Raw genomic sequence first — 72,089 nt, 5'->3', positions numbered from 1 at the left:
GACGCACGGATGCACGCCAAGACCGTAGGATCCTACGCAGTGCCGTAGGGGACCGCACCGCCACTTCCCAACAAATTAGGGACACTGTTGCTCCTGGGGTATCGGCGAGGACCATTCGCAACCGTCTCCATGAAGCTGGGCTACGGTCCCACACACCGTTAGGCCGTCTTCCGCTCACGCCCCAACATCGTGCAGCCCGCCTCCAGTGGTGTCGCGACAGGCGTGAATGGAGGGACGAATGGAGACGTGTCGTCTTCAGCGATGAGAATCGCTTCTGCCTTGGTGCCAATGATGGTCGTATGCGTGTTTGGCGCCGTGCAGGTGAGCGCCACAATCAGGACTGCATACGACCGAGGCACACAGGGCCAACACCCGGCATCATGGTGTGGGGAGCGATCTCCTACACTGGCCGTACACCACTGGTGATCGTCGAGGGGACACTGAATAGTGCACGGTACATCCAAACCGTCATCGAACCCATCGTTCTACCATTCCTAGACCGGCAAGGGAACTTGCTGTTCCAACAGGACAATGCACGTCCGCATGTATCCCGTGCCACCCAACGTGCTCTAGAAGGTGTAAATCAACTACCCTGGCCAGCAAGATCTCCGGATCTGTCCCCCATTGAGCATGTTTGGGACTGGATGAAGCGTCGTCTCACGCGGTCTGCACGTCCAGCACGAACGCTGGTCCAACTGAGGCGCCAGGTGGAAATGGCATGGCAAGCCGTTCCACAGGACTACATCCAGCATCTCTACGATCGTCTCCATGGGAGAATAGCAGCCTGCATTGCTGCGAAAGGTGGATATACACTGTACTAGTGCCGACATTGTGCATGCTCTGTTGCCTGTGTCTATGTGCCTGTGGTTCTGTCAGTGTGATCATGTGATGTATCTGACCCCAGGAATGTGTCAATAAAGTTTCCCCTTCCTGGGACAATGAATTCACGGTGTTCTTATTTCAATTTCCAGGAGTGTATTTCGAAATTATTAACATAGTTGCTGTCATTTTTTTGTCAGGTTAGTTCACCTAGCCTGTATTTACCTTGTGTATACACATTATTCCTGGAGCTTTGTATATTCTTCTATGGTCAATAAAATTGATAGTGAGTGCGATTACAATATCAGTTCGTGGCAAGGAAGTAGTTTCCACTTAACACTGCCCATTCACTCGATATACAACAGGTTGACAGTCTGCACAGTGTCGTAAATCGTCAAAACGTTATTGACGACAGTCTAACAGGAAATATTGCTGTATTTGGTATTCGGATTTCAGCCATTTGGATTGCTATTTCTTTGGAACGATCACAAATGTCGTTGGACTGAATTCTGTGATACTAGTATTAGACAGCGTGAGTTATCTGACAACCGAATGTTCTTTATAGTCTGTTTTTAGCAACATACACAGTTACTACTCTTATGATGACGACGAACGAGTTGTTGCCAGTGTTGACTGGTAGCCAATGCTAAATAGAAACACACAAATCACAGCAGGTTTGTCAGTAACGTCGATAAGGTTCTGGCTGCATGGTCTGGATCTGCAACGACTAAAATAATTAGAAGTCTTTGGTAAAAAATAATATATATTGTACTTAACTGGTTGTGCAGGATTCTTCTTGGCTGCATACATATAATTATAAACAGAGAGCTAGTGAGGCCTCGCTTAGGCCATACGTTACTAAGCTCCTTGTTAGAGGTTGTTTCCTATCAGCTGAAGGCTATGCTACTTGACTACTTGACGTCCCGAGCAAGAGTGGACGAGAGCTCGCTAGAAACTTGATAAAAGCCGGGGAGAGGCGCTAGCCGCGAATCGTGGGTCCCACGATACCAATACGGTCCGCGGTGGATAACGTCAACCCCTAACAGGTGTTGTATCTAACGTTGATACCACAACTACACACCTCATTTTTAAAATATATCACATGTAGTGATCCAAAAGGAACTGTCACAAAAAAATATTCTCCAGCGGTGCACTAATCACAACGGATTACCGACCTCTCGTGGTTTCAAAGCAATGTTAACGGGACACAGAAAACAAGAGTTTACGGGCATCGATTTAGAGTAACCAACTACGTCGTATGTGTATGCACAGCAAGTACCGAAACTACGGGCCAGGTGTTACTGGGCTTTAGCAACTTGGACAACTAGTTTAATAAAGAAAGGCGGAAATTAGCCAAGTAGCAAAATTGAACTACCAATAGTTGAACTCGATAATTACGTAAACAAACACATGTAATGTTACTCTATGTAATGGATAATTTTAATAATAATAGTAATCATCATAACACGCAAAAATTACAAGCAGGTTTAAAAGAAAAGCAAACTAATACAGCAAATGAAGTTCACCATCTTCATGAAACTGACTAAAAAGCTGATTTAACTGTTTTAAATGTCTTAAACTTAGCTCTTTGAAGTATCTGACACAAATTAATATTTTAAAATACAAGAAAAGCGGAGGTCTACGTTGAAATAGTAGAAGACAGTGTCGACACAGAAAACCGAACTTTACTTCTTTTTTTATAGTAAATAATAAAGGCATTCAACGTGTTTGCAGCATACAATCACACAGTAATTTGTCGATGTAATGAGATGAAACACATCCTTGCTCACCACATTGTCGCTGTGTATAGCATGGGATCTTTTCGATAGCTGAGCTCAACTGCACCGCGCTGCCTGTTCGCGCTTTCGAGACGGTAGGCACTCCGTGGTGGTACCTTTCCATGACGTCACTAAGACGTGTACGTGGCCAGTTCCGACTGTTTGGGATGCCTATCCACTTTCGCGGCCGTATCGAATTCTGAGTAGAAGTCATACTGAACTTCATCGTTTTAGCTGCTAGAAAAACTTTCGGGATGTGAAGTCGTGGTCCACGACCTCACATCCCGAAAGGTTTACCAGCAGATATGTCATCCGGTCGTGAAAGCTTTCATTCTATGTCCATCGTTTTAGCTGTAGCTCGTATTTGATGGGATTTATAACTTACGTCCTACGAATGTACGTAGTTTCAAATATTGAAGATGTCTCGAATAGGTATTGGTACAGTTTGTTAATATTAAACGTAAGTTAATGACAGATCAACGGTTAAAGTCTTCAGAAGGTATAAGTTAAAATACACAGTCACGAATTTTGTGTGCTCATGTCAGCGTGCTGGACTGAGTTGTGGAATTGTGAAGTGGGACACAGCTGGTGGGTTGGTTCGCATCCTGCTGCATACAACATTTCATCTTTTACTTTCGCTTTTCTAGGCAAACAGCCTTGCCGCAGCAGTGACACCAATTACCTTCTGCTCTGCCGGGCTTGGCTAACACTTGGATGGGTAGCATTCCTGTCTACCGAGCGCTGTTGGCATGCGAGATTTGCACTCAGCCCTTGTGAGGCCAACTGAGGAGCTACTTGATCGACAAGTAGCGGCTTCAGTCACGAAAACTGACAACGGCCGGGAGAGCAGTATACTGACTTCATGCCCCTCACATCCGTACCCGGAGGCGCCGATAGGCTGGGGACGACACGGCGGTCGGTGAGTACCGTTGCGTCTTCCGGGATCTATTCGGACGGATTTTAGTTTAGTTTGTTATGCTTTTCTAAAGGATCCTGTGATCCTCCTTATTAATTTGACAAAAGTATGTTCTTTGATATTAGATGTACATGTAACAGCACTCTCTCCCAGGAGCGAGTTACCATTGTCAATAATTTACAAATTAAGCACGACACGCAAACACTATTGAATATTCAAAGCAAGTTAACCATCTGGTACAGAAAAGTAAGTACCACTCAGAATTAAAAGCCTACAAAAGACTGGAACATCTGAAAAAGAATTAAAAGGTAACCTAGTCTCAGCAGTCTACAAAGTTTAAAACTAAGCTCATAAGATCGTTATTTTAGGAGCCTTTTTTCCAAATATGATCATTTCCGATTAAGGTACATATGCGGACGAAATGTATTCTGTTACCGGTACAGGAGTGTTCCTGCTACCGTTGTTTCTCGTTGTTACAGCTACTTTCAAGTGCGGAGGAAGAAGTTTATTTTCCTCGCATTGAATTATAATCTTTAACACGAATTGGAACATTGTTCCCGCAACTATCATACTTTTACCAGTGAGGAACTTTATTTTTAAGATAAATATGTAAATAGCGATAGTGGAGTTGGCAGGTTCACGCTTTCGGACATATAAAAGGCAGCAAAATTATCTAAAATCGCATTGAATCTACCAAGTGAAGATATGACGGGTTGCTGCAAGAATGGCAATCACAGTATCAACGATACTCTGTATTTACAACCTTCTTATGTTTCAGAAGAGTTATCGAATACTACATTTATTATTGTGGCGCGCAAAGTGCGTATGATTTTGTATCCGTAATCAGAGATGTGCAGATGGAAAACACATTTTATTGAGAATTTAACTGTGAGTTTAATTACGGGGAAGAATCAACAGCCAAGAGGGCACAAGCTATTTTTATTGTTACGCTAAAGAAATGGACACGTATAGGCACTACGATATTAAACACGAACTAACATTTCGTAATACAAACAGTAATGTTATTTTTAATAAGGTTACAACATGCATATATAGGATTAACAATAGAGTGGAGTTTCGTGTGTATGGCCCTCGAATAAACGGATCCTTAAAATGAAGTCAATAAATAGGGCAAATCTAAAAGATGACGCAAGTATGACTTATGTCCTGCTGCACAACATGCAAACTCGTTTCCATTTATTAGTATTAATAAAGCACACACAATGGCTGAACATTCGTAGCCAGCATATCTGCAACGAACATAGGCTATTTACTCACATATTACTTTCATGCCTGGAAATAATTAGGTGCTGAAAACAGCAAGCAATCACATTAGTTCTAAGGATCAGTCACAGCGGCAAGTATACAAGGTTTCACCTTCGTCTTATGGGAGGCTCACCTCACTCAGACTCGATACAACCAGGGAAGTCGAAAAACATCATATAATGCCATCTGACGGCCAACGACTGCGCTTGGTCCTCCAAGCTTCCTATCGCGGTCACAATTTTTTTTTTTTTTTACAGTTCAAGGCACCAGCTGAATATTTCGTATTCGTTTAGCCTGCACGAATCACGTAGTTCACGAAAAAGAGGTGAGAATACCCATTTATCAAAACTTTGTCTTCTAAGCGGGGAAATAACCGAAATCACATATACAAATATACAAATCGCAGTGAAAGTGAGCAGACAATACTGGACATTGAGAAGGATAATAGTCCCAAGATTGTAGACGTGTGACAATCTAACTTCGGAAACTTCATCAGCAGAGAATCACCTTTCTTCGCAGAAAAATGCCACCGGCTTTCACACAAGTGTTGTGTAGTACACACTATCACTTAAGTTAATTGAGCCTCGAAAGCGACACAAAAGAGGCGTTAATTGTAGCGTGTTTACCTGCCGAGCTCTTTTAGTTTATCTCTAAAGAGCGACGGCTAACATAGGTTAGCGAAGGCCGCCCGAGCAGTCACGCTGATAATAGTCGACCACGCGTAAGTGGCTTCTGACAAGGTTTCGGCACATCTAGCCTCTCGGTAACATGCTCGCTTTCCTAGAAATGATTTGTAATTTTATCATATTCTCCTTTATTATACTTTGTTCCCTCTGCACATATAACTTCATTCGTATAGACTGCTATCTAAGGGTCGGAAAGCAGGCCTTAATTTTGACAGTAACTAAATGCGATGCGTTTAATATTTTTATCACCCAATATATTGTGACAAAAGTATTAAGTATTCACCACATACGTATGGTCAAAAGACTGTCATGGAAAACTTGCTATCGAAGAGCGCTCCTGGTGAACTTCAGTACACAAATTACATATTTTTATGCGAAGGGGAACGGAAGTATTAGGGAATTTCAGGTGAAAAGGTTCATGCATATATTGGATAGATGAGTCCGATTAATTTCGTAGATTTTTTGGCTGACCTAATTTCGAAAGCGTTAATATTTTGTGCATATTCACTCAATCATCCCATAAAAATTACCATATTGTTGGAACATAGTTACAACACAGTTAATCAGCGATCGGTTACTAAGACCGTTATTACAACAGACCCTCTTACACATATGTGTATGTAAGTCGGACAAATGTACGTCGTGGCACTCATAACTATTCAGCGGCACTCGAGAACTCACAAATCAGTGACTGAAGCCCTCACATGATTCTAGAATGTGTAATAGTTGTGCTCTGTATAAATCAGGTGGTCAGACGTCTGTGAACTATTTATTTAATGATGGGTTAATGTGCTGTCTTCTGAATGTATTATTTACTTTTGGGATGCTCCAGGTCATCAATGGGATTAATTTTTTTTTCTGCGGCGATAGCAGCACCAGCAAGCACCTCTAATAATTCGAGGATAACAATCACGAGGAGGGAATAATTCGCCAGAACTTAATCTTTTGACTATAAAAAGGTATAACGCGTGGTCTCTTTCCATCATTCCAGATGACTACTCATTGTTGTTGTTGCGGTCTTCAGTCCTCAGATTGGTTTGGTGCAGCTCTCCATGCTACTCTATCCTGTGCAAGGTTCTTCATCTCCCAGTACCTACTGCAACCTACATCCTTCTGCATCTGTTTAGCGTATTCATCTCTTGGTCTCCCTCTACGATTTTTACACTCCACGCTTCCCTCCAATACTAAATTGATGATCCCTTGATGCCTCAGATTATGCCCCACCAACCGATCCCTTCTCCTAGTCAAGCTGTGCCACAAATTTCTCTTCTCTCCAATTCTATTCAATACCTCCTCGCGATGTTAAGGAATTTCTCTTCTTCAGAAACTATTTCCTTGCCATTGACAGTCTACATTTTATATCCTCTCTGCTTCGACCATCATCAGTTATTTTGCTCCCCAAATAGCGAAACTCATTTACTACTTTAAATGTCTCATTTCCTAATGTAATTCCCGCAGCATCACCCGATTTAATTCGGCTACATTCCATTATCCTCGTTTAGCTTTTGTTGATGTTCATCTTATATCCTCCTTTCCAGACACTGTCCATTCCGTTCAGCTGCCCTTGCAGGTCCTTTGCTGTCTCTGACAGAATTACAATGTCGTCGGCGAACCTCAAAGTTTTTATTTCTTCTCCATAGATTTTAATTCCTACTCCGAATTTTTCTTTTGTTTCCTTTAATGCTTGCTCAATATACAGATTGAATAACATCGGGGATAGGTTACAAACCTGTCTCACTCCTTTCCAAACCACTGCTTCCCTTCATGCCCCTCGATTCTTATAACTGCCATCTGGTTTATGTTCAAATTGTAAATGGCCTTTCGCTCCGTGCATTTTACCCCTGCCACCTTTAGAATTTGAAAGAGAGTATTCCAGTCAACATTGTCAAAAGTTTTCTCTAAGTCTACAAATGCTAGAAACGTAGGTTTGCCTTACCTTAATCTATTTTCTAAAGTAAGTCGTACGGTCAGCGGGGGAGACAGGCCATTATAGAGTTAGTGGCGATAGCAAACATGACGAAGCTTGGGACGGAACTCTGAGGCCCACCGGTTACTGGATAAAAGTGTCCAACAAGATAGAACCCACACGCACCTTGAAAACTCGGTAATTTTAAAGATTCCTGAACGAAACGGGGCAGACGGCCACGGAAGCCCCACGTGTAAAGGTTAGGAAGGATACCAGTTCTCCAGCGGGTGCCGTAGGCCTTCTCCAAATCGAAAAACACGGCCACAGTCTGGGATTTTCGAAGAAAACCAGTCATGACATGGGTGGATAAAGTAACGAGATGGTCAACTGCACAACCGTGCGCTCGAAATCCGCACTGTGCAGTCGTTAGTAAATAGCGAGACTCTAGCCACCAAACCAGCCGTGCATGAATCATATATTCCGTCACCTTGCAAACACAGCTGGTGAGACAGATTGGGTGGTAGCTAGAAGGAAGGTTTTTGTCTTTTCCAGCTCATGTATGGCTATGACGGTGGCTTCACGCCAACGTCAGGGAAATGTGCCCTCTGCCCAGATGCGGTTGTACATAATATTCAGAAAGTTCTTGCCCGCTCGAGAAAAGTTCTGCAACATCTGAATGTGGACAGCTTCTGGACCTGGGGCGGAGGATGACCTAGCTCCCTCATAGTAAAGGCGGCATTGAAGCACTCACGATTCTGAGAAGAGAAGGATATCGCGCGAGCCTCCTCCTCTCGTTTCCGATGGAGAGAGGCAGGATGATAATGGGAAGAGCTCAAAATTTCGCCAAATGGTAGCCCAATTTGTTGGAGATAGCAATACAAGTATGGTCCAAGATGACATCGTCTGCTACTGTGAGGCCGGAAATTGGCGAATGGATCTTGGTCCCATAGAGTCGTCGGAGGTTCGCCCACACGACAGAGCAAGGGGTGGAACTGTTAATTGACCTAGTGAATGAAATCCAGCCAGCTTTTTTACTATCTCGAAGGAGATGATGACACTTTGTAATCATCTGTTTGTAATGAATGCAATTTTCCATCTTAGGATGCCGGTTAAAAGTGCGGAGAGCATGTCTCCTTGCGCGAATTGGGTCTTGGCATGCCTCAGTCCACCAAGGTACTGGGTCACGGCGTGATAAAGGGGAAGTGCGAGGAACGAAACGTTCTGCAGCAGTAAGGATAACGTTTTTGAGATATGCCACATGGTCATCACAACTGGGGAAAACTAATCCTCTGAACGTCGCCAGGGAGGAGTAAAGCCACCAGTCATCCTTAGTGAGCTGCCATTTGGGTGTGGACACTGGTGGGGTAGGAGTCAGGAAACGGATAGCACATGGCATATGGTCGCTCCAGTAGGTGTCAGAAAGAACAGACCACTCAACACAAGCTGGGCAGTGCAGAAGGATAGGTCTAAATGGGAGTAGGCGTGCGAGGAGTTGGAAAGGAATGTGGGTGCACCAGTGTTAAGGCAGAAGAGGTTCAGTTGATTAAAAAAATCAGCCAAGAGGGCACCTCTCTCAATGGTTCTGAGAGAACCTCAAAGTGTATCATGTGGATTAAAGTCACCGAGTAGCAGAAATGGGAAAGGTAGCTGCCCAGTCAGCTGAAGGAAGTCTGCCCTGGTAACTTCGAATGACAGAGGGACATACATGGTACAGAGGGAAAAAGTCAAGTGAGGAAGGAAAAGGCGAACTGCAATATCTTGAAGACTGGTAGTCAGGAAGATGAGTTGACTATGAACGTCATCCCGTATAAGCAACAAGACGCCCCCATGAATTGCAATGCCGACCTCAATGGGAGATCAAAACGAGCCAGGAAGAAATTTGAAAGCTCAAAGTGGTTGTGAGGACGCAAATTTGTTTCCTGGAGGCAGGGTACAAGGGGACGCTGCGATGCTAAAAGCATTGGCGACACAGAGGCTCGCCAGGCTAAGATATCATGTGGCAACACCATCGAAGAGGATTTTCAAGTATGTGAAGGAGAAGACTGTCTTTGTTGTAATTCTTCGAGCCTTTCCGGTTAGCAGAGGAAGACGCATATGTTGGCTGGCTGGAGGGACGTAGGAAGTCTTCACAGGAGTACTCCTCCTGTCCTTTCCGGCTACCGATTGTGTAGCTGGTGGCTACACCCCTTGAGGCGAGAATATGATGGCTTTCTGCACAGCTGGAAGAGTGGATGGCGATGCTACCTTGACACTGGGCGATTTCACACCCTCAGAGCTGAAATTGAGACCGCATGTCTGCGTAGTCATGTCCTTCATGGAGGAAAAGGAAGCAACAACAGAACTATAAGTGCCAGAGGGGAGAACACAGCGACTGCGACTAGCCAATAACTTGTGAGCGACTGGGTAAGGCACTTTTTCCTTTACCCAGATCTCCTGGACAGCCCGCTCATCAAGATACACAGGAAAATCCCGAGAGGAGGCGGGATGGTCGCCATTGCAGTTGATACAGCGGGGAGAAGCAGGCGGACAATCGTCCTCGTGAGCAGCACTACCACAGGATGTTCTAGTGTGATTGAAACGATGACACTGGTAGCAAGGCATCGGGCTTGGAATGTACGATCGGACTGTGATAATTTTACAGCCTGCTTTGGTCTTGGACGGAAGCACCACTTTATCAAAGGTGAGAGAAAGAGTGCGGGTGAGCGCTAAGGAAGATTCTACATTTTTCATTACCTGATAGACGGCAATGGCACCCAGATCAGCGAGGTATAATTGGGTTTCAGCTTCGGTCAGACCATCGAGCAGTCTAGTGTTAATAACACCATAGGAACAGTTCAGAGTTCTATGGGCCTCGACATCAACAGGACAGCCATGGAGAAGCGAGGTGGCAAGCAGTTGTTGTGCTTGTGAATCAGAAGTAGTCTCCAAAAGCAAAGTGCCTTTCTGTAAACGCGAGCAGGATTTCACAGTGCCGCCAACTGCATCAAAACCTTTCTGAATAATGTACGGATTTACCGTTGCAAAGGACTGACCGTCTTCAGTATGTGACACCACGAGGAACTGTGGTGCAGCTGGAATGGTCTTTGAATCTTTAGCCTTATTCCGTTAACGTTTCGTAGACGTTGATTGTGCACATGATTGACTCATTGTGAGAAAATCAACCATGATTGCCAGCATCTCCAATGGCACCCTCCTTCCAAGTGGGGACCACCTTCACAAGAGGGCGTACCCAAGTGATTGTTCACACCTCAGATCACACCTACCGAACACCAGACAGAGGGACCAATTGGCAAATTTGGAAGGTAGCAGCTCAGGCAATCACCCATCCCTGGTCCAGGCCTATACCAGGGGATATGTGCGAACCCTACCAGTCGACCTGAGGCTGGGAATTACGCTTTACCCAGTCACCTGCTACGCGTCAGACACGTGGGCCAGCCGACAGGAGCGCACAGGGAAGAAGAAGAAAAAGAGGAACCTCAAACACCGAAGGGGTGGAACGAGAGGAGAAGGGAAACAAAGAAAGGAAAAGGGATCGAAAACCAATGGTGAGACTGTTCTTATGTCAGTGATGGTTTATGCGGAACATTCCCAATAACACACCAGACATGTTCCCCTACGGAGGAGAAAAAGAATACCAAGAGGATAGACATGCAGCAAGGAAGGGTAAAGATGTTGCGAAGGCTGGGGCCCCGTGGTAGCCAATCAAGAACCCGCCAAAGAGTGGTGAGCTCCCTGGGGGGATTACCCAGCAGAATTTGAATGGGGTCTCTTTATATGTCTCCATTCGGATAGCTGGTCGAATTGTGCAGTACCTAGATTTGTGGTGTCGCCGTACAGAGTACGCTCATTATGGTGGCCCGTGAAGATTGTGCCCTGTTATGAACCATTGCGACTTTCGATATTGTAATACAGGTAAGTCATCTAGCATTTTAGCCACTTGGTAACAGCTCTATGAATGGTCTATGGTCTTGTTGAATCGTAAACATTTTCAGCATTTAACTGTATACAACCAATGATACGAAATTCCATTCCAGATTTCGTAAGAATTATGCCATCAATTTAACTCCTACATTCAGTACAGCTGACAGCTTCATCTTCATTTTGGGTGAAGCTTGGATTCAGTCTTTAATAACCCTGTCAACAACAATAAAAAAGAACCTTGTCCCCCATCCCTCATGCCTAGACTTTTATGATTGCTTAAATTTTCTGAAGCTTTGAAATAACTTCAAACTATATGGCATGAGTTGTATTTGATATCTTGCTTACATCATTATACTGTTTTTAACTGCTGAAGTTCACATGAAATTTACATTTAGTATGTTTTTCCTTTGTTTATAGACATGATAATAACTACAAGTCCCTCCACGTGTCATCTAGAACAACGAAGTCAGGTCCGCTTATACCATATTTTTTAGGTTGCTACACGACCACTGCCTACTTCCTATGTTGTTATTCGTTAACAGCGGACATTCCCAGATAAGATTACTGTCACTCTTATAAAGCAGCTAACGTTAAGCTTCAGTCAGTCGCCAACGTGAAAGGCGTAGCACACACTTCTTTACTTGTGGATGTAAACTTCAGTAGACAAAGGCAGAATAGCAGCACACACACATCATTGAGGCAGAAATATTCAGGTATGTACGTTACGTTTATTAAGGACTGAATCAGGACCAAAGTGCATTTCACAGATCATTAGGAACATCGTGATTTACCGGCGTCAGCAAGAAGAGTCTAAGCAAACGGTGTAATAAATTTGCCACCTTCAGCTGAGTTTTATTGATCCTCCAAACCAATTTACAAAATTATTTTCTAATTTTGCGAACAGCAACTATGATGAAGATCAAATAACAACATCTCTTCTTCGGCACTCAGAAAACTGAAAATTTGTGGTAAGGTCTTATCGGACCGAACTACGGAGATCATCGGTCCCTAAGCTTAACCACTACTTAATCTAACTTAAAATAACTTACGCTAAGGACAACACATACACCCATGGCCGAGGGGGAACTCGAACCTCCGACGAGACAGCCGCGCAGACCATGACAAGACGCCCTACACCGGGCGGCTACCCCGCGCGGCTCGGCACTTAGAATAAAGGCTCATGCAGAGATGCTAACATTAAGCAATGACATTTTCATCGATATAATGCGTATGAAACAATTTAGAGGAACTTTTGATTTACTTGTATTTATGAAACATTTAAGGATGCTCATTTTTGTCGCATATTACGGAAAGCAGTAGAACCTCACATTGGTTCACCGATTCAGAATCACCAGTAAGTGCTTGATGAGTTTGTCTGAACTAATTCTTAAAGTGCTACAAGTCTGACAGTTATTTACGTTTTACGAACGTAGTTTCTTCACACAGTCTAAGGTGTCTGAAAAGAGATATTGTGCTTTCGGATTTAAAAGTGACATACCACTGGCGTTTTTTCTCGTAAATTAAAATATTTGGGGTCTTGCAAACAAGTTAGATTTGTTTTACTCAACTTTAATCGATTTAATTGATATTCCACTTCCAGTATTAATATCCATCGAAGTACTGTAGGTAATCAAATAAATGAATGTCATTAACAGTTGACACCCGTACCGTTTGTCTAATGTAGTAGGTGTCATATTTCATGTTATATAGAACATTCTCCATACAAAAAAAAGCTTCAGTACCGCTGTGAACTGAACGGTTCACTGTCAGAGAAAGGCAGACGTTTCGAATCGTTCAACTCATATGCGTTTGGCCGCACGCGTAAGCTTCCACATTAAGCAAAATGTGGTGACATTGCAACAATGTACGTGTCCATGCGTAGCGGTGAATGGGTCTCCCTGCGAGGTTCAGTATACTACCACAAGAAAGTACCAAATGGATTTCTGTGATAGTGTGGCAGATTACGGATGCTATATTTGGTAACATCTTGTTTCTAGTACAATGAACCGATTTACATATCCTACGTCTTTCTCTAGCACAGTCAGAATGATGTCTGACTTCAGAGTGACACGTATGCCAATCTCTTAACACTGACAGCTATTCTAGGGGACCACTTCGTCGACTCAGTTGCTACACAATGTGGTCATAAACATTCAGAAACCTGCTCCTGCCACAAGCCCCAGACATAACCCAAATACTGGGTAGAAAGTCCTCGTTCCTTATTCACTACATGAGAGGGCTTTCGACTAGTTTCTATTCTTTTCGAACCGTGGTCAACGGTTGTTGTGTCAGAGGGTATTCCAGTCATAGCTTAGATCAGGCCAATAAAATACATCAATTAAGTATTTTGTGCAAAAAGCTTCAATACACTTTGCTTTACAGACAACTCCAAATAAATCGCAAATAGGTTCCATTTCGAAGTGGTCTCATAAACATAAGTGTATGCCATTATTTGAACTTCCTTCATGTTGTGATGCCTGTCTTGCTATGCGAAAGCTGGTTTTAGCAAGTTAGGAGTAAATACTTCCCAGTACATCGGTCAACAACGTAGTTAGTTAATCATCTTCTACGGATCTCAGTTTTCTGAAATAATATGGACCCACGACAGTTTGGAGGGAGATACGAGTACAGTTTAAAATGTCTCCAATATCCCTTGATCCCTTACAACTACTTGTAAAATGACTAATGAAACCAGATGCTGTAGGGTGCAGTTGAAGCCAGTCAGCTCGTTCGTCGGCTGTAAATCGTCTCTATAATTGCTGCCGTAATGATACTGGATATAGCACACGTTTACTGAACAAGATGAGACACCTGGAAAACAAAATTGTGTAAGGTAAACTTTCCTTTTTATTCCTGGCTCAAATGTAACAAACTATGAAGCCTAGAAGAATCACCAATAATCTGGGTGGAAGCAATAAGGTTATACAAGCAGTATCAGCTGCCATCTTTGGCTGCTTACCATGTTATAGCTGTCAAGTGGCTGTGAAGTGCGCGAATTCTGGTGTTTCAGAACGCACAGAAGCGGGAAGTGGGACGGAAAAGTAATTGAGGTGGTATGTGAAATTACTTCGGTGATTGCAAAATCGAGTCAAATTTACAGATAACTTGGCAATATGGGTCCTCTTATGAGTATGACACTGCACGCTCTCTTGCGAACGGTGCCACAAACCTTCTTTCCTGAGAAAAGCTGGCCCACAACTGTCGTAGCTGGTCTTTGACACCAGTATACTGATACTGGGACGGAGTTGGCGTAAGAGTGGAGCTCACACTTGTTCTATTGGCTAGGGATCTAGGGACGTTGCTGGCCACTGGGATACCTCAACATCACGCCGACACGTGCCGTGCGGGGACGAGAATTGTCATGTTGAAACTCGAGGACGCAGGATGTCCGCGTAACACTGTTGAGCAGTCAGAGTTCTCTCAATCAGTACCAGTCGTGATTTGAAATCACGCGTGATATCTTCCCCAACCATGACACAATGTGGCTCTCCAAAACACTGGAAGAGTGGGATCTCTCGCCAGGTAGCCGCAGTACTTGCAGATACGGGGGATAGCTCACAATTGGTTCACCTCTTACTTTAGCAACAGACAGCAAAAGGTCATTACTCACAATATTGAGAATGGCTGTGATGTGGGGTGTGAGTGGGGTACAGTTAACTGGGGGGGGGGGGGGTGCCCCAGGCATCTGTATTGGGGCCACTACTTTTCCCTATTTATATAAACGACATGTTCTCTGGTAATACTAGTAACACTAAAATATTTCTGTTTGCTGATGACACTAGCTTGGTAGTAAAGGATGTTGTGTGCAACATTGTCTCGCTTTCAAATAGAGCAGTTCATGACCTAAGTCCGTAGCATGTAGAAAATAAACTGAAGTGAAATCACAGTAAGACTCAGATATACAGTTCCTAACACACAATTCAACAAAATCAGACGTTTTAATTTCACAGAATGGGCATATGTTTTGTGAAACCGAACAGTTAAAATTTCTAGGTGTTCAGATAGATAGTAAACTGTCGTGGAAAGCCCACGTTCAGGATCTTGTTCATAGAATTAATGCTGCCATTTTTACTATTCGAACTGTATCGGAATTGAGTGATCGTTCGACTAGAAAATTAGTCTACTTTGCGTATTTTCATTCGTTTATGTCGTATTGTATTACATTCTGGGGTAAGTCTTCTCAGTCTAAAAGGATATTCTTGGCTCAGAAACGGGCGGTTAGGGCAATAAGCGGTGTACATTCACGAACCTCTTGTCGACCCCTGTTCACGAGTTTGGGTATTTTGACATTGGCCTCTCAATATATGTATTCCTTGTTGTCATTTCTTGTTAACAATATTAGCTTATTCCCAAGAATAAGCAGCTTTCACTCAGTTAACACTCGGCAGAAATCAAACCTGCTTTTGGATCGGACTTCCTTAACTTTTGTGCAGAAAGGCGTGCAGTGTACTGCTGCATCCATTTTCAATAAGCTACCCCTCTATTTTAAAAACTTATCAGTAATCCAAGCGCTTTCAAATCGAAACTGAAGAGTTTCCTCATGGGTCACTCCTTCTATTCTGTCGATGATTTCTTTGAAAAAGTAAGCTGATTCCTGTTGTATTGCTGATTACGTTTACTTAAATTTGTGGATTGACTTTTGTCGGGTACATAAACATTTTACTTTTATATGTTATTACTTTTATGTTGTAGTTTTATGTACTGACACATTGCACGACCTTGGAGATTTCGTGCTCAATTTGGTCCTATGGAACTTGACGTGTAAATAAAAAATAAGAAAGTAAACATAAAAAGAAAAAAGTAGGCTCCTACTCTTCATTTATTATCAACAGAAAATAATGGTTTGATCGTAAGACAAGAACAGCAAACGTGTTGCGTTACACGCCTCCAATGTACAGGAGTTAGGCAAAAATAAGGAAACGCTGAGAAAAATTCATGCGTCAACATAAATGAAGATGCTGTCCAAACCTGCTGGTGGTTCTTTTGCATCTGACCACGAACGACGTCTGTGCGATGTCCTCACCACATTGGAAGTGGCCGGTGAGAAAAGTGTTCATATACACTGGAGCGCCAAAGAAACTGGTTTAGGCTTGCGTATTTATATACGCATACGTAAACAGGCAAAATACGGTACTGCGGTCAACAACGCCTATGTAAGACAAGTGTCTGGCGCAGTTGTTAGATCGGTTACTGCTGTTACAACGGCAGATTATCAAGATTTAAGTGAGCGTTATAGAGGTGTTACAGTCGGCGCACAAGCGTTGGGACACAGCGTCTCCGAGTTATGATAAGTGGGGACTGCCCCGTACGACCATTTCACGAGTCTACCGCGAATATCGGGAATCCGGTAATACATCAAATCTCCGACATTGCTGTGACCCGAAAAAGATCCTGCAAGAACGGGACCAACGACGAATGAAGAGAATCGTCCAACGTGACAGAAGTGAAGCCCTTCGGCAAATTGCTGCAGATTTCAATGCAGGGCCGTTGAAAAGTGTCAGCTTGCGAACTATTCAACGAAACATCATCGATATGGGCTTTCAGAGCTGAAGGCCCACTCGTGTACCCTTGATGACTATACGACACAAAGCTTTACGCCTCACCTGGGCCCGTCAACACCGACACTGGATTGTTGATAACTGGAAATATGTTGCCTGGTCGGACGAGTCTCTTTTGAGATTGTATCGAGCGGATGGACGTGTACGGGTACGGAGACAACCTCATGTATCCATGAATCCTGCATGTCAGCAAGGAGGGGACTCTTCAAGCTGGTGGAGGCTCTGTAATAGTGTGGGACACGTCCAGTATGAGTGATGTGGGACCCCTGATACGTCTAGGTACGACTCTGACAGGTGGCACTAACGTAAGCATCCTGTCTGGTCACCTAAGTCCATTAATGTCCATTGTGCTTTCCGACGGACTAGGGCAATTCCAGCATGACAATGCGACGACCTACACGTCCAGAATTGCTACACAGTGGCCCCAGAAACACTCTTCTGACTTTAAACACTACCTCTGCTCACCAAACTCTAAAGACATGAACGTTATTGAGCATATCCGGGATGCCTTGCAACGTGCTGTTCAAGAGAGATCTCCACCTTGTTATATTCTTACGGATTTATGCACAGCCCTGCATTCAACTTCAGACGTTAGTCGACTCCATGCAACGTCGTGTTGCGGCACTTCTGCGTGCTTGCGAGGGCCCTACACGATATTACGCAGATGTACCGGTTTCTTTGACTATTCTGTGTAGTTGTGAATGTATTCTGGCCCAGCTGTAAATTCAAACTTGGACAAATTGTAGGTCCTCGTTTGATGGGTGCTTCTGTAACAAAGGTAGATGAAGTCTTTGATGTTTCCAGAGGTATCGTATCGAAGTTACACACAACACAGGAAAAACGAAGAGGAATGTCATCCTCTAAGTCACTAGCCAGACGAACGAGTGAATTGAGTGACGGTTACGACGGTTATTGAAGAAGATTGTGACGAAACATAAGAGGCGACAACTGCAAAAGTCATTGCAGAGCTGAATGTGGCACTCACAAATACTGCCACTATCAAAATAACACGAAGCTAGTCCCATAAGCAGGTGAGCTGGCATTTCAAAACCACTTATCAGTCTCGAAAATGCCTGTAACAGGAAATTTTGGAAATTTGTGGTAACTTCTTATGGGACCAAACTGCTGAGGTCATCGGTCCCTAGGCTTTCACACTATTTAGTCTATCTTAAACTAACTTACGCTGAGGACAACACACACACCCACGAACAAGGGATGACTCGAACCTCAGACGGGGGGACCCACGCGAGCAGTGAAAAGGCGCATAAGACCACGCGGCTACTGCGAAACGTGGTGCGGAAGCCGCAAAACCAGCGTTGTGGAGCAGTGGAAGAAAGTCGTTTGGTGAGTCTTGTTTTATTCTGTTTCCAACTTATGGCCGAGTTTACACCTCATGAATGAGACATGGCGGTAGTTCGGCGATATTTTGGGCAGCCAATTTCTAAGGATTCCAAGAACCCCATGCTTACTCTGCAAGGTCGCCTCACTGCCAAGGATAATGTGATCATTTTGGATGATAGTATCCATCCACTGGTACAATACTTGTTCGGCAATGACGACGACGTGTTCCAAAATGACAGGGTTCCTGTTTTACAGAGGGTGGTCCATTGATAGTGACTGGGCCAAATATCTCACGAAATAAGCATCAAAGTAAAAAACTACAAAGAACGAAACTCCTCTAGTTTGAAGGGAGAAACCAGCCATACGTCAAACGGATATCAACTGCGTTTGTTTTAGATAGGAACCCCCATTTTTATTACATATTCGTGTAGTACGTAAAGATATATGAATGTTTTAGTTGCACCACTTTTTTCGCTTTGTGATAGATGGCGCTGTCACAAACATATGACTCACCATTTTAGACGAACAGTTGGTAACAGGTACGTTGTTCAAATTAAAATACAGAACGTAGGTACGTTTGAACATTTTATTTCGGTTGTTCCATTGTGATACATGTACCTTTGTGAACTTATCATTTCTGAGAACGCATGCTGTTACAGCGTGATTACCTGTAAATACCACATTAATGCAATAAATGCTGAAAATAATGTCCGTCAACCTCAATGCATTTGGCAATACGTGTAAGGACATTCCTTTCAACAGCGAGTAGTTCGCCTTTCGTAATGTTCGCACATGCATTGACAATGCGCTGACGCATGTTTTCAGGCGTTGTCGGTGGATCACGACAGCAAATACCCTTCAACTGTCCCCACAGAAAGAAATCCGGAGACGTCAGATCCGGTGAACGTGCGGGCCATGGTATGGTGCTTCGACGACCAATCCACCTGTCATGAAATATGCTATTCAGTATCGATTCAACCGCACGCGAGCTATGTGCCGGACATCCATCATGTTGGAAGTACATCGCCATTCTGTCATGCAGTGAAACATCTTGTAGTAACATCGGTAGAATATTACGTAGGAAATCAGCATACATTGCACCGTTTAGATTGCCATCGATAAAATGGGGGCCAATTATCCTTCCTCACATAGTACCACACCAAGGTCGCTGATGTTCCACTTGTCGAAGCCATCGTGGATTTTCCGTTGCCCAATAGTACATATTATGCCGGTTTACGTTATCGCTGTTGGTGAATGACCCTTCGTCGCTAGATAGAACGCGTGCAAAAAATCTGCCCAGCGGCAGAAGTGTACACGACGTTCAAAGTCGTCGCCATGCAATTCCTGGTGCATAGAAGTATGGTACGGGTGCAACCGATGTTGATGTAGCATTCTCAACACCGACGTTTTTGAGATTCCCGATTCTCACGCAATTTGTCTGCTGCTGATGTGTGGATTAGCCTCGACAGTAGCTAAAACACCTGCTTGGGCATCATCATTTGTTGTAGGTCGTGGTTGACGTTTCACACGTGGCTGAACACTTCCTGTTTCCTTAAATAACGTAACTATCCGGCGAATGGTCCGGACACTTGGATGATGTCTTCCAGGATACCGAGCAGCACACATAGCGCACGCCCGTTGGGTATCTCGATCACAATAGCCATACATCAACACGATATCGACCTTTTCAGCAATTGGTTAACGGTCCATTTTAACATGGGTAATATATCACGAAGCAAATACCGTCCGTACTGGCGGAACGTCACGTGATACCACATTTGTGACTATTACAGCGCCATCTATCACAAAGCGAAAAAAGTGGTCCAACTAAAACATTCATATTTCTTTAGGTACTACACGAATATGTAATAAAAATGGGGTTCCTATCTAAAAAAAACGCAGTTGATATCCGTTTGACCTATGGCAGCGCCATCTAGCTGGCCAACCATAGTGCCACCTGGTTTCCCCCTTCAAGCTAGACGAGATTCGTTCTTTGTAGTTTTTTCGTTTGACGCTTATTTCGTGAAATTTTGGCCCAGTCACTATCAATGGACCGCCCTGTATAGACCGCATGGTGCAGATCTGGTTTTGTAAGCACGAGGACGAATTGTCGCATATTCCCTGATCATCGCAGTCACTAGATCTCAATTTTATTCAGAATTTTTGTTCTATTTTAGGAGACAAGGACGCACGATTCCTCACCACTCCTAATGTGGTCCTTGCCTCTCCCAACCTTCTTGGGCGCATCACCGCTGATGTCCTTGACATCATTGGCAGTGACCATGCTCCTGTTCTCGTCACTATCTCTTATGGTCGCCATCCCCACAACGCTCCTCGCCCCGACGTCCCTCCTAAACTTGTCCATGATTACTCCCGTGCCAACTGGGATGCCTACCGGGACTCCATTCACACCCAGGTTGACGGCCACGCCCTTACCCTCCAATCTCCTGATGATATCTCTCGCACTGCTGCCTTCCTGCACCAGACCTTGTCTGACGACGTCGCCACCCATATCCCCACCAATGCCATCCACCCTCACCGCCCCGCCCTGCCTCCACAGGCTGTCCTTCTCCTTCGAGAGTCGCGCCGCCTCTACCGCTCTTTTCTCCGCACTCGTGACCGGGATACACTTACCCGCCACCGGCCAGTACAACGACACATCCGCAACCTGCTTACTGTGAAGAAACGCCGTGCCTGGCGCCAGACATCTACACAACTCAACACCACGCTCCCCATAAACTCTTCCAAGTATTGGTCTGCTTTCCACCGCCTTACTGGGACCCGCCCCACCCCACAGTACCCTCAGTAAGGCCAACCACTTTGCCTCTCACCTCTCTGATGTTTTCTCCATCCCACATGATCCCCACTTTGATTATTCCCTCTTTCCTGACGTCATGGACCGTACAAATACCTCTGTTCCTCCCCTTGGACCTAGCTTCCAGTACTTGGGCCATACACCACCATCTGAACTTAACACTCCCATCACTACACAGGACATCAGCCTCACACTCCGCACTAAACGCAACACTGCTCCCGGCCACGACTGCATTACATACCGCCACGTTACACACTGCCCTCCCTCCTTCCTTTCAGTCCTTGCCACCCTCTACAATGTCATCCTTGCCACTGGCTTCTAACGCGACCTGTGGAAAACCTCCTGTATCTTGATGTTCTCCAAACCCAACAAGCCTCCATCTGATGCCTCTTCCTATCGTCCTATCTGTCTCACATCGGTGTTCAGCAAGCTCTTGGAATCCATCCTTTGCCGGCGCATCCATCACCACCTCCGCCAAAACCACCTCCTCCCCAACACCCAGTGTGGCTTTCAACCTTCCTTCTCTGCTGATGACCAACTCCTCCGCCTCACTCATCTCCTCTTCCTCCAGCTTAACTCCCGTCACTCCGCCATTTTTGTCTCCCTTGACCTCGAAAAGGCCTACGACCGTGTCTGGCATCCCGGTCTCCTGTTTAAACTCCAAACCTATGCCCTTCCTCTCCCACCGCCCCTCCTATGTTACCATCCATAATGCCAATTCCCACACCTTCTACCCCTCTGCAGGTGTGCCCCAGGGCTCTGTCCTCTCCCCTCTCTACCTCCTGTACACGGCAGATATGCCCCAACCGCCTCCCCCTCCAGTGCACCTCTTGCAATATGTTGATGACACTGCATTCCTCGCCCTCGCTCCTACCCTCCAACTGTCCCAACGCCTTCTCCAGAATCACCTTGACCTTTTTGCTGCATGGTGTAACCAGTGGCTCCTGAAAATCAATCCTTCCAAGACCCAGGCGATCATCGTAGGTCGTACCACTCGCTCCTTCCGGCTCCTGGATTTCTCCCTTACTGTCTGCGCCTGTCCTGTCCGCCTCACCCCTACCCTCACCTACCTTGGCCTCACCATTGACCGTCACCTCACCTGGACCCCTCATCTCCGCTCCATCCAATCCAACGCCAACAACCGCCTCCGACTCCTCAAACTCCTCTCTGACCGGACATGGGGGTTGCACCCCTCTACCATCCTCCACACCTACAAATACTTAATCCGTCCCATCCTCTGTTATGCCAGTCCCGCCTGGATATCTGCCCCCCCCCCAAATTCTATAAGTCCCTCCAGATCCTTGAGCGTCATGCACTCCGCCTCGCCTTCCGTATACGCCTCCCGTACCCCATGGGGATCCTCTATGATCTCATTCCTTTCCCCCATCTGCTCCTATTCCTCGAACATATCCGCATCCTCTACATCTCCCACCGCCTTGAACCCCCTCACCTCCTGGTTGCTCCTCTCCTCTCCTATCCCCGCCCCCTGCCATGTCTTCACTGTTGTGTCCCCCCTACTCTCCATCTCTACACCCTACATCTCCTTTCCCAAGGTGGCTTCCATCAACTCCCCCTCCCAGATGATGCCATCTCTCCCTCCATTTATCCCTCCTATCCACTCTGATCCTCACTCCCCCTCCTTTCCTCTGTCCTTTTCCTGGGCTCCCTCTCCCCCCCTTCCTTTTTCTTCCCCACCTCCCTGCTCTTTGCCCCCTTCCTTCCCCAGAGTACATTTCCCTCCTCTGCCTACTCTCATTCCCTCTCGCGTCTGCCCTTCTCCCCCTTTATTAGTCCTCTCCCTCCTTCGTTTTTTTTCCTTCCTCCCTCCTTGTTCTTCCCCCTCCTCCTGGTCCCCCTCCCCCATCTGCCTTTGGCTCGGGAGTGTCATCTTTGAGCCGCCACTTTCGTGCAGTGTTTTACAGTGAGTGTTCTACAGTGCGTGTTTTACAGTGAGTGTTCCGTGTTGTGTTTTTTTGGGAAGTGTTCCGAACGGCCATCATACTGTCGCTGGGTGTGCCTTTTATCTCTTGCGAACAGAAACCAGACTGTCGCCGTGTTTTTTTAATTGTGTATGTACTATGTTACTTGTCTGATTCCTGTGTCTTTTATTAACGTTGCCAACCCCTTTTGCTTTCTGTTTTAACTTTCCGCATTTTTCCGACATTTTTTACTTGACGTCACCGTTTTAACGCCTGTTTTTCTTGTTTCTTTTCTTCTTCCGTTCTTTAAAATAAAAGTCTGTAGGCTGTAGAGCAGCGTACTAAGCTGCTGCCAGCCCGCCCCCCTTCGGGGGGAATTGAAAATCAATAAAGGAAAAAAAAAAACACGATTCTTGTGCACTTCCATCATCATTACATGAAGCTGCCGCTCTTTTACAGGAATGGTGGTATAGAACCCAATAGAACCTATCTTTATCTATTTCGAGACTGCTGTAAGCTCTCTGAATGGCAAAGGTTTTCCTACACCACATGAGGCGTTACCATGTATTGTGTTTTGTTTTTAATACTCCCTTTTCTTGTCCAACCCCTGTGATTCATGATCATCATAACGCATTCACTTAATCTATGGTTATAACACAGTGATCAATTACCCTGTTAAAAATGAGTGCAAGATCGTATACCACAATTCTCGACGTTCTAAAACGTTCTTGCCGCATTCCACCGACAAATGCCGTTGGTTTGTGGGCCACACCATGCACATTCCGTCTTGTATTTGTGGCTTCTAGGCAACACTGCGACGGTTAAATCGATTTATTTATCTTGACGTATATGTTAACGATTGGCTGTTGTTGACTGAAAGAAAGTGAAAGATTTCCATAATCGCTCAAAATGATGCATGACAATTTTTGTACGAGTACATGGTAGGCTTTATTGTTCATTTGCCCCTATCATTATTTGCGCGTGATTATATACAGCCTATCAGTTGTATGTTCACAGCTGCTTGCCATATAGTACAACTAACTGGTTAACAGTGTCTGCCTACTTGAAAGAAAACAACTTCATGTCCGTATTTACCAAACATCTTGCTTCTCACTTATTTCCAATGAAGATATAACTGTAGAAGTTGTGTGGATTTTGAGTCTGTGGATACTAAAAGTACAGCTGCCGTTCTGTCTACTATAGCATATTTTAATTAAACATTTGTGTTTCCTATGGCCGTCTACACTTTGCAGCTGGAGGTTGTTTACTTGTTTTTTTCCCGAGAGAACTACTTAATTACGGAGATACTGTAGTGCTCTTATTAAGTACTAATACAGTCATTGTTTGTGCCCCAAGGGCGTGGAGTTTGTTCTTCTATCATTAGAGTTACGATTATTGTTATTGTTATGGTTAGGCTGAATACTGAGCTACAGATTTTTGTATTTGTATAAATGAGAGAGATAGTGGCGAAACAAAAGTTATTGTTGTCATAAACCATAGTTTTCATTTACATCGCCAACAACTTTTCCAGCTGGAAACGATGGGACGCAACTGGAAGATGGCTGAAACAATCACACCGGCTATAGCTCGGAAAGTTTTTTGCAGCTAAGTCTGAAAATCTAATCGTTTAATTTTTATTTACATTTTATACTCTGCCACTAGCACATTCAGCTATCAGCCAAACTAGGTTAGCATCTCATACGTCAGTATATGAGATTATATACTTGAAAACTGCCTGGATCAACGTTAAGAGTGAGTGTTTAACACGAAGTATCTTGGCGCCATGTAACTGACCTCACTTTTTCTATAGAACACTCGCAGTTTGTAATACGGACACCTTTCACAAAAAAAGAAGTAAAGTAGAAGAAAGGAAAATAACCTACACAGCAGGAGTGAAATGCTAGAAATCGTGCATCTGCACATGACAGAATTCAGCACATGACACACAGCTTGAATTAAGTGATATTTGTAGTCACAATAGCATTTAAATACGCCCTATTACTTTTATAGAACGATTGAAAACTAACCAGAAAATTTGAAAAGGAATTTTGTTACGGCTATAAATGTGGACCACTGTAAAAGCGACTATAATGTTATGTGTTAGTTAAAATGGCATGTTATTACGATCCAATAAACTCAAATAAAATACTTATTTTCCGAACAGGACATTGTACATCAATGTAAAGGTTATGTCGATTTCAGCAAAGAGTTCACCACATAATGTGATGCTAATGTACTGACGCTGTTCTTCTTGCCACGCAACGTGGACGCAGAGCTGTGAACGGGGAGAGGATGGCACGTGGTCTGTTGCTCGCTGGACTGCTGCTGGTGCTACTGGCAGCCTCTGGAGGTCACCGGAGCCCTTCAAAAGCCGCGAGCCGGGGAAACCACTACAAGCCCGCGTTGAAAACCAAACCTGGCGGCCTACGGACACCAAAGCTGGTGAACAGCAGGGCGGCAAAACAGGCCAGACTTAGCGATCCAGAACTTGTGACAGTCAAATCGACGAACGAGGTCACATTCGACTTCGATGATGATGAGCTGGAACAACAACTACTGGACAACGGTGGCTACATCCCCAAATCTGCTGAGCCGTTCCAAGTAATAGGTCAGTTTTATACAAATATACACTGCAAAAAATAAAAACTACGCACCCACGAAGTCTTTTTAAAGTTAATTGAAATTAAACTAAGTCATGTGATAGAATTATGTAATAAAAACAGACTATTTTAGGCAGATGTTTTACAGTTCGGTGTGTCTCACTTGTTACATAATTAAACACAGAATCCCTTTCAGACGGAAGTTGAAGGTAGTATTCTGGTCTGCAGACAATAATAGGGGTGGGTGATGGTATCGTGGGGTAAAATGTCTCAAACACTTAGCATAACCTAATACGATTCACCATTTAGCTTACCGTGACAATCCAAGCAGACCGCGAAATTTGCTCCTCAAAAAAGTTACGTATTTGGCAACGGCCTTCCCGCAGTGGTAATACCGGTTCCCGTCAGATCACCTACGTTAAGCGCTGTCGGGCTGGGCTAGCACTTGGATGGGTGAGCATCCGTTCTGCCGAGCGCTGTTGGCAAGCGGGGTGCTCTCAGCCCTTGTGAGCAAACTGAGGAGCTACTTGATTGAGAAGTAATGGCTCTGAGCACTATGGGACTCAACTGCTGAGGTCATAAGTCCCCTAGAACTTAGAACTACTTAAACCTAACTAACCTAGGGACAACACACACATCCGTGCCCGAGGCAGGTTTCGAACCTGCGACCGTAGCGGTCGCGCGGTTCCAGATTGTAGCGCCAGAACCGCTCGGACACCAGCGGCCGGCTGATTGAGAAGTAGCAGCTCCGGTCTCGTAAACTGACATACGGTCGGGAGAGCGTTGTGCTGACCACATGCCCCTCCGCATCCAGAGAAGCCTTTGGGTGAGGATGACACGGCGGCAGGTCGGTACCGTTGGGCCTTCCAAGGCCTGTTCGGATGGAGTTCAGTTTTTAGTTGCATAATTATTTCACGGAAAGGATCCAACAATCTAAGGCAGCTGCCGTGCAGAATATCGAAGACATTATTTTACTTCAGTCATGTACTTAAACTGGCATGGTACACATTGCCTTCTCGTCGAAGGAATGACAGTAGTACGATCCAAAAACGTGAAATATATAAGCGATCGTTTTCCTCTTGCTCGCTTCCGTCCCAGCAACGAGCAAGAGTGCAGCTGATGGACCCACACCGGGCATCCTGGGATTGTTCTCTTGTGTACTTTCTATGAGCTAAGACACTTAGAAGAACAACCTATTTATCGTTACAGCATGCATCCAAGCAAAAACAACTCTCGTTAGTCAAGGCAACATCGTCCCACCCTATGTACCCAAAATTTATTAGATAACCGAGGAAACGTTCGCGACCTTTTCCTTGAAACACGAGGAAATTTAGCCAGGCGCAGGCACATGCGATAGTGTAGCTTTTGTCTGCAGACAACTTCTAGCCATCCGCGTTAACGTTCAGAGGCTACCTGTCTTCGGGTATCTTGAGTACATGCTGTACTATTCCACCATCCACAATATGGTTCAAAGTGGCTCTGAGCACTATGGGACTCAACTGCTGAGGTCATAAGTCCCCTAGAACTTAGAACTACTTAAACCTAACTAACCTAAGAACATCACATACATCCATGGCCGAGGCAGGATTCGAAACTGCGACCGTAGGAGCAGCGCAGTCCCGGAGTGAAGCGCCTAGTACCGCTCGGCCACAGCGGCCGGCTCCAAAATGTGATCAATGAAAGTAAAGTTACGCTACCGGAGTACTGTAACCAACGAGAGCAACATGACGTCAATCTAGCGATATATAAACCAAACAGTGTAAGGTGGCTGGTGGAGAATAGATGATTTACTTACCCTTTTCCGTAATTCGAAAGTACATAGTTTCTTTCCCAAAGGTCCACCTTCATACGTTTATCAACGCTGATAATGATGAACACACAAACGCATTATGATTGAAATTTTTTGACCTGAATGATGGTATGGAATTCAACATAAAATTGAACATTATTAATGAGGTCATACTCTTAGTAAATCAGGACTGAAAAATGTAGCTGATGAAAAGAATATTCTGCATGTTCATGCTTATTCAGCTGCAGACTCCACATAGTAAACCAAAATTTTGAAAATGTTAAATCAGTGTACCTCCTTGTGGACTGTGATTGACTACAAATGACCGTAATTATCCAATAGAAATTCCGAAACTTATTTCACTCTTTTCTCACAGATATCATAAGCGAAATTTTCCGGAAAAGCATAAGAAAGCATTCGAAATAGGTTTCTTGTCTGTACGTGTCTTTTATTAATAACCCCATGCCATATTTTGTGGGGTAAATAGAGCTAGAGAAGAAAATAAAAGCTTCACAAATCTGACTACAGGTTTGCTAATCGTACCCAGCAGACCGTCGAGTCATCCTGCAGCCAATGGCGTCACATGGATGCGGTGTACGGAAGGTCAGCGCAATGTTTTTACGTCTATTGTCGGATTAGCAAACTTGATGCTGTTATTACTCGGTCAAATAGGTTCTAAATTGGCATCTCGAAGCTGAAATCGCTGACAGTACCTGGAATCGAACCCGGGTACTCATGACAGCTGCGATCTATACTGATCGCTCACCCACCGAGGCGGACGTAAACAGAGGTGCTACTAAAATTAAAGTGCGCATGAGTGAAAGGTCATATATATACAACGACGGGAACGTATGAAAAATGAAGCAGAACAGTCCCAAGTGAGTTAATAAATGGAAAGTATATGTCATGTCTGAAATTTGACTTAAATTACAGGAAGAGTGACATCAGTTCGATAGAAAGTGGGAGCTTTAGAAGTTGGCGTATTCTAGTTAACGCACAACAGGTGTGGAACTACGGGAATGTGGAAACAAATTCCCGTGAAATCTTCGACATAGTCTCTTCGTAGGTCAGAAGTGCATTTTCCAAAGGGGCCGTGTACTCGAGCAGCAGAGTACATCGGGGCCTCTCTGAGAATCAACGACGACAAGTCCGCCAGAATCGAATAAAGATTTTGCTCGTCCATCCTTTTGACAAGAGGTCTTGGGGACGACGGCTGTTAACTATTGTGAAAAAATGAAATGCATAAGCCATCCTTACGACATTATTTATTTTGCAGCTACCAGTATCGGCGTTACAATGCACCATCTCCAGGCTATAGTTGATGCTGCAAGGGTTGACACCATCCCTATATATACCGCATCAGTGGCCGACATAACTGGTTATGCAGAATACCTGAAAACGTTAGTGTCAGCACTCCAGTGATAGTGGCGTCAGTGTATATATTGTCGGAAGAACTCTATATACTCTTTTCTGAAGTTGCTACAGACAGATTGCCAAACAGTCCGAGTAAAGGTAAGCGTCAAAGGTGATTTAGATATGGCATTAGGATGTTTTTATAGACCGCCTCTGTCAGGAGCTGTAGTGACAGAGCGTTTCAGAGAGAACTTGGAGACTATCACGAATAAGTTTCCTGATCACACTATAGTAATAAAGGGAGACTTCATTTTGCCACCTATAAAATGGGAGGATCATGCAATTAAAACTGGTATCTGAGTAAATGATTCGTGTAAGACTGTTTTGAATGTCTTGTTTGCAAATTATTTCTATCAGATAGTTAACGAATTGGCAAGCGAGGATTATGTCTTAAATCACCTGGTAACTTGCACCTCGACCTAGTAAGTAACAGACCAGAACTATAGAAATCGGTTAACGTCGAGGAGTCAATCAGGTATCATCGGCTGTGGTGGTGTCAAAGACCACGGGTATAACGAAGAAAGTTAGAATATGACAGGAAAATAGTTTTGGTTAGCGAATATGCCTTAGACAAGTATATGATATGCAAGGTTGTGAGGGATGGAAAGGATCCAGCATGGTTCACTAACTGTGTTTGAACGCTGCAGAGAAAGCTGAGGGAAGTCGCTCCGATCTAAGCTCAGTGAAAGTCTTGTAAACAACTACAACCTGTTTGAAGCGGAAATTAGCGTGTGGATAGCGAGTCAAAAATGGCTCTGAGCACTATGGGACTCAACTGCTGAGGTCATTAGTCCCCTAGAACTTAGAAGTAGTTAAACCTAACTAACCTAAGGACATCACAAACATCCATGCCCGAGGCAGGATTCGAACCTGCGACCGTAGCGGCCTCGCGGTTCCAGACTGCAGCGCCTTTAACCACACGGCCACTTCGGCCGGCCGATAGCGAGTCGAGAAGCAATATACAAATTCCAAAGAAAATTTTTGCCAAGCAATCTGGGTAAAACATGGTAAGAAAGTGAGGTCTTATGTAAGGTCAGTAAGCGAATAGATATCATCTATTCAGTCGCTAAGGGGGCTTCTTCTCAACGAAGTAGAAACTAAATTCCGTTTTCTGATATTGTCTTTCTGCGGAAGACTGTAATACAGTTCCTCCTGTTAGTCATCGCTACACTGAGAAAACCGATCATGGAATTGAAAATCAATTAAAATTGCCCAACGGTGAAAAGGCAACAGAACCCAATGAGATACCTGTGAGGCTTACAGAGATTACGCGGAAGAATCTCTCCCTCCTAGCAGCAATTTGCCATAATTTGCTGGAGCGATTGGAAAAAAGAGCAGGTATTTACCCTTTTCAAGGACGGTTGTCGGAAAAATGCGCATAATTATAAGCCTGAGCCCCTAATTTCAATTTGTTGTTCAGTTATTGAATGTATCTTAAAGTTACTAAGTATGACGTTTAGGAAAACGAAAATCTCGTCTATAAAAGTAAACGTGGATTTCGCAAACAGTGAGCTTGCGAAACTCACTGCTCTCTGGTACCTCATCAGATCCAAAGCGTTGTAGCCAAAGACGGTCAAGTTGATGCCGTGTTCAGTGGCACTGGATGCAGTTCCTGACTGTCGTTTAATGGGCAAAGTATGAGCTTACTCAGTATCGGACCGGATAAGTGATTGGATTCTGCAGTTTCTTGCAGGCAGCATACAACACGTCGTTTTCTTCAGGGGACAAATCTGCAAAAGTAAAGGCAATTTCGGGAGTACCCAAAGGGAGTCTTACAGGGCCAATACCATTTACAGTTAATATTAACTTTGGAACCACCGAGCGAATTTTTCGAAACACATAACCCAACGTGGTGTTGCCCGCGAGAACAGTAATGAAGCGTCGTAGTTACACTTTACATTACTTTTTAAAAATATTTCCACTTACGAACAAGTAGGGTGGATAAAGGAAGTCAGGGAAGACGTGTAAAACAAAACAGAGAATTTAAAGAAATTGGAAAACATACAAATAAGTTTTCTGCCAATGGGAAACTCAAAAAGATCGCCAGAATATGACCGAAGTGGTGCAATGAGGACGTAATGGAGAAGAAGAAGGAAGGTGATCATTTATCATCGTACTTCATAGCAAAAAAGGGAGTGATTAACATAAAGGAGAAACTAAACGGTTTATTCATAGCCAGATTAAAGTACTAAAAGCCTAGGGTTTATTTAGCCTAGTAGTTAAAAGAAAATTTACCATCCATTGCTGCAAACAAAAAAAAATCGCTTCAACTGTATATAACTCCGTCCGAACAGGCATCGAAAGGTCCAGCGGCACCGACTGACCGCCATGGAATCCTCAGCCGATAGGCGTCACTGGATTCGAATATGGAAGGACATGTGGACAACACACCCATCTCCGGTCGTTGTCAGTTTACGTGACAAGAGTAGCTCCTCAACTGGCTCCACAAGGGCTGACTGCGCCCCGCTTATCAACAGCGCTCAGCAGAGCCGAACGGTCACCCACACAAGTGCTACCCAAAAATGGTGCAAATGGCTCTGAGGTCATCAGTCCCCTAGTACTTAGAACTACTTAAACTTAAGTAACCTAAGGACATCACACACATCCATGCCCGAGGCACGATTCGAACCTGCGACCGTAGGAGCAACGCAGTTCCGGACTGAAGTGCCTAGAACCGCTCGGCCACCTCGCCCGGCCAAGTGCTAGCCAAGCCCGACAGCACCTAACTTCAGCGATCTGACGGGAACCGTAGTTACAGCAAACACGACACGGCAAGGGAGCGTTTACAGTTGTGAATCTTAAAAGATTAACCCATGTAATTCAGCTGACCACGCTATACTACAAAGGCACGCGCAAGCGTCTGCTGGAAGCTATTACACTCGTGACACCTTTAACCACCGGACACACTTCCAAGCGTGAAGCTCGGTTCCAGAGAAACATTCTCAACCAGCCAGTGATTCAACTGGTCACTTTACAAACATTCGTTACACTCAGATTTGTCCGAAGCGCAGCATGGCTAACCGTTTTCAGTCGCTGGAATTGGTCCCATCAGGCAGCGTACACAGTGGTATCAACACGCACGAGGCCACCACTCCACAGCTCCACGGACCTCCTCGGCGAAAGACGATCCTAGCCACCCAAGGCAGCAGCAGCAGCCGGCTGACTACGGGCCGATCTCCACGCCCGGCCCTGGCCCACCGCACTCCAAAGCCCTTCCCGCGACCGCCGTCCGCACGCGTCTCTCCGTTAGCGCCGCAACCCCGACCTCTCGCTGCCAGTTTCTCTGCTCGACCTCTCGAAACTCTCGCAGAGATCTTCTTGATGAATAAAAGCGTTCCCTCGCATTCAGCACCGTGTTTCAGCCTCCTCTACGAAAAACGCAACACATCTGCAACCAGGCTTCCCTTTGCAAAGACGTACCCTGGACACACACCTTCCCAGTATCGATATTGCGGACCAAAAGACTATCTGGGTTAATGATCTCATTTACGTCTCATGGCCCATCAAAACGAGGAGCTAATGTTTCGGCAATGGGGAGCCTTGGCAGGACCGTCCAGCGTAAAATTACAGATGAAGACTACCCCCCCCCCTCCCCGGGGGGTTAGATTTAAACTCCCATTGTCCTTACTTCTAAAAGCGCATCTGCCTCTGCTGAGCAGCACCAATGCTTCGCAGTGCCCTCTTCCAGTTTTCCTGAATCAGGTCAGGTGTCCCATTTTCAGGAAGCAATCCATTAGCAGACAACAGGTTGGCTAAAGGTGAGTTAAGACAGTGGCCGAACATAAAAGCAACAGGCATGGTGTTAAGGGTCTCTTGATGGGTGGAATTAATCACCAAGTTCAAACACAGGACGAACAGTCCCACCGGTGGCGTGATCGGGAAGAAGTGCAGCCTTGAAGTTTCGGTTAACACTCTCGTGAGAAGGGCTACACCATACACATTCCGTCTTGTGTTTGTAGCTTCTGGGCAACACTGTGACGGTTAAATCGATTTATTTCTAATGGCGGATACCTTAACGATTGGCTGTTGTTGACTGAAAGAAAGCTAAAGATTTCTGTAATCGCTGAAAATGATGTATGACAGTTTTTATACGAGTACATGGTAGCCTTTTTGTTCATTGGTCTCTATCATCATTTGCGCCTCATTATACACAGCCCATCAGTTGTATGTTCACAGCTGTTGGCCCTATCATATAACTAACTAACTGGTTAACAGTGTCTGCCTACTGGCAAGAATACAACTTCATGTCTGTACTTACCAAACATCTTCCTCCTCACTAGTGGCTTCAAAAGTGGATGTTGAATTATGACCAGTGAAGATATAACTGTAGAAGTTGTGTGGATTTTGATTCTGTGGGCACTAAAGTATAGCTGCCGTTCTGTCTGCTATAGCACATATTACATAAACTTTTGTGTTTCCTATGGCCGTCTAACTTTCCAATTGGTCTCCACCGTACTTCAAAGCCCTTCTCGCGATTGCCGTCCGCAGGTCTCTCTCCCTTCAGCCCCAACCCCGACCTCTCGCGGCCAGTTTCTCTACTCGAACTCCCTGAATTCTCCCAAAGATCTTCTTGTCGAACGACACTGTCCCATTTCAATGAGCGCCGTGGCTCAAGTAACCCACATTAAGTATGTGGACGCACTGAAAAGCAATGCCTCCGCAATTCATGTGAATCGCTTAAAGCTTTTCCAATGAAACAAACTTTACTAACATTCGACGTCTCTGTCCTTCATGTATCCGTGTTTATTTCTCAACATAGTCATACATTTCTTCCAACGAGAGACGAGTTTGTTGATACTGTAGATCGTTAACTGGGCACGAGCTACGGAGATGCACAACATGTGCCATTAACATGCTCTACGAGACACACTGTGCATCATGGAGAAGTGTATTGTTGAAATTTAGAGACCATCGGGTAACATATTTCTCTTTGACACAAACGTCTCGCGAAATAATCACGACGAGAAAACCAGAAATAATATGCAACACAGCATTGTATCAACTGTCATTCTTTTCGGGCGCTACTCATGAGTGGAGCCGGAAACGGTGCCAAATATAGTGATACCAGACGTACCAACTGGCACACACAACAATGTGACTTGCGGAGCACAAACGTGGATGATGGAGACACAGAGAAGTGGGTAGGCTTAAACAGTAGGTATTGTGAGGCCTAAATTATGGACTGGTTAGATATTTAGTTGAAAAGCAAACAAGATAATAGCAAAAAAACAGAATTGTGTATGTCATGCGATTCACAACATTTCAATAAAAAACATTTCAGAAAACTGCATTACTACATGTCTCTTTACGCCCTTAATAATATGATGCACTGAGTCTTTAACAAAACAAAAACAATACCTTATCTCGTGTTTCAGAGGACGTCAGTAGCCGCAATCGCCTGTTCGTGACCACGCCAATGATGAGGAGTGGTATCCCTGCTTCCCTTAGCACAATTCAATACGACGGGCCCTCTGGCTTGTCTCTCAAGCCTTACCCAAGCCTGGACAGGCACCGCACTACAGAGGAAACCATCACAGACTGCACGGAACAGCTCGTGTCCGTCTCTCCAATCACGGTGCGTACAAGAACTTAACTCACTGTACGGGTTATCAGAACATACGCAAGTTACCTGCAAATTGACGTAATTATTTAAGTATTACTTGCTCCCGTGGTCTAGTCGTAGACTCTATGATTAGTAATCAAAACGTCCTCAGTCCTAGGTTTAAAACCCACTTATGTTTTGATTAACAATCAACTTTGGCCACCAAAGACTTCCGGCATAAGAAGTAATTCTGCCAGCGGCCTTGTCAATGAGAGCAGAGTAGCGGACAGAGGTGCAGGATACTCCCTCGTCCTTGGGGAGGGAAACTGCCCGTAAAGGCGGAAGACTCGGAAATGAACAACGGTATGAGGATGCAGAAGGCAAGCAAGGGCGACGTGACCATGAAAAAGAGATTGAATAACCAACGCGTTATGAGTTGGGGCGTGGAATTTCGGAAGCTTGAACGTGATATGAAGCTATAAGATCCGAAAAGAGAAATGCAAAGCCTCAATCTAGATATAGTAGAGGTCAGTGAATTGAATGGAAAGAAGTCATGGATTTCTGGTCAGATGAGTATAAGGTATCATCAACAGCAGCAGAAAATGGTTTAACGGGAGAAGGATTCCTTATGAATAGGAAGGTAGGGCAGAGATTGTCTTATTGCGAACAATTCATTGGCAGGGTTCTTCTTATCTGAATCGACAGCAAAACAACACCGACAACGATGGTTCATGTATACATGACGACGTCGCAAGCTCAAGACGAAGAGAGAGAGAAAGTAAATGACGATAGTGAAAGGGTAATGCAGTAAATAAAAGAAAACGATGTCATGGGGGACTGGAATTCAATTATAGGAGAAGGAGTAGTAAAAAAATGTTACTGGAGAATATGGGCTTAGGACAAGCAATGAAAGAGGAGAAAGATAAATTGAGTTCTGTAATAAATTTCAGTTAGTAATGGCGAGCACTCTGTCCAAGAATCACAAGAGGAGGAGGCATACTTGGAATCGCCGGATTACATCTTGATTCCTAAATCACATACTGGATTGTTAGGTTTACCCAGGAGCAGATATAGCCTCAGATCACAATGTAGTAGTGATGAAGAGTACGCTATAGATTAAGAGGTAAGTCAGGAAGAATCAATAAACAAAGGAGTTGGATACGAGAGTACTAAGGAATGACGAGATACGTTTTAAACGCTCTAAGGATATAGATACTGCAATGAGGAATAGCTCAGTAGGCAGTACAGTTGAAGAGGAATGGACATCTTTTAAAACGGCAATCACAGAAGTTGGAAAGAAGGCAACTGCGAAAAAACCATGGGTAAGAGAAGAAATACTTCAGCTGATCGATGAAAGAAGGAAGTACAAAAATGTTCGGGAGAAATTCAGGGATACAGAATTACAAGTCACTGAAGAATGAAATAAATAGGAAGTGCAGGGAAGCTAAGATGAAATGGCTGCATGAAAATTGTGAAGACATCGAAAAAGAAATGATTTAATCACTGACTCAGCATGTAGGAAAGTCAAAATAACCTTTGGTGAAATTAAAAGCAAGAGTGGTAAAATTAAGAGCGTAACAGGGATTGCACAGTTAACGCAGAGGAGAAAGAGTGGATAGGTGGAAAGAGTATATAGAAGGCCCCTATGAGCGGGGAGATTTGTCACATGTGGTAGAAGAAGAAACAGGGGTCGATTTAGAAGAGATAGGGGATCCAGTATTAGAATCTGAATTTAAGACACCTTTGGAGACTTGACAGTTAATAAGGCAGAAGGGATAGGTAACATTCCTCAGAATTTTTAAATCACTGGAGGAAGTGGCAACAAAAGGATTATTTACGGTGGCGTATAGAATGTGTGAGTCTGAGGACATACCGTCTGGTTTTCGGCAAAACATGTGTGATTTTCGGCAAAACATTGTCCATACAATTCCGAAGACTGCACGAGCTGAAAATTGCCAGAATTATCGCACAATCATCTTAACAGCTCAGGCACGTTGCTGCCAAGAATAATGCACAGAAGAATGGGAAAGAAAACTGCAGTCATGTGAGATAATGATCAGTTTGGCTTCAGGAAACATAAAGGCAGGGAGAGGCACTTCCAAAGCTGCGCTCGATAAAGGAAGCACACTAAAGAAAAATCATGACGGCTTCATCGGACATGTCAACGATCTAAAATGGTGCAGAAATTTCGAAATTCTGAGAAAAATAGGGGTTTGCTATAGGGAGAGGCCGGTAATATACAATATACAAGAGGGAATAATAAGAGTGGACGGCCAAGAACGAAGTGCTTGTATTAAAAAGGGTATAAGACAGGGATATAGTCTTTCTCCCCTAGTGTTCAACCTGTACACCGAAGAACCGAAAATGGAAATAAAAGAAAGGTTCAGGAATTGAATTTACAATTCAGGGTGAACGGATATTAATGATACGATTCGATGATGACATTGCTATCCTGAGTGAAACTGAAGAATAATTACATAATCTCCAAATGGAATGAAGAGTCTGATGAGTACAGAATGTGGATTGAGGATGGATCGAAGAAAGAGAAGGGTAATGAGGAGTAGCAGAAATGGGAATAGTGAGAAACTTATCAGGATTGATGGTCATGAAGTAGGTGAAGTTAAGTAATTCACCTACCTAGGCAACAAAATAAGCAATGATGGACGGAGGAAGGAGGACATCAAAAGCAGACTAGAACTGGCATGAAGGGCATTCCTTGTCAAGGCAAGTCTACTAGTATCAAACATAGGCCTTAATTTGATAAAGCAATTCCTGAGACTGTACGTTTGAAGCACAGCATCGTAAGGTAGTGAAACACGGACTGTGGGAAAACCGGGACATGAGAGAATCGAAGTATTTGAGATGTGGTGCTGCAAACGGATGTTAAAAATTACGTGGACTCGTAAGGCAAGGAATGAGGAGCTTCTGCGCAGAATTGGAGAGGAAAGGATTATGTGGAAGACACTACCAAGGAGAACGGACCGGATGATAGGGCGTCTGTTAAAATATCAGTGAATTAGATGGAGGTGTAGACGGCAAAAACTGTAGAGGGAGAGAAAGGAATACGTCCATCTAATACTGGAATTTAGGTGATTGTGGACGGAGATTGCAAGTGGTGCCCTGAGGTGAAGACTGACGACTGAAAAAAAAAAAAACAAAGAAACAAATAACGTGGTTCATTTTCGAAGTTTAATTATAATAAAAACACCATTCACTCAAAACCAAAGACGCGCTTTCACCATGTCCCCATATTACATCTTAAATGCCATAGATGAAAGCCCTCGAGAAAATCCAGTATTTCTTGGCAACTGAAAAATAATTCCCTGTAGCACACGAACAACTGTTAACAAAAGTGCTATCATAGCGAGTATAAAACGAAATTTGTGGCTGTATTGGGATTTTTTGGAAGGGAGGACGTAGAATGTTACATTGGATGCAGATTCATCTAGAGACGCATAAGCAACTTCAAGGGTACCACAGGAAGTCTTGGGATCTCTTTTGTGTTCTGTGGGTTAAAAGATCAAGCGGGAGGACCATTATTATTGCTGATACGAATGAACGATAGAGCTTAGAGAAAACAGTTACGTTTTGGTTTCTCCCGTTCTTGAATCATTCGAGCGGTTTAGTGATGTTCCTGCAACTATGAATACGTCACTGCAGTTCTACCATTTATCTTCAATGCCTGTATATCGAGAGCACTCGTGAAGTGTTTTGAGTTGTTGTACCATGCCGATTGTAAGCTTGCTCGCATATAATATCAAAACGAAGATTATCGTCTTCTCCTGTTTCTTTCAGAAATCTTGGACGGACGATGACACACTTTACGCTCTCGACACCGGTGTGCTCGACATAACGACCAGCCCGCAACAAGTGTGTCCGCCGAAGATCGTCACCTTCGATCTCCGCACTGATGAGATCGTAAACGTTACACTAATTGACACTACAGCCTGCATCTCATTGTACGTCACGTTGTGGGTGAGTTCTTGGCCGTAGCCGTAATATTTATATATCTCTATAATACTTGCATGGTAGATTCCTGTATAATATCATATAGCTCTAATGACTTGTGGCTATGGTCAGTGAAAGTGTAGACCTACCGATAATATCACTAATGAAGTGTTGAAAGAATCAAGCATTATAGAAAAGAAGGTGAGGTCGAAGTTTCAATAGGTAATTGCGAAAGAAGAAAGGTTTTCAGACAAAAACTAAAGATAGGATACGTGAACGAGGAAATAGTGATGGGAAAACTGTAACAAATGTGTGATACTCGTACCAACTGATGGAGGTAGAAAGTGAAGACACTGCTGAACACACCAAAACTATTAGACAGGATTATGGAAAAATGAGTCTTATAAGGGTGGGCAAATTATGATGAAACGAAGTGGTTTCTCTCTTCTGATCAGTTGTGTTGCTGGTAGTTGTTGCATTGTACTCAAGTCACATACACATAGCCAATACATAACAGCCGTTCTACAAAAACCGTGTTACGGAACGATTCTAGGTTTCGCAATAAAATAAATGGTCTCTTGGGAGCTGCGTTTGTAAACGCTAAAACCCGTTGCTTTGAGTGCATTTTAGTGCATGCTGAAACACGGCCAGTTTTGGTATTTTATAACAATTACAAGCATAGGGAAAAATGATTAAAAGCAATAAAGCCATTAACGACCGCTGGTACAGGACAATGAAATCGATCCCGTGCGCCAAACTACATGAGTTTTCACCTTTATATGAGATTTATTTCTTAGTGTTTGAGATCTGTATATTATCAACAAGGAATCAAATAACAGGCCGAGGGTAATGTGTAGGAAAACGAATTATATCAATACGGCAAAAATATTCATCTAAAAGTAGGCCGAGCTGGCTTGAAGCCGGTAGTATTTATCGGGTTTAGATTTCTCCTGATCTTTTGACAATTATATTGTTACTAGTAGAGTTTCATAAAATGAGATTTATTCGAATATTTCACTATCTAGAAACCTATTAGGACTCTCAAAATACTGACATAGTTTAAGTGAGAGCATATATTGTACCATCTGAAGAGAGGCCAAATAACTTAATATCATTTCAACAATGAACGAAAGTCGAGGCTCAGTTCTGCTTTTTAGAATCTGTAGTTTTTATGCTAGACTATATTGAATTTTACGCTTATTAAATCAGATGTCTTCATTCAATCTGCATGGTATTATAGAACGCATTAGTTGTTTCATTGGACCGGCATTTATGTATAGCTGCACGCCGCACCTACTAGCCATTCATAAATATATGATACATTACGTTCTACTTACAAATGAATCCTTAGATAAGTGATCTGATTTTAATACGCCCTCATACAAAATTCTGCTAGCTCCTCCACATCTTACCACCACGGGTAGACTGTCAAAGCATGGTTATACACTGGCGGAAAGAAGTCGCAAGTTGTGCAACATAAACGAAAGTTGGTGGACGTGTTTCTACATCTGAAACATGACTATTGAAATTTCGCGCCAGTCGCATAGCAGCCCCACTACGAGGATGCGAATGTGGTTGTTTTAAATATAGGCTGTAACGGTTATGAGCGTTAGCTACCTTTGAGGTTGGAACAGGTAAGCTGGCGATAATCAAGAATGCGTCTAAGGCGACAAAGACGCCATTATCAGCACCTCATCGAGCTTGAACGAGATTCTGTGATAGTACTATGACAAGCTGGATGTCCCTTCTGCGATACTGCAGAAAGTCTTGGCAGCGATGTAGCCAGTGTACATGGCACAGCGGCTACGAGAGTGTACGGTCACAAGAAGACCGGACTATGGACGGCCACGTTGCGCTACCGTGGTGGAGGACCATCGTGTTGGGCATATGGCTCTGGCGCATCGTACTGCATCTGTAACAGCAGTTGGTTCCAGAGTGACATGAAGAACTGTTACAAATTGGTTACTTCGAGGACAGCTCCGAGCCTGACGCCCTGTGGCGTGCATTCCACTGACCCCAACCCACCACCATTGCGATTTCAGTGGTGTCAAGCGAGAGCTCATTGGAGGGTGGGGGTGGAGCTCCGTTGTGTTTCTGATGAAAGCTGGTTCTGCCTGAGTGCCAGTGATGGCCGTGTGTTGTTTGGAAGCAGGACAGTTGAGGGCCTGCAACCAACCTGTGTGCTGGACACACGGGGCCTATCCCTGGATTTATGGTCTGGGATGCGATTTCTTCTGACAGCATGAGCACTCTCGTGGTTATCCTGCGCAACTTGTCTGCAAATCTGTACGTCAATCTGATGACTCTACCTGTTGTGCTGCCATTATTGACCAGCATTCCAGGGAGGCTTCTCCACAGGATAACGCTCGCCCTCATAGTGCTCTTGTAAACCAACATGTTCTATTGAGTGTTGACATGTTGCCTTGGCCTGCTTGATCAGCAGCTCTGTCTGCAGTCGGGCACATATATGACATCAACGATTGACAGCTCCAGCCTTATCCTCAACCAGCATTAACCGTTCCAGCGCAGCAAGCATAGAACTGCATTCCACGAACTGACATCCGGCACCTATAGAACACAGTGCATGCACGTTCGCATGCTATTGTTCAACACCGGTTCGTAATGCACCAGCATTCCACATTTGCAAGAACAAGGAGACCGTAAGGCAGTCGGATTTTTCATTTTCATGGTATGTGAAATTCAGGACTCAAATATCAACTACCCAACCGAAGCAATTAGAGATAACTCTCAAAAATTATCGAAAAATTAGATTTCGAAGTTTTCCGACCAAAGATCACGGTTAACGTTGGGAGAGAAAGGCGATGGGGGAGAGCATTGGTTCTATATCCAGTAGAATCAAACAAATAAACAAAGGTGCACATATTCGGCAAGCAGTTCCGTGAAACATGAAACATATATAGGCGGAAAAATTAAATTTCTAATTATTTTTAAACTTAAACACTTTTGATTAACTATCTTTCATAAAAGATCGACATTTATTTGCGTTTGAACTGAAACGGCATTTTTGTGCACGATTTGCTGTTACAAGTGGCAGTCAAATGGAAACGAGGTGGATGGAAAAAATTAAGCAAATTGTTTATTATTTCAGAAGTAATCACCATAACTGTGAATATTTTTATGCTACTGTCAAAAAAACTTGTCATTGCGTTCCTGGAAAAATGTTTGCAGTAGACTACGGAACGAAGGTTGTGCTCAGGTGGGCCCCTTTCGATCCGAAGCATGTTTCTCCACGTCTCCAAATATATGGATCGGAACTGTATGGAAGTTGGGAACGAAACTTCTGTAGCGTACTCGAAACAACTATGGTAACGTTTGGTTGGTCCCACATGTTTCGCCTATGCTGCATAAGTATCGCTAGGAAGCCCTAACACATTCACCATACGGTCCTGATATCACACCAAGTTATTTTCATATTTGTGGAGTCCTGAAGAAGAGCGTTTGTGGCCGTCGATTTGCTTTGGACATAGAGGTGGACGCCCGGGTACAATCGTGATTCTGTAGACAACAGCGAACGTTTTTCCTTGAAAGCATTGACCTGCGTGTCTCAAATCGGGATCCGATCGTAAATGTATACACAGCTAAGGCGATTACTTTGGAAATAATAGACACTTTACCTACTTCTATCCATCTGTTTCGGCTTCATTTGACTGTCCTTTATAGGAATAGGAAGACGTGCATTTTTTATGAAAGTAACAGTTAGATGCGTTAATTAACATATAATTAAACTTCGCAGGTGTACCAACTGAATGAAAATAAAATAAAAGAGTGAAGACCAAAACGATAATCGATACAACGATTATCAGTCTCGACAACTATCATTTTTTTCTGTATTCACCGCATTGCACTGAAGCTCGTAGAGCATATACCTTTGTTTAAAAATTTGATTCCGATAGGAATGAAATCCACCCCTCCCTTCCCCAGATGCAAACGACCGCTGTAGCACAGATACATACTTCTTATTGTAAAATCTACCTTTAGTTAGCTTATTGAAGATAATTGGAAAACTTCAAAGTCGACTTTCTCGAGAGTTTTTGAGATTTATCTCGAAGTGCTTCGGATTATGTGTAGTTGAGTTCTGGACTTCACGTACAATAAATAAAAAATACAGAAATCCTTGTAAGTAGATTTATTTCACTGAAGTTGGTCTAGCACATTAACATGGACTGATGACACATACAGAGTATCATTTGCTAAATAGTGTTGTTTAATAGCGATACAATTGTGCCCAATTGTGTCAACAGACGTAGAAATAATGAGGAAAAGCAATCGTCTTGGTGACTGTTTTAATAAAATTCTAAGTCTTCAACTTGTACTATGCAATAATGTAGTTTGTGTTTACAAGCCATAAAATACTGTACGAACACTTGCAGTGTTTTCTTCTGAAGTACACGCGGCTTCCGCCGTTTAGATTTCATATACCAAAAGACGCTGTTAGAAGTGTGGTTAAATATAGACTTCCGTCTGGAAATCTAGGCCTTGTGGCTCAAAATATAAATACTATTTGCCAGGTAAGCAATCAATTAGACCTACATTATAATAGCATCTACAAATGAACATAAGTATTGGGTTGTGCATAAGTTCGTCGCCTTTTTCCAGGAGTTTAATAAACACAATAGACACATGTAACACAGACTTTAGCGATCGATTACATTGTCTACTACACTATGAGCAGGAGACTGTCAACGCTGGCTTAGCTTTTAGATGGTGCGACTGTAGAAATGACGTGGTTTGGAGGCGAAGAAATCGTCGAGCCATTTTCGGAGCACATAATCATCTGGAAAGGGAGTTCCTAGGAGCTTGTTGGAAAGAGTGGCGAAAAGTTACAATCTGAGGATGCCAGATCAGGTGAATAAGGGAGGTGCGGAATGACTTCCCAACACACCTCCTGTATAGTGTTTTTCATCAGTCTCTCATTATTAATATTTGTGTGACATCTTATGCGACTTAACTGCTAAGGTCATCAGTCCCTAAGCTTACACACTACTTAACCTAAATTATCCTAAGGACAAACACACACACAGACTCATGCCCGAGGGAGGACTCGAACCTCCGCCGGGACCAGCCACACAGTCCATGACAGCAGCGCCTTAGACGTCAATCTCTCAGAATTCTGACGGACGTTATCGTGGACTAGCGGCTCTTCACGCAGTCTGGTCGTTGTTCTTGGACTGCTTCTACACGACGTCTCAGCTGTCGACAGTAAATGTCAGCAGTAGTGGCTACATCTCTGGGAAGCAATTCGTAGTACACCACACCGTCGCCGTTCCATCAGTTGCATAACATTATCTTTTGTGGATGCGTGCAGGTCTTTGTGCAGGTATTTTCATCTATGTGTGGGCTCAACCATTTCTCTCTTTCCCTTACGTTAGCATAAAGACACAATTTCCTGCCACCATTAATGATACAAGATAGGAATGGTTGTCGTAGCTTACGAGCCAATTGATGACGAGCAAGCAGAGATGCGCATATGACCACACGCTGATTTCTGTGATTTTGACTTAGAGCATGCGGTACCCATGCATCCCACTTTTGAATCTTCCCCACTACAAGTAAATGTCGCACGATGGTGTATTGACTACAGTTTATCACATTTTCCATTGACGTGGATCTCCATCAAATGAGAAAGCCGTTTACTTGCCATGATCAGTCCAAAAACATTATCCCTAGTTACGGCGAAAATGTTCCTCGCTGCCTCTGCTGCTATCAACTCTCTATTGAAACCAGATACAAGAACATGTCGGACATGTTCCAATTTCTCTACTTCGCACTCCATTTTCTAGTGTCCTCAACATCCCTCACTCCCCCGAATGACAAAATGACGATATGTAACCTAAGGTGGCGATAGTGTACTACAAATAAAAAATGACAATTGATGAACCCATAGCATTTGGAGCACCACCATGCAAAGATAAACACTACGAACTTATGCACCAGCGTAACATCAAAAATAAATCACTAGCCATTAAAATTGCTACACCACGAAGATGACGTGCTACAGACGCGAAATTTAACCGACAGGAAGAAGATACTGTCATATGCAAATTATTAGTTTTTCAGAGCATTCACACAAGGTTGGCTTCGGTGCCGACACCTAGAACGTGCTGACATGAGTAAAGTTTCCAACCGATTTCTCATACACAAACAGCAGTTGACCGGCGTTACCTGGTGAAACGTTGTTGTGATGCCTCGTGTAAGGAGGAGAAATGCGCACCATCACGTTCCCGACTTTGATAATGGTCGTATTGTAGCCTATCGCGATTGCCGTTTAACGTATCGCGACATTACTACTCGCGTTGGTCGAGACCCAATGACTGTTAGCAGAATATGGCATCGGTAGGTTCAGGAGGGTAATACGGAACGCCGTGCTGCAACCCAACGGCCTCGTATCACTAGCAGTCGAGATGACAGGCATCTTATCCGCATGGCTGTAACAGATCGTGCAGCCACGTCTCGATCCCTGAGTCAACACATGGGGACGTTTGCAAGACAACAACAATCTGCACGAACAGTGACACGATGTTTGCAGCAGCTTGGACTATCAGCTCGGAGACCATGGCTGCGGTGACCCTTGACTCTGCATCACAGACAGGAGCGTTTGCGATGGTGTACTCAACGACGAACCTGGGTGCACGAATGGCAAAACCTGATTTTTTCGGATGAATCCAGGTTCTGTTCACAGCATCATGATGGTCTCATCCGTGTTTGGTGACATCGCGGTGGACGCACATTGGAAGCGTGTATTCGTCATCGCCATACTGGCGTATCACCCGGCGGGATGGTATGGGGTGCCATTGGTTACACGTCTCGGTCACCTTTTGTTCGCATTGACGGCACTTTGAACAGTGGACGTTACATTTAAGATGTGTTGCGACCCGTGGCTCTACCCTTCATTCGATCCCTGCGAAACCCTGTCCAGCAGGATAATGCACGACTGCATGTTGCAGGTCCGGTACGGGCCTTTCTGGATGCAGAAAATGTTCGACTGCCGCACTGGCCAGCACATTCTCCAGATCTCTCACCAACTAAGAACGTCTGGTCAATGGTGGCCGAGCAACTGGCTCCCACAATACGCCAGTCACTACTCTTCATGAAGTGTGGTATCGTGTTGAAGCTGCATGGGCAGCTGTACCTGTACACGACATCCAAGCTCTGTTTGACTCAATGCCCAGGCGTACAAAGGCCGTTATTACGGCCAGACGTGGTTGTTCTGGGGAACTGATTTCTCAGGATCTATGCACCCAAATTGCGTGAAAGTGTAATCATATGTTAGTTCTAGTATAATATATTTGTCCAATGAATACCCGTTTATCATCTCCATTTCTTCTTGGTGTAGCAATTTTTATGACCAGTAGTGTAGTTGTGTTTCGTTGATCCTATAGTCCACGCAACGAATCACTTTTTGGTGCACTCAGTAAAGCAAGATGTACACTGAATGTAGAATGATGTCACCAGTTATTTAGTGGCGGCATTGACCGACGGCTTTGTACACAGGTGGAGCCTTGCCCAACTGGTGGCGCGGTAGCCTACAGCACGGACTCGTTTAACTACCGGCTGACGGTGACAGACCTCACTAGTGGGGCCTCTAAACACCTGCAGAGTGAGCACTACTCCACCAGGCGTCGCTCCCTCACTAGGGCGGGTGGATCCTGCGCGTACCCGCCGTTTGGTCTTGCTGGTATTGCGGCGGACAACAGCTGCGATGGCAAGATGTACATGCAGTCCTTCGCCAGCAACATCCAAGATGTACTCGATAAGAAGGCCATACGCGATGCCAAAGACGGTCAAGTTATGGACGAAAACATGCAGGTAACGTACTCTTTAGTGGTATACAACACAGCCCATGCACAGACTTCAAATATACCGCCCTGGTAGATTCAAAGCAGGTGAAAGATTTCATACAAGAGATTAAGCTAATATTAAAACAATCCATCGGTCTGCTCGTGCCTAAATACTAAACAGTTTAACATTCAAGTGAAATCATTTTCTTGTGTATTTAGTAGAAAAGAAAAGTGGATCATCATTATCAAAGTTCTGTCGTAGACAGATCCTTACATGTAGGGTCTCCATATTAAAACTGCTGTCAACGTACAGCTAACAGTGAAGAGTGAAGATTCTAGCACATTTACTAACAAATCTTTTAAACACAATTATGATAGCTCGTAAATAACTAAAGCCGACAACATCTATTTATAAGAATGAATGACAACACTTATTCAATTCCGTAAGTCCGATGGTGATGATAGATAGTAGTTTCGTCACTAAAAACATATTTAGCACATTAAATAACAAGAACGCGTTGGAGAGATTAACACTTACACTCATGTGTCCTAGTCACCCAGTGTTTCTAATGGCGAAAAAGTTATATCTCCGTTGTTGAGTTCTGTCGAAGGTATACGCTATGTGATCAAAAGTATCAAGACAACCAGAAAAGATACGTTTTTCATATTAGATTCATTCTGCTGCCACCTACTGTCAGGTACTCCATATCAGCGACCTCAGCAGTCATTAGAACCGTGAGAGAGCAGAATGCGGCGCTCCGCGGAACTCACGCACTTCGAACGTGGTCAGATGATTGGGTGTCACTTGTGTCATACGTCTGTACGCGAGATGTCCATACTCCTAAACATCGCTACGTCCACTGTTTCCAAAGAGATAGTGAAGTGGAAACGTGAAGGGACACGTACAGCACGAAACCTCACAGGCCGACATCGCCTGACAGCGACCGCCGACAGTTGAAGAGGACCCTAATGTGTAATAGGCAGACACCTATCCAGACCATCACACAGGAATTCCAGACTGCACCTGAATCCACTGCAAGTACTATGACAGTTAGGAGGGAGTTGAGAAAACTTGAATTTCACGGTCGAGCGGCTGCTGATAAGCCACGCATCACGCCGGTAAATGCCAAATGACGCCTCGATTGGTGTAACAAGCGTTAACGTTGGAAGACTGAAACGTGGTGTGGAGTTACGAATCACGGTACACAATGTGGCAATCCGATGGCAAGGTGTGGGTGGGTATGGCGAATGCCCTGTGAACGTCATCTACCAGAGTGTGTAGTGCCAGCAGTAAAATTTGGAGGCGGTGGTTTTATCGTGCGGTCGTGTTTTTCATGGAGGTGGCTTGCACTCCTAGTTTTGCATGGCACTATCACAGCACAGGCCTACAATGATATTTTACGCGCCTTCTTACTTCCCACCGTTGAAGAGCAATTTGGGGTATGGCGATTGCATCTTTCAACACGATCGAGCACCTGTTAATAATGCACGACCGGTGGCGAAGTAGTTACACGAAAATAACATCCCTGTAATGGATTGGCCTGCATAGTGTCCTGACCTGTATCCTACAGAGCAACTTTGAGATGTTTTGCAACTGCTACTTCGTGCCAGCCCTAACAGACCGACATCGAGACCTCTCCTCGGTGAAGAATGGGCTGCCATTCCCGGAGAAACATTCCAGCACATGATTGAACGTATGCCTGTGAGACTGGAAGCTGTGATCAAGGCTAATTCCAGGATTACCGACGGAGGGCACCACGTACCTGTAAGCCATTTTCAGCCAGGTGTCCGGATACTTTTGATCACGTAATATATCAAGTGGTATCTGTAACGGTTATCATATCGAAACTATATGAATCACAGAGAAATGGTATTAGCCTCTTACAGCCACATAATATCCGTTTCATTTACTATTTAACGTAAGTATACATGTTTGTGTACAGTAAGCTGTTTAATTAATATCGTAAGAACATGACCAGAAAACTGAAACTCGCCAAGTTTCTGTTGTAGAAACAGCACCGAAGCGTCGAAGATACCGACAATTTCGGTAATCATATTTTTCTTAGCTCTCATAGATAACGTTAAACTTGAATCACATCCACCTTGGATGGAAGTGGTCACTTGGAAAGCTTCAGTGCGTGACATCATTCTCGCCTGAACTCCGCCGCGTCCTGGCCACAAATCAACTTGCAGTTCAGTAATGTACAGACCAACAGCTTTGTACCCATTCTGTCAACTAGGTCTCTGAGCTCTCCTGCTACCTTCCAACTCATCTTAACCACTGACAGCAGAAGGTAGGCGCTATCCTGACGAGGATCACAGCAAAAGTAGTTAACAGAGGCGGGATTTAGAGTAGAAAACCTAATTGTGACTGCAATGGAATGGAGCTGAAAATGGCGTGTAGCAAGGCGACTGGGAGGCACGTACATCAAGTAGGTTCATTACAGAATAGCGAATAAGAAAGACCGAGACAACGACCGTACGGCAGGTGTGTAGACGACATTAAAAAACACAAAAAAGCATTGCTGATTAAGTTTGGATCTACATGTCTAGTCGAGTGTTAATACAAGATGGGGATGATGATGAAATTGAATGGAGGGAGAAGAAGAAACTGTCAAATCATAGCCCACTATAAAATAGTACATTGGTGGGGCTGATTAATGTCGCCATTCGACGGAAGATACTGACAACACAGTAACACATCAGACCACGAGACATTGCGGGGAAGGTCGGAATTTAATATAGTACTTTAAAAGAAGCCTGTCCTGGAATTATTCCATTATGTCATTTCCCCTCGCCTCCTCACTACTGATGATTAAATTTTTTCCAACTTCAGAATTTGAACCGACTATCTCCCACATCAAGCACGAGAAGGGCTCCCGTCTTTAACCACCGCCAGAGATTGTGACTGAAAAAGGCATCGCAGTGCTAAGACAATGGATTCGCTTTCGGGAGTAAGCCCTTTGTGGCCATCCAAATGTGGGGTTTCTATGGTTTCCCTAAACTGCTTAAGGTGAATGGTGCGATGGGACACAGCGTACATCCTTCCCAAAACTGTCCCAACCCAAGCTTCTGCACCATCGCTAAGGAACATTCTGTTCCTGGGACCATAAACACTAAACACCCTTGTTTGCTACCGTTCATTCATTGCTCAGCTATGTAAACGCATCACTACGAACTAACATAATGTAGCGATGTTGTCGCTTACGTTACAGGGAGTCCAGCAAAGGACCCCCTGATTTCATAATTAAATTTGTCGAAAACTAAGATCAATAAAAGAATGAAGAAAGTATTTGCTTATTGCAAATTTTATACACTAGCTATACACAAAAAATAGTTCGAAAAGCTGCTAACAGATGATCCCTGCAATCGCAATACGTAGTGCACCGCAGCACAAAGCTGTCAGTTCCATAAAACATGAAATGATGTCAGCGTACCGAAGGAAAATTTTGAAGTCATGTATTCCATTGAACAACGTATTTCTGTGGTAATGGAATACCACAGGTCAGAACACAGACCTACGGCAACAAGGTACAATTTTCAAAGACAATTTAATGTTGCAAAAGAATATGATACGAAAACCTTTCGCAAGCTCTTCTCCAAATTACAAAAGACAGGCAACGTGTCTGATGATCTAGCGCCGTATGTTGATCTCAGGCTAACTGTAGTTAGACCTGAAAATGTAGCCACGGTTTCGGCAATTATTAAGCAAAATCCAAGGAAATGCGTCCGAAGAACTGTAGCAAAGACTAATTTGAAGCCGGCCGGAGTGGCCAAGCGGTTCTAGGCGCTGCAATCTGGAACTGCGCGACCGCTACAGTCGCAGGTTCGAATCCTGCCTCGGGCATGGATGTGTGTGATGTCCTTGGGTTAGGTAGGTTTAAGTAGTTCTAAGTTGTAGGGGACTGATGAGCACAGCAGTTTAGTGCTCAGAGCGATTTGAACCATTTTTGAACCACTAATTTGAAACGTTCCGTTGCGCATAAAATGCTGAAACAGAGCTTACACATGTTTTCATTCAAAATCCAAAGCCACCAGCCCATACCTGTACGAACTGTGCGGTGGAAGACTGACTTGCGAAACGCATTCTCACGAAGACTGATAACGAAGGATTTGATGTTGGCTGCATTTGGTACTAGGGTGAAGCACACTTACACCGACATGGACTCGTGAATAAACTACACTGGCGATTTTGGGGTTCCGAAAATTCCCGTTTGTGTAAAGCAGGAGCACTGTATTCTTTCAAGGCTATTGATTGGGTTGCGGTTTGAAGCAGAGGAATCAGTGGTCTTCTCTTCGTGCCAGGAACGATCACCAGTGAACGTTGCGTTGCAAATTTAGAACAATTTGTCGCCCATAGCTCGAGATAGTCGATCGCCCAAGCAATGAGTCGTTCATCGAAGATCGCATCGAAATGGTGTTTCGCTGTCTTGATGAATACTTCGGGACTAGGGTCACTGCGTTTGATTGTTGTAAATTTACTGCCACAAGAATGGATTAGCCTCTATATTCGCCCGATTTTTCTCCGTGTGACCCCTTTTTGTGAGGAACATTGAACGACACCGTCTACCGGAACCATTCCAGTGCGTTGGACAAGCTTGACGATCTGTGTGGGATATTAATCCATTTCTGATCACACGCTACAGCGCTACAGGATGTGAAGGCAAATTTCATTCTTCGTTTGCGCCGTCTCTGTACTGCGAGTGGTGGACATTTCAAAAAGACAATAAACATATGTTTGTCACACTAGTCTACCGACCTCATATTTCAGGATATTTAATTTTAAAATTTTAAAATGAGGGTCTCCTTCGCTGGCCATCCTGTACGACACCAGTAGAATACAATAACAGTCTGTGCCGTTCATCAGTTGTCAGTATCCACGAGGAAGTTTTCACCTCTTCGTAAAAGTATGGCTGTTGATGATCCAGCGTGCCAGAAATAGCTTTCTTTGGAGCTGTTTCTCGAAAGCTTTTTGCAAAGACGTATTTTTTAACCTTGATATAGGCTGATATACAGGGTGGTCCATGGATAGTGACCGGGCCAGATATCTTACGAAATATGCATCAAACGAAAAAACTATGAAGAACGGAACTTGTCTAGCTTGAAGGGGGAAACCGGATGGCGCTGTGGTTGGGGCGCTAGAAGGCTCTGCCCTAGGTCAAACGGATATCAACTGCGTTTTTTTAAATAGGGATCCCCATTGTTATTACACATTCGTGTAGTACGTAAATAAATATGAATGTTTCAGTTGGACCACTTTTTTCGCTTTGTGATAGATGACACCGTAATAGTCACAAACGCATAAGTACGTGGTATCACGTAACATTTCGCCAGTGCGGACGGTATTTTCTTCGTGATACATTACCCGTGTTAAAATGGGCCGTTTACCAATTGCGGAAAATGTCGATATCGTGTTGATGTATAGCTATTGTGATCAAAATGCCCAACGGGCTCGTGCTATGTATGCTGCTCGGTATCCTGGACAACATCATCCAAGTGTCCTGACCGTTTGCGGATAGATACGTTATTTAAGGAAACAGGATGTGTTTAGCCACAAGTGAAATGTCAGTCACGACCTGCAACAAATGATCATGCCCAAGTAGGTGTTTTAGCTGCTGTCGCTGTTAATCCGCACATCAGTAGCAGACAAATTGCGCAATTATCAAGAAGCTCAGAAACGTCGGTGTTGAGAATGCTACATCAACATCGATTGCACCTGTACCATATTTCTATGCACCAGGAATTGCATGGCGACGACTTTGAACGTCGAGTACAGTTCTGACACAGAGCGCAAAGAAAATTACGGGACGATGACGGTTTTTTTGCACGCGTTCTATTTAGCGACGAAGCGTCATTCACCAACAGCGGTAACGTGAACCGGCATAATATGTACTATTAGGCAACGGAAGATCCACGATGGCTGCGACAAGTGGAACATCAGCGACCTTGGCGGGTTAATGTATGGTGCGGCATTATGGGAGGAAGGATAATTGGCCCCCATTTAATCGATGGCACTCTAAATGGCGCAATGCATGCTGATTTCCTACGTAATGTTCTACCGATGTTACTACAAGATGTTTCACTGCATGACAGAATGGTAATGTACTTCCAACATGATGGATGTCCGGCACATAGCTCGCGTGCGGTTGAAGCGGTGTTGAATAGCATATCTCATGACAGGGGGATTGGTCGTCGCAGCACCATACCATGGCCCGCTAGTTCACCAGATCTGACGTCTCCGGGTTTCTTTCTGTGGGGACAGTTGAAGGATATTTACTATCGTGATATACCGACAACACCTGACAACATGCGTCAGTGCATTGTCAATGCAAGTGCGAACATTACGGAAGGCGAACTACTCGCTGTTGAAAGGAATGTCGGTACACGTATTGCCAAATGCACTGAGGTTGACGGATCTCATTTTGGGGTGGTATTTACAGGTAATTACGCTGTAACAGCATGCGTTCTCAGAAATGATAAGTTCACAAAGGTACATGTATCAATTTGGAACAACCGAAATAAAATGTTCAAACGTACCTACGTTCTGTGTTTTAATTTAAAAAAAACCTACCTGTTACCAACTGTTCGTCTAAAATTGTGAGCCATATGTTTGTGACTATTACAGCGCCATCTATCACAAAGCGAAAAAAGTGTTCCTACGAAAACATTCATATTTCTTTACCCTAGGGCAGCCCCATCTAGCAGGCCAAGCATAGCGCCATCTGGTTTCCCCCTTCAAGCTAGTCAAGTTTCGATCTTTGTAGTTTTCTCGTTTGACGCTTATTTCACAGTCTGCTTTCCGCAGCGCTGCGGCGAGGACGTCTTGTTTACGTCGCGTCCGCGCGGTCGCGATTGCCCGTAGTTGCTTACTAGTGCATTGTCGCTATTTGAGTCCATCACTACCGACGTAACATGGCACATTCATACAGACAAACCACCACCAAGATCAGTTTTCAACCCGATCATGCACGACCGCGAGCTTTTGAAGTGGAACGTTTTCTACGTGACGACGTTAAAATTGAACCGCGAGACATAATTGGTATCCATCTCTCTATTACGAGTAGTGTTGTCTACGTCAAGCTAGTAAGTGACGAGGTGTGCAACAGAATAGTGCGCGCACATGCGAACGATCTTAAATTCAAACATTCTGATGGCCATATTGGGGCAGTCTCTATCGATCACGCGGGGCTTGGCCTCCGTACGATACGCGTCTTCGAACTCCCTTTCGAAGTACCACTGGACGTAGTCACCGCGGCTTTCCAGCCCTACGGCAGAGTGATCAGCCATATGGCCGCAAAATTGAACTGACCAAACATGTTCCGTCATATCTTGTCATCGGCGGATGTAGGGCGATCATTATGTATGGCGGTCAGCCACGCACTTGCTCTGGTTGTGGCCAAGAAGGGCACGTCCGATCGGATTGTCTCCGACGACGGCTTACTCAAATCCCGACAGGTGAATCTATGACTCCTTCTACGGTGACGACCGTTCCTCTCAATTACGCCGAAGTTACACGGGCAACAACCCTTTCCGATGCTGACCACATTAGTCCGATAGCCGCCCCTGATAGCGAGACCATGGATTCTGCAGTACGGGATCCAGCCTCTACAACGGCGCCCCCACCTGAAGATAATCACCGACCGACCTTGCAAGAAGGCGTGAATGCCAGGATGTACATTGACCCACGGGTTGTGCCGACAGCGGCTTTTCTTCCAGACACCGGAGCAGCTGAAGAAATCCACCCACAATCAGATACTGAAACACACGTCCGTAAACAGCGTTCCCCGCGAAAACAAAAGAGACGGCGGCGTGCTCCATCGGACGAGTGTTTGCAGCGATCGTCTGACATGGACTGTGGAAATTCCGACGACGGTACCGGCGGTACAGAGGCCGATGTAACATCAAACTCAACAGATCGCCGTGGTGACGGCTTCAGCCCCTCCGACCCCACAGAACAGCAGTATCACAAGCAGACAGCCGCTGCCGATTCCCAGCCAGCAGAGCCGATGGAGTCAGCGCCGAGTGCCGCAGAAGCCACTAACAGCCACCAACAGCCGTTGGTATTTCATGGCGACTGGGCGGACGACTGTGAGGAACACTCCTCGCCCATCGTGTCGAACGACACGGGGGGAAATTTACCTCACCAGTGTTGATCCTTTCCCGCCATCAGTTACAGTGGCGAGACAGCCTTACAAGAGTATTGATGGCCAACACGGATGCTATGGATAGACCTCAAACTTATCGCGTTGCACCTATAAACATCAACACTATACGGACGCGCGCTAAGTTATCCTTGCTTCAGAATAAGTTGAACTCTGCTTCCATCGATATAGCCCTTCCCCAGGAAGTGTACGTCGACGACTTCCCAGGCATGTACGGTTACGATGCTTGCGTCTCTCCAGCTTCCCCAACAGGCAGCGGTGTCGCTGTACTTCTTCGGGAAGGGATAGTGGTGGACGATATCCTGTTTCTACCAGGGGCAAGAGGAATGGCACTCACAATACTGGGTGTCCGCCTTATCAGTATCTACGCACCTTCCGGGACGGACAAACGTCGCGAACGGTCACGATTCTTTGCGGAAGACGTCGCCCCGCTCTTCCAAGGCCGCCACGACCATCTGGTGTTTGGAGGTGACTACAATTGCGTACTGGCGCCCAGAGACCAACTCACACGACGTAATCCGTGCCCGGAACTCGAGACGCTAATTCGAGACCTGCACATGGTGGACACTTGGGAACATCTTCACGGCCACCGAGCGGGATTCACGCACTTCACGAGTCACTCTTCCAGTCGTATCGATCGGATTTATGTCTCACGCTCTCTCGCTGCTGGAACACAGGATGCGGAACTGTGGCCTGCAGCATTCTCGGACCACTCAGCTTACATTTGTGCCGTCACTCTGCGGCGGCAACAAGTGTGGAGGAGCCGCAGCCCGTGGAAATTAAACATCGCTCACCCGTCGTACCCGGATTGCCGCCAAGCCGTTGAGAATACGTGGCATTCGTGTGAAAATCGCCTCCGTGCATATCCCACAACGATCCGCTGGTGGTTGGACTGCGCCAAACCGGCACTGAGGCGAACGTTGATAACCTACGGTCGCGACCACGCTTCTTGGCGAAGACATACACTCGACTTTTACTTCCGGGTCCTGCGCGACTGCCATGCTATGGCGCCGTCTCCGGAACGACAAACGGCGGTCCACCGTGCTAAGGCTCAGATCCTCGCTCATATGCGACGCCACCTAGAGGGGCTAGTCATCCGCTCGAGGACGCAGGATCGGATTCCGAGCGAACGCCCGTCAATGTTCCACGTCCTTCGTGAACGTAAATGACGCCAACGAGCGCTGATATGCTTCATCGACACGGAGGACGGTCATCGCCTCACCACGCAACAAGACATAAACACAGCGTTCTACATTCATTATTCTCAACTCTATTCCGCTCAGACCCCTGATCCGACAGCGCTGGAGGACGTCTCTCAAACGATTTACGGCACCGTCACCCCGGCAATGGAAGCGGCCTTGATGGAAAAAATTACAGAAGAAGAAGTGATCGACGCCATTAGAAAAGGAGCTGTCAACAAGTCTCCGGGACCTGGTGGCCTCCCCTTTGAATTTTACCGGACTTTTCAATATTTATTAGCCTCCCGATGGACGGACATCTGTCGCGAACTACTATCCCCGGACGTGCCGCTCCCTGCGGCCCTTGTGGAAGGGATGATTATTCCTATTCACAAACCGTCCGGTGCCTCACGACTGCAGGACTACCGCCCGTTGACGTTATTGAACTGCGACTTCAAGATCTTTTCTCGACTGTTGGCGGCGCGGATACGCCAGACCTTACGAAATGTTACCTCACCCGATCAAACGTCATTAGGAGGCGACAATAATATTCAAACGTCACTCAGTGAATATCGTGACTTGATCTCACTGGCGAGGGCATGTCTTCTGAAGGGTGCACTGGCGGCAATCGATTTTAGTCAAGCTTTCGACCCAGTGGACCACGACTATTTGGAAGCGGTCCTCCAACATATGCGGTACGCACAGACATTCGTCACTGTCGTCATGCGACTACTCCGTGGCGCGACGTCCAAGGTGATCGTCAACGGCCGACCTTCGCAGCCCCTCACCATTTCTCGATCGATACGCCAAGGCTGCCCTCTGTCCACTTTACTTTACGCTTTGGCCATGGAACCACTCCTCTGTGGCCTGCGCCAACGACTAACGGGTATGACGTTACGAGACCACACTTTCCGATGTAAAGCGTACGCTGACGACCTGGTGATTGTCATCCGCAACGGCGACGACACCGCTAGCGCACTGAATTGGATAGCGAAATATGGCATGGCCACTGGTAGTCGTATCAACGTCGCAAAATCGGTGGCGATGAACATCGGGCTCGGATTGTCTGAGAACAGTGTCACCCCCTTGCAGCTCAGAGATAGTTTGAAATGTCTCGGCATTGATTTTACAGACGATATACGACGGACCGCTGCTCACAACTTTCGACGGATTTTACGAAATGTTCGGACTGGAATTGCCAACAACCGCCTAAGAGCCCTGGACATCGTCCAAAGGACCCAGTATGTTAACACACATTTAGTGTCACGCATTCCGCACATCGCCCAGATATTACCTATGCCGGTTGTGGTGTCACCGCCAGACACCACACTTGCTAGGTGGTAGCCTTTAAATCGGCCGCGGTCCGGTAGTATACGTCGGACCCGCGTGTCGCCACTGTCAGTGATTGCAGACCGAGCGCCGCCACACGGCAGGTCTAGAGAGACGTCCTAGCACTCGCCCAGTTGTACAGCCGACTTTGCCAGAGATGGATCAATGACAAATACGCTCTCATTTCCCGAGACGATAGTTAGCATAGCCTTCAGCTACGTCATTTGCTACGACCTAGCAAGGCGCCATTACCAGTTTATATTGAGATTGTAATTAATGTATCAACAAGAGCGATGTTCTCCAATTATGGATTAAAGTTAAGTATTCAATCAACTACGTTCTTTTCTTCATAGGATAATTACTTTACCTTGTTCCAGACCTCACGCCAGTCTGCGTGTGTTTAAACGCGTGCATTTCGGCCTCCTCTAGCAACACGGTGTTGGCTCTTCTGCCAACACATCACCGGTGATGTTAGCTCGCCGTATACTTGCGGCTTTTGGGTCCTTCGTGAGTTCAGGAATGCTTTTCAAGATCAAATATGAGACTGACACCCTTCCCCCGGATCGGGGAGGGCTTGGCCTTTATCACGTTCATGACAGAGCGGTCGCCCTATTTGTGAGCACATTAGTCAAACTATGGCACCGCCGTCCGGACAGCCTTACCAGTTTGTTAATAGAAGAACTAGCACCGCCCTCTATGTTGCTACCTGTGTCGATACACCACGTCCCCTCCTCGCACTTCTACATCGGTGTCTATTTCCTCGAATTCAGTTACGTTCGACTTGCCTTACCAGCGACTCAACTGGCGACGGCAAAGACGGTTTATAGGGTCCTGCAACGTGGACGACCCGATAACGTCGTGGAGAGGAAGTACCCGAACGTCAACTGGCGAGTAGTGTGGAGGATAATTCACCACGTAACACTGGACACTGACGTCACGGCGATGTGGTATATCACTGTCAACGGCAAGCAGGTGACCAGATCAAGGCTACATGCGATCCACATGGTAGACTCACCCACGTGCACGAGCTGTGGCGTTCAAGACAACGATGAACACCGTCTTAGCTGTGGCGAGTCTACGGCAGTGTGGCACTTAGTGAGGCAAATCTCAGCATACTTCCTTCGGGTAACGCCGAATCATATCAACCCCAAGACTATCTTATTCCCGGATGAGACGTATTACCCATGCACTAAAACTAATGCAGTGACGTGGCTTCGTGGACATGCAGTGCATTGTTTGTTTCAAGACGGCACTAAGGACACTTTAGACTTTTGGAACTATTTGCAGGAACGACATTGCAAGATCCTCCGTAACCCAAAGTATCGACAATATTTTTCCAATTTTTTGTGGAGTGCGTTCCACGACCCTCGATGTAGCTGGAACATTACTGGTAAGAGAAGCTAAAATTACAATATGGTGATAGAACACTACACGGTACAACGTGGGATCTACTTTCATCATTACGAGAAGTCATACCTGGATGATACAGCAGATGGAGAGTTTCGTTGTGAACCCTCACACTCTGTAGCAGTATTTGCCCCATTTCCTCTTTTTGTCCCCAGTGCGAAAAGGTCTTCGCAGTTTTTGTTTCCCATCCAGTGCTAGATGTAGCAGGTTAATGGTGGTATGGATTCCACCCTTCAGTTTTGTTTCATGGTTTCCTTCGCCCCGCACTTTGCTCTCTTTCTTTATGCCTTTTTCTACAACTATTAGCATGGTTTTAGTTATGTGCGTCCCCAACTCGACGCAACGAGTGCACTTACTAGTTTTCAGTTCCTTACTATACATATATATATATATATATATATATATATATATATATATATATATATATATATATATATATTTTTAAAAAATCACAATAATACACCAACTGCATCCTTTGTACCACATCACATCTCCAGGATGGAAGGGAGGAGACATCGTGGCCAGGCCTCGGGTCACGACCCCTGCCCACCTTGCCTCCGCCAGCCCACTACCTGATCCATCTCCTACAAAAAAAAAAAAAAAAAAAAAAAAAAAAAAAAAAAAAAAAAAAAACGCCAGCCCACTACCTGATCCATCCACTACAAAAAAAAAGTGTGTGGTCTTCCGTTGTCAAGCAGAAGCAGAACATCCGCCATAGCTTGGTGGGCTAACTCGTGGGAGACATGTTTAAGATGTATTGAAGATTGTGAATCCCTGCTTCAAAAAATCAACCATAACCACACAATCTGCATCCCAGTATACTGTAGCCATAATTTTCTCAGCTGGTCGAACAGTTTTGAACTTTTTCTTCTTCGGTGAATTTCTGTGATACAACACTCATTGCCTCTTTGATTCTGGTTCAAAAAAATTAACCCATGTTTTGCACCCGGTCACAACTTTTTTCGGAAACTGAGGCAACTGTTTTTCTTCTCGCTTCACTCTTGGTACCCAAGTTGTACAAACATTTGAGTATCGCAGTTGCCGAATACTCGTCGTCACACTGCCTTTACTGTGAGAGGTAACGGGACACAAATCGCCTGCAGTCACTTGACGCTCAGCACGAATGATATCATCGAGTCACTGGATGTTGTATGGAGTCACTGCAGTCACCTGCCTGCCGCTCCGCATTTCGTCAGCCAGCCACTGTACACTCCATCCAGTCTTTGACGAGTCTGAACGTGCGTTTCACCATCTACATTCAAGAGTTATATCATAGAAAACTGTCTAATACGGATATCGGTGTCGGCCATTTTACAACCGACTGCAGTAGTGGCGTCTGTCGGCAAAGAGAGAAACTATCGAAGTGGATTGGAGAAGAAGCTTTGCGGAATAAGATCCAAATGAAATTTTTCACTTAGAAAACTTCATTTAAGGAGAAAAAAATAGGAGGCATTACTTTTTGACTCGCCTGAAGCGAAAGAGATCGGACGATGGTTTGAAATCATATGGTGGCTGGAGAATCATTTTATGGTTGCCACTTCTCACCGTGTTGGTACTTATAAAAGAGTGCCCATCCAGCGCAGGGTTTCTCTCCGATGTTAGCTCGTTGACCGCTCCACAGAAATCGAGTCTGCCTCTGAAAGCACACCACAGGCTACTGTGGGCCCTTGAATCAGTTACGACCGATGTCGACACTATCCAGGCAACGCGTACCAGCAATTCTGGAGCCGTTGGGTTTGTCTTCAAATCTGCTAGCGGACATGATAGAACTGAAACGTACAGTAACTACTTTACATAGCTTACAAAATATGACTTAGTGAAATCAAATAGACCTGAAAAACGCAACGTTGCCACGATCTTATTGCCATCCTTAGCGTTATTCTGCAGTAATGATTTCGATAGTTACAAATGCTTCAGTTATGAAAATGAAAGAGGACAATAGAAATAATTAATAAATGAACAACAATAATCACTTAATAAAATACTCTCATTCTTCAAGCCCTGTCATGTGGCTAATTTCCCACTAGTTTTCTGCGAGATCTCCTCTGCCATTATCAAGTGGCTGACTGGGAGTGCCACTGTCGTGCTTATACAGGGTGTTACAGAAAGGTACGGCCAAACTTTCAGGAAAGATTCCTCACACACAAAGAAACAAAATATGTTATGTGGACATGTGTCCGGAAACGCTTACTTTCCATGTTAGAGCTCATTTTATTACTTCACTGCAAATCACATTAATCATGGAATGGAAACACACAGCAACAGAACGTATCAGTGGGACTTCAAACACTTTGTTACAGGAAATGTTCAAAATTTCCTCCGTTAGCGAGGATACATGCATCCACCCTCCGTCGTATGGAATCCCTGATGCGCTGATGCAGCCCTGGAGAATGGCGTATTGTATCACAGCCGTCCACAATACTAGCACGAAGAGTCTCTACATTTGGTACCGGGGTTGCGTAGACAAGAGCTTTCAAATGCCCCCATAAATGAAAGTCAAGAGAGTTGAGGTCAGGAGAGCGTGGAGGCCATGGAATTGGTCCGCCTCTACCAATCCATCGGTCACCGAATCTGCTGTTGAGAAGCGTACGAACACTTCGACTGAAATGTGCAGGAGCTCCATCGTACATGACCCACATGTTGTGTCGTACTTGTAAAGGCACATGTTCTAGCAGCACAGGTAGAGTATCCCGTATGAAATCATGATAACGTGCTCCATTGAGCGTAGGTGGAAGAACGAAACTAAAATGAGCTCTAACATGGAAATTAAGCGTTTCCGGACACATGTCCACATAACATCTTTTCTTTATTTGTGTTTGGCCGTACCTATTTGTAACAACCTGTATAGCAGGGCCACCGCCAGTGACGTGACTGATGCCGAGTCCCGCACTAAATACGGCGATGTTTGGTGGCGCGTTCTCCGCGCCCGCTCCAACTCCCAAATCGCAGTGTTCCAGGCCGAAGCCTACTAGGCTACAATTCACCGTCTGTATTGAGGGTGTTGCCCGTAAATTTGATCTCTATCGGTTGATTTGTTACGTTATCTCAGAAGCCTTTCTTGTTTTTAATCGTCGACTGCAGTTCGGTTTCCGTTTTCCAGTGCATGCTTCGTTACAGCTGATTTTCCGGGATAGCGTAGTAGGGAACACCTATCGTGTTCTGTGCGGAGCTATTCAATAGTGTGGACAATCTGGACGACATAGAAGTGCCCACACCCACACTGTATGCAGTATATTTCAGGTGTTCTGAGGCCTACGTCGTCTTTCACAAGCTTTTTTAGTTGCCGGACCTTTGCTGTGGGCCTGAAGACTGTATCGATTTTATGTTTCTTTAGGAGCCAGCTAATCTTCCATGCTATAGAGCCATAAAACGGTAGAAAGTCAGTTTCCTTCGTGTCTCCTCTCAGGCCTTCTGCTTTCGCGGCTTAGATGAAACTGTTTGCGAAATTTGTCTGCTTTTGTAACCGTTTTCCTTCAAAACTTTAAGATAGTAGCTCAATTCCCTCTGCAGGTTATCGGCGTGTGAGACTTTCAGTTCGATGCACCAAGATCGTCAGAACAGACCTTCATGTTCATGAGGACATATGACGGGAGTATCGTCGATGAAGCGATAAAAACAATTACGATTTGCAGGAGCCATGTCCAAGGCGGGGTCGTCAGAATGCTCCATAAACAGGTGTGCTACAAATGGAGGTAATGGGCTCCCTATCAGAACGCGGTCCGTCTGGTTGAAATATGGAGCGTTTAAATAAATCCACGAAGGTATCGTCAAAGAGCGGGGACAGCAAGTCTGTAGAGTTCGTGATGAGGACACACGTGAACGGGGAAACCGTTCGTTGACGGAGCCACAAACTCTCCTACGCCTGGAGCCTCCAAAGCTCTTTAAGTTTTGGAAATCGAATGAGACCAATTCAGGACTGTGTGAAGACCATCTATGACAGTGAACTCAAGGCGTCAGATTGTTACTGACGTTGCAGCACTCGTGTGTTTACCATTGTCATGGTAAACGAGAAGGTGCTCCATGTCGTGGACAAACGCTTATAATTCCAAATTCGATCACAGCACGCTGCTTCTGACGCACCGACATAGCTACTTTACTCGCCATCATGTTACATCCTATAATTCGAAGCCTTACACCCTTTAATTCGAAGCCCTCTAGCGACGGAGTGTTGCAAACATGTAGACATACGAATAAAAATGTAGAACCTTAATAACGTCAAGAGATTTGACATACAAAGTTCAGACGAACTACACTCCTGGAAATGGAAAAAAGAACACATTGACACCGGTGTGTCAGACCCACCATACTTGCTCCGGACACTGCGAGAGGGCTGTACAAGCAATGATCACACGCACGGCACAGCGGACACACCAGGAACCGCGGTGTTGGCCGTCGAATGGCGCTAGCTGCGCAGCATTTGTGCACCGCCGCCGTCAGTGTCAGCCAGTTTTCCGTGGCATACGGAGCTCCATCGCAGTCTTTAACACTGGTAGCATGCCGCGACAGCGTGGACGTGACCCGTATGTGCAGTTGACGGACTTTGAGCGAGGGCGTATAGTGGGCATGCGGGAGGCCGGGTGGACGTACCGCCGAATTGCTCAACACGTGGGGCGTGAGGTTTCCACAGTACATCGATGTTGTCGCCAGTGGTCGGCGGAAGGTGCACGTGCCCGTCGACCTGGGACCGGACCGCAGCGACGCACGGATGCACGCCAAGACCGTAGGATCCTACGCAGTGCCGTAGGGGACCGCACCGCCACTTCCCAGCAAATTAGGGACACTGTTGCTCCTGGGGTATCGGCGAGGACCATTCGCAACCGTCTCCATGAAGCTGGGCTACGGTCCCGCACACCGTTAGGCCGTCTTCCGCTCACGCCCCAACATCGTGAGCCCGCCTCCAGTGGTGTCGCGACAGGCGTGAATGGAGGGACGAATGGAGACGTGTCGTCTTCAGCGATGAGAGTCGCTTCTGCCTTGGTGCCAATGATGGTCGTATGCGTGTTTGGCGCCGTGCAGGTGAGCGCCACAATCAGGACTGCATACGACCGAGGCACACAGGGCCAACACCCGGCATCATGGTGTGGGGAGCGATCTCCTACACTGGCCGTACACCACTGGTGATCGTCGAGGGGACACTGAATAGTGCACGGTACATCCAAACCGTCATCGAACCCATCGTTCTACCATTCCTAGACCGGCAAGGGAACTTGCTGTTCCAACAGGACAATGCACGTCCGCATGTATCCCGTGCCACCCAACGTGCTCTAGAAGGTGTAAGTCAACTACCCTGGCCAGCAAGATCTCCGGATCTGTCCCCCATTGAGCATGTTTGGGACTGGATGAAGCGTCGTCTCACGCGGTCTGCACGTCCAGCACGAACGCTGGTCCAACTGAGGCGCCAGGTGGAAATGGCATGGCAAGCCGTTCCACAGGACTACATCCAGCATCTCTACGATCGTCTCCATGGGAGAATAGCAGCCTGCATTGCTGCGAAAGGTGGATATACACTGTACTAGTGCCGACATTGTGCATGCTCTGTTGCCTGTGTCTATGTGCCTGTGGTTCTGTCAGTGTGATCATGTGATGTATCTAACCCCAGGAATGTGTCAATAAAGTTTCCCCTTCCTGGGACAATGAATTCACGGTGTTCTTATTTCAATTTCCAGGAGTGTATTTTTCAGTACGCCGTTGTATACCAAATATAGGTCTCAAAATGTGTCATAGCAAAAAACAAAATACCTGCACAAAAACTAAATCTAAACTCCATCCGAAAAGGCCTCGGAAGGCCTAACGGTATCAACCTTCCACGCCGATGGGCGTCACTGGATGCAGAGATGGAGTGGCATGTGGTCAGCACACAGCTCTCCTGGCCCCTGTCAGTTTTCGTGACATGGGCCGTTGCTTCTAACTCAAGTAGCACCCAGGTGGCCTCAAGGGCTGAGTTTCCCTTGCTTGCCAACTGTGTTCGCCAGACCCGGACGGTCACTCATCTAACAGCTAACCAAACCCGACAGCGCTTAGCTTCGGTAATCTGACGGGAACCGAAATTACTACTGCGGCAAGGCCGAAGGCAAAACCTCTGAAAGTTTGTCGGTGAAGTTCTGATTCCACCTGTGTATGTACAAATAACGTTACTTTGGACTGGTGGGCACTGCTTCAATTTTTAGCATAAGTGAGCAGTATGTGACGCAATGGAAAAAGCAGCAGCGCGCAGTTGATCTTCGGCCTTTGACTCCTTGGGTATCAGTCTCTCGTCTGCAGCTGCACTTGTTTTTTGAGAGTGGCACTGTTTCGGTGGGTGTGCCTTGTTGCAGTCGAGATAGTCTGGGCGGCGACAGTTCTACGCTAGTTAAAGTGTTTAACTTTCTTTGGGTGCCGACGATTCAAACAGGGCAATTTTGGTGAGTGCTGTCTTTGGCCGCAAAATAATTCTGATGCACATGACAATACTTGACGGTGTCATTTGTTGAGTGATTTCGGCGCTCATTGAATCGTTTAAGGCAACCGGCGAGGTAAGGCGGTAAATTCAGATTCCATTTACTATCTACCATAAATTTTCACTTGTCGCTATTTAATTTCTTCCTATGTCAAATTGCAGATAATGTCACAATTTCAGTTTCAGCATGTATGGTGTGTGTGCTCTTGGACGTGTTTGGAAGGACGGACACCATACATACCAATACACTGGTACACCTGTGGTGTCACCGCTAGACACCACACTTGCTAGGTGGTAACTTAAATCGGCCGCGGTCCTGTAGTACATGTCGGACCCGCGTGTCGCCACTGTGTAATCGCAAACCTAGCGCCACCACATGGCAGGTCACAAGACACGGACTAGACCTCGCCCCAGTTGTACGGACGACATAGCTTGCGACCAGACGTACGAAGCTTTCCTCTCATTTGCCGAGAGACAGATAGAATAGCCTTCAGCTTAGTCCATAGCTACTACCTAGCAAGGCGCCATTTGTATCAGTGCTAATAGCGTACTAAAATTCAAGAGAGATGTATTCCAACAAGAGAATAAAGATAAGTATTAAACGCATCTACGTAATTTTCCTCTTATTCATTAATAAGTCTCCTGTTCCAGTACTTCAAGCCCGTCTGCGTTAGTTTAGCGTGCACCTAGCTACCTCATTGTGTCTATGCTGTATGAGCTAGACACAACAACACCTTCTTAATATAGGGCCCCAGCGAGCACGCAGAAGTGCCACAAATCTAAGTGGCATGGACTCGAACCATGTCTGAAGTAGTGTTGGAGGAAGTTGACACCATGAATTCTGCAGGGCTGTCCATAAATCCGTAAATCGGATGGGGTTGAGATCTCTTCTGAGCAGCTAGTTGAAAGGCATCCCAGACATGTACAATAATGACGAAATAAATCTCGGGTGAATAGCCTGGTATGAGTGTGCATAGGACACAACAATTCGACACTCGACCACGTTGCCATCATCAGATGCGCTGATGTACTGACCGATGGTGGGCCGGCGCCAAGTATATTTGGGACAATCCCCCTCCTCCCTCATGCGCTTCCTATGAGTTGGTGCGGTCCGCGCCCCGCGCACGGTCCAGGTGCAGCGTCCGTTCTCCCGCCATCTGGGCGCTGCGTCCTAGGTCTTCTCGTTCAGGAGGGTCTGCCGGCACCGGTCTCGTTGTTCTTCCTTCCTCCCCCGAAGTCGGTACACTCTGGGAAATATCCTTATTGTTCCTAATCTGGTTGATCGCGGATTCCCACGCCTTGCTAATGATGTAACCGCTGTCACGATTTAGTTGTGGCTCCCTTACTCTGATCTCAATGGCTTCTTTGAAGACACAGTCTCAGTATTTGGAAGTCAGTGTCAGGACTTTGGTTTGGTCATAATCCATGCTGTGGAGTTCCGACAGGCAATGCTCAGGGATTGCCGACTTACTGGCCTGTTGCAGTCTGGTGTGCCGTTGATGTTCTCGGCATCGGTCCTCAATGGTACGAATGGTCTGACCTATGTATACACTACCGCATTGGCAAGGTATCTGATAAACCCCTGATTTACGTAGACCAAGGTTATCCTTGACATTACCAAGAAGGCTCTTGGTTTTGCTTGGAGGACGGAAGATGGTTTTCACTTGGTGTTTACGTAAAATGCGTCCAATTTTTCCGAATAAAGTCCCACAACACGGAATAATAGCCAAGGCCGCCTCCTCCTCAGGTTCATCCTTAGTTTCCGCCGGTGCTGCAGGTGTGGGATGTAGAGCCTTCTGAATTTGCCCTTCCTTGTAACCGTTCCTACGAAACACGTTCTTCAGATGGTCCAATTCTTGTTGGAGACTGTCCCTGTCGGATATGGTGTGAGCTCTGTGTACAAGAGTTTTGAGCACGCCATTCTTTTTTGCCGGGTGGTGGAAGCTATCCGCATGTAGGTACAAATCGGTGTGCCTCTTCTTCCTATACACGCTGTGGCCCAAAGTGCTGTCAGCTCGTCTTCTAATCAAAACATCCCGAAAAGGGAGCATCCCATCCGTTTCGATCTGCATGGTGAACTTAATATTCTCGTGTCTGAAGTTGAGATGTGTGAGGAAGTCTGCCAGTTTATCTCTTCCATGTGGCCAGAAAACGAAGGTATAATCCACATATCGAAATGTTCCATGTACATATTTGCGACAACGGGTGAGAGTGGACTCCACATGGATACTCTTTCTGTCTGCTCGTAGTATTCACCGTCAAATAAGAAGAAAGTTGAATTCAGAACATGTCTGAAAAGGTTGGTGGTCTCTTCGTCAAATTTTTGGCTGATGAGTTCCAAGGATTCTTGTAACGGAACTTTAGTGAATAGAGATACCACATCGAAGCTCACCTGTATGTCAGATACCTTAAACGTAGGGTTGTTGATTTGTCCCAGGAAATCCACGGAGTTATGGATATAGTGTGTACATCTCCCATCGTAAGGGCTAAGCAGTTTTTTGAGGTGCTTGGCGAGAAGGTACGTTGGGGCAGCCCTCGTGCGTAGCTTCTTGGTAATCTCGTCAGGGAAGCCGGAATCCTTGAGAAGCGCCAGAGTCTTCCTCTCGACCCTCTTTGTAGGATCGGTGTCAATCTTGCGGTATGCGCTGTCACAAAGTAGGCCCCGCATCTTCTCAGCATAATCCTCTCCGATTCTCTTCAGTCGGCACTTGTCCCATTCTCGCAGGATCTTTTTCCAGCAGCAGCGATGCCGGAGATTTGATGTTTTACGGGATTCCTGATATTCACCGTCCTGTGGGAAAATCCCCGCTTCATCGCTACCTCTGAGATGCCGTGTCCTATCGCTCCTGCGCCGACTATAACACCACGTTCAAACTCACTTAAATCTTGACAACCTGCCATTGTAGCAGCAGTACCGATCTGACAACTGCGCGAGACACTTTTCGTCTTACACAGGCGTTGCCGACCGTAGCGCCGTATTCTTCCTGTTTACATAACTCTGTTTGTTTTGTCCAAATAATTTCCTCTCCTTTTAAGGTTCATGAATGTATAATTTTGGATTCATTATTGTAACTGGACTAAGTTTCTGTCCTGTTACTCTCATTTGTATCATATTTACAAGGTAATTCCTTATTGATCTAAACATCTTTTGTTGTATGAACGTTTACGTTTATTTTCTGATAGCTTTTTCTTACCTGTCGTTTGAGAGAACTCGTTTTTCTAGGCGCACAAAAATGTTTTGGTTTAATAATGTTATCTGTTTTCATTGATGCTGCCGTGCTTAGGCTAAATTTGAATTCTGTCATTTCATTGTTAGTAATGATCTTTGTTATTTCGAAATCGGAGATTTGTAGCGTTGCATACTTTATCTTTTATTTTATTCTCTATCGTCTGGGTCCTGGAACGTCTAGGTAATAATGACACCCTATCTACTCCGGGGCATTGTGTAACTTCCATATCGTATTGCTCTGCTTTACTGAAATTTTGGGTCATTATGACATTCATCTGTTTCAGATGGCACTACCAGGAGAGCTGTCGGGAATGAGCGGCCCACTGGTGATAGATCCCAAGGGCGAGCTGCTGTTCTTCCCCATACAAGACGACTCTGCCATCTACTGCTGGAACACCAGCAAGCCGCACGACCCTCAGAATTTCCGTTTGCTCATTCAAGATAAACGCCGCATGAAGTATGTCTCCAGCATGCAGATAGACCCTACGAGTGGACGACTATGGATCCTGACCAACCGTTTTCCTTCGTTTGCAACGAATACCGTCGACTATTCAGATGTTATTTACTACATTATGTACATTAGCATAAAAGGAATAGGATGTTAGATTTCCGCACTATGAAGCTCAGATCTCTGGTTAGTCAGTCACGATGTCACGATAGTCCCGACTTTTTACGAAATACGCAATTGTACACAATATAAAAATTATATCATGAAGCAGTTTTATACTATTTCATTCTGGAAATATGAATTAAAAAACGCCTGCAGTCACATTTTTATGTGTTTTATTAAGTACACGATGCATTCCGGATCCTGTGGGCCCATCAGGTGTAATTGATCTTAATACAGGCTTCATTTTTTCTCTTGAATGAGGTGAACTACTTATTGCTGTATTAAAAAGGTTTGATGTTAGGTTATAATTTTCGTAAGTCAAACTCGGAAAAAAAAACATGCGAAACAGCGGAAAAGATGGACAGTCTAAACTTACCACATAATCCAAAGGAAGAGGTTTTAAACTCTTAGTAGCATCATACATTCTTTTCTTCACCCTGTTCGTACACATAACTTCACTCAACAGACACATTTGCATACACATGTTTGTAAACACTTCGCAGATATTTTTGTGCATGGTGTGATCACAGATGAATTCATTCGCAGTCATAAATATTAAACAACTGACATATGAAGGGAATAACTTTAGATAGGTCTTTAAAATTACTGAAAGAACTGTGGTTTGCGAAATCTGTTTGTTCATTTAGCGTAGATTCTGGTTTTTTGTTTTTTTGATTTTGTGGAGGTACATACCCAGTTGTTCTCACAGATTTAGGACTTCATTATGTAGTACTACCAAACTGTTTGCTAAATTTTGACTGACTTTTTTTTTCAACATATGTTGTGTAATAACTGATTTTTCGAAGTGGTTGAGATTGAAAGCATTTACATGTTCTAGAAAACGGAGTTTGAATTTTCTGCCTGTTTTCTCTACATAGTAGGCAGGACAGCTCTGGCACGATACTTTGCACACTGCAGTGTTGTTGTATATTTGTGTATTTCGTTCTATGTTATGGACGAGTAACTTTCCTAACCTACCATTAGTTGAGAATGCAGCTGCTACATTGGTTTGTTTTGAAGGGGTTAGGGTTTTTTCTTTATATGGGGCCCACGTATGGGATACTGGCAAATGTTTCTCTTCTTTCACAGTATGGCCATTCGTTGTCTTACTTTTGTGTATCTGTCTGTCTAAATTGTCACATGTTTTGGCTGTATAGCCATTGCTTATTGCAATCCTCTTTATTGTATCTATCTCATTCTTGAGGGTGTTCCCTTCTAAATCAAGAGAGTGTACTCTGTGTGGTATGGACCTAAATGCAGCACGTTTCTGTGTGGTGGGATGGCGTGATGAGTTGTCCAGTATTATATCTGTATATGTGTGATTTCTGTGTATACTGAATTTATGTTTTTGTTGGCGGTTTTAAGTTCCAGGACTCTATGCTATTGTTGTCCTCATGTTTTCTTGTGAATTTGATGTTTTTGTGAAAAGAATTGCTGCTAGTAATTCTCCAATCTCATATTTTGTTCTATCAAATACCAGCAACGTACCATCAATATATCTCCAGTAATATATTATTTTACTTTTGAGTCTATTGTTTTTATTAAAGGACTTATTTTCCAGAAGATTGAGAAATGTATCTGCGAGAATACTTGATATGCTACTGCCATGGCAAGACCCACCTTCTGCTGGTAAACTTTCCCATTAGATTTAAAGTACTTGTGAGACCATGTTAGCTGAAATGAGTCCTTGACTTCTGATGTCTCTGAAATTGAAATTTTTTTATGTTTTACTAAGTTTTCAAGGATTATGTCTATTGTTTCTTCAGTTGGTGCATTTTAAATAGATTTGTTACATCAAAAGAGGCAAACAGGGTACCTATTGGAATATTTACTCCTATATATTTAGTTTTAGTTGCTGACTCATTTGCGTTCTTAACAGAGTATGATTTCTGAAACGTATACTACTGCTTCAGAATTTCGTTCAGTAGCAGAGACTTCGGAGACAGGTGTGTTTTTAGAATTAACAATAGATCTCAATGGCAAATGGAATTTATGAAGCATAGGTTGAACTCCCAGCCTTCAGGCTGTGGGATTCATCGAAACACATATCTCTGCATGTTTTTCTGTGAAGAGGAAATTGCATCTATTAACCATTTTTCTGATTTTGTTTTCGAATTTTACAGTTGGATCTTGTTTGAGATTTGTTATGGTCTTTTTCAGAAAAGAAAGTCAGTGTTGTAGTGATGTATTTATTTTTGTTCATAATTACTACAGAAATGCTTTGGTCCGCTTTCAGAATCATGGCATTGTTATTTCTTAGTTTCATGTCATCTTTCCAAGAAAGTATGTGCAGTCCATTTTCTTTTAGTTTTTGAGTAAAATCGGTATAGTTTTTACGTTTCGCATCTCATTATTTTGCGACATCCAATGAAGTGAAAAAAAAGACTACAGCACCGCCGACGATTACGGATGACCAAGCAGCAGATGTCGCGCTATACACCACCTATACATATCTACCCAATGTAAAATAGGGAAAAAAATACTTCCACTATCTTGCTGCGAAAATTACCAATCACTGCGGAATGTCCATGTTGTTTCGAACCTTCATCAGCGTAAAAAAAAGCAAGAATTTAAACTCTGAAGAAAAACAAATACCTACATTCAGCAATTTCTTTCAGCTTTATGGAGAAATTACGCGACCTGAGAGCATCTCTCTCGTTCAAATCAGTGCCTGTGAATAAACTCCCATGCACATGTGTATTACAAACAATTCAGACACATGAAATAACATTACAGAATATAGCCTTTCACGCCATTCGCTCGCATGTTGAAAGAAACACAATAATTTTATATTTGACAATGACAAGCTATAACTCAATAGGCAGTTGCTGTTTTGATCCTATATCACACTGGCATTTGTGAAAAAAAATCGTGAGAGTAAAACAAATAATGTCTGCATGCTTACATTTGACATTTTTGCTGCCTGTCTCTCTTACGACATATCAAAAAACAAATACCATCTGCATGATATAATTGAGCATATTACAAATACACATATCAGTACATTGACGCAGGTGGCCAGTGGTCACATTTGCTTGTACAGACCTGCTTAACGTTTTGTCTACTGTACTGGAGGAAGAACATACCTACCAGACTATTAGCCACAAGAGATGGTTCCTGTATCGTTCTTTCATAATCGGTTTAATACACTGTTTTTTCAGCTGTAAACTACCTAAGCAGTGTACGACTACAGCTTTGTACACCGCCATACACTCTGTATCTCTACCATGACTTCTAGATCTACATCAGGTGCTAAACCGACATTAACACCTTTCGATTCATTGGTTCTCACAGAAAGCTGAACAATGCATGGTATAAACTTTGCTGCTCCCACAACAGGGTGCTAGAAATAAAACACAGATGTGATGTTTCTCCTTGACAAAAATATAGAAGACATCGCCATATATGGAAAGTGAAAGAGTTCAGGTCATTGTAGAGCGTTTGCAAACAGATGTCTGTGGATGATGACCTATACAGTTTAACACATCTGTCACAGTGATGGGGTAGTGAATGTCTAGTGTTACACCAAGACCACCCAGAAACTAGTGTTGTAAAACACAAGTGTCTGACACTACATGTGATGGATGCCGAACAAAACTTTCACTGTATTGCCTGTCAGGTGCTGTACCTACGAATCCCAAATATAACTACAAAATTTTAACACTACTTATACATGAGTACACAGAACTTATAGAAGCCGAAACATAATTTACATAGACGTG

The 72,089-nt window shown here is 44.7% G+C and overlaps 1 protein-coding gene across 1 annotated transcript; it reads left to right on the top strand.

Annotated features, from left to right (window-relative positions):
- The first annotated feature begins 25,217 nt into the window (after positions 1-25,217).
- Positions 25,218-68,362, top strand: LOC126252525 (protein yellow-like). The gene is made up of 5 exons (XM_049953421.1): positions 25,218-25,533; positions 34,103-34,302; positions 38,065-38,244; positions 45,730-46,044; positions 68,042-68,362. Exons 1-5 carry the CDS (start codon positions 25,218-25,220, stop codon positions 68,360-68,362), a joined length of 1,332 nt encoding a protein of 443 aa, XP_049809378.1.
- The last annotated feature ends 3,727 nt before the right edge of the window (positions 68,363-72,089 follow it).

This window comes from Schistocerca nitens, chromosome 4, assembly GCF_023898315.1.
Source record: "Schistocerca nitens isolate TAMUIC-IGC-003100 chromosome 4, iqSchNite1.1, whole genome shotgun sequence".
NCBI classification, from domain to species: Eukaryota; Metazoa; Arthropoda; class Insecta; order Orthoptera; family Acrididae; genus Schistocerca; species Schistocerca nitens.
Note: the sequence above shows the minus strand (reverse complement) of the source record. Positions and strands in the feature narration are given on the sequence as shown.

Coding starts and splice junctions, on each gene's coding strand:
- LOC126252525 (XM_049953421.1), top strand. CDS start 25,218: ATGGCACGTGGTCTGTTGCTCGCTGGACTGCTGCTGGTGCTACTGGCA. Junction 25,534..34,102: donor TGAGCCGTTCCAAGTAATAG/GTCAGTTTTATA, acceptor CTCGTGTTTCAG/AGGACGTCAGTAGCCGCAAT. Junction 38,245..45,729: donor CATTGTACGTCACGTTGTGG/GTGAGTTCTTGG, acceptor CTTTGTACACAG/GTGGAGCCTTGCCCAACTGG.